A 72,089-nucleotide genomic window follows, 5' to 3' on the forward strand; every position below is an offset into this window, starting at 1 on the left:
CGAGTGACCAGCCCTTTCAACATTTGTTTGGTTTTCAAAGATTGAATGATTATGGACATGTTGATGATTATGTTTTATGTGATCAGCTGATTAGAAATGAAAGTGTGATTGATCAGGTGGATAACAATGAAACTTCCATCTTACCTCCAGTTTATGGAAACAAAAATCATGTGTTTGACAAAGGTAAGAATTGATTTTAGTTTTGATGGCCTGAGGCCATTTATAAGTTGTAAATTTTGTACTGTTGTTTTTCTTCAGTTGTGTGGTTTTCAATAAGCTACCCTGTTGTTTGGGTAGAATAAGGAGCCTTTTGTTTTTTAGAAGAGAAATGAAGTATTTTGTTTTTGGGTGGTCTGCTCAACCATAGATTCTGGATTCTTATGTTGATCTTGCAATAAACCATCCCCAATCAGAGCCACTATTGGGACTCATAAAATTTGAGTATTTTGAGAGGCCAATTTCAAAAAAATTCTTTGCATTTCAGAATGACACCTAATGAGTCAACTTGAATGGTCTAGTTTGGGGTATGTAAAAAGGAGCCAGTTGATTATGAAAGGTTAAGTGTGAGATTTTGACAAGATCAAGGGCACAATGAAAAGTATAAAAGAGAGACAAAAGAATGACAAGAACTTTATTCTAGTCAATATGCAAATGATCAACTCGATTCCCAATAAAATGAATATAGGCTTTCTTATATAAGCAAGGCCATATGGACATACGAGCACACAAACATGAAATGTGGCTCAATGAGAAACAAGGGTAGGTAAGAAATACTAGGGATAGGTAGGAGAAATAATATAATATTCCACAAGAGGTGGATGACCCACCTGATAACTCAATGATGAACAAATAGTACCAAACTGGTACTAAGAGGGGGGGGTGAATCAGTATAGACAAAAATACAATCCAAAACTGGTTTGACAACAAATACTCCAAATGACAGGCAAACAGTGACACTGGTTGAAACAAAGTGCAACCGGTAAGACCCAAAACAACTAAAACAATCATAAACCGGTTACTCTCTTAGCTTTCCTCTTAGCTCAATACTATACTACCATTACACCCTCATGCATGAATAGGTAAACTATCATTATATCTTCACAATAGTTAGTTGAATATGTTTTATAGACAAGCATAAAACACTGAACCATCATAAGCTTAATAGGCAATAACAAAGCATCACACATGACACACATATTTTCATGTGGAAAGCCAATTGGGAAAATCCATGGTGGGGATGAATACCCACAAGCTACTTTTGCACTCTTTAGAAGTCCACTTTGTTAGGAGCCTTGTCCGATTAAAGACACTACAATAGGTTCTGCTAGGAACCGATCCTGTTAGGGATCACCTAGTCAAGGGATGGCTACAATACTCGGTTAAGGGTTAAACCTGATTAGGTTTACCTTGTTAGAGGATTTCAAGAACTCAATAGCTAAAGGATCTCTAGAGCTCTATAGCTTCCCAGAACTCAATAACTTCGAGTTACCCTATTAAGGGATTTGTATCAAGTCGATTAAGGCTACCCTATTAAGGGATTTCACAACTGTTGAAGTAGTTAAAGATCAACAGGAATTACAATGATCTGGTAGCAGCACTCAATGCTAATGCAGATCCGTTTTGGCTCCTCTTCACCTTCTGCACATTCACTTTGCAAGTATCTCCTCTCTCCTTTGGTCTAGCAAGAATCATATATCTCTTCCCTTGGATACACACATGCAACTTTTTCCAACAACTTTCGAAAGAAACACAACATCGACCTTATAGGAAACAGACAGGTCAGTAGCAAAAACCCTAAACCCTAAACCTGTTAGGTTAAGCAATTCAAATAGTTCAATCCTGACCGTTGGATCATATTGCATTAAATGCAACAATCTTGAATTGATCTCAAGACATTCTCCATCATCCAATATCCACTGATTTCATGGGGGTTGATAACCCATCATGCATTATCATCGTTTAAAAAACTTCACACATTCCCAAGGTGGATAGGGATAGTCTTCTTCATGCAAGATCCTTCACGTGCATAGGGCTTACGTGGCAACATGATCTGTTCTTCATTATACTGCAAACTTGCAAAATCATGACACAAAGATCACTCATTGAGCCATACAGGCTTGAAGCACTTCAACCAGAAACCCTAAAGTTGAGACTACCAACTGGTAGTCATACAATGCTTCCATGTGTCAGTTCCCATAACCATATGCTGGTTCATCTTGAACAAGCACACCACTTCACTTTGGCACAAATGCCAGTTCACAGTGTTATATCGGTTCACACATATGTCGGTTCATACCTCTTCAACATATTGACATCAATGACAACATACAATGTCATTATGTCCACATACTGGTTCACGTAATGCCAAAAATCTCCCCCTTTGGCATTGATGGAAATATAAAAAGATATCTCTCCACTTGACATCTTCTCCCCCAATATACAGAGATATCTTCTCCGCTTGACATCTTCTCCCCCTTTGACAACAATGCCAAAGTGGAGGCATAAGCATCCCTATTCCATTATGCTACTCGCCTGAGGAGTAGCATCCTTCAACACATCAATCAACAAAAAATTGACTATGCAATACCTGACTGATGTGGAACAAATACTCTTAGTTCACCTCCTAAAGGGGCACTACCCCCAATTCACCTCTTAAATGCACAAATGTAGCCTTTGGGAGAGGCTTGGTGAATATGTCTACTAACTGCTCCTTACTGGAAACATGTTCCAGTGCAATCTCTTTATTTTGAATCTTTTCCCTCAAGAAATGATACTTAAGCTCAAAATGCTTGGTTCTAGAATGTAAAACTAGATTCTTTGAAATATTGATAGCACTTGTGTTATCATAGAATATACTTACCAGTTCAGATACAGGGATTTGGAAGCCATTTAAAACATGCTTCATCCAGATTGTCTGAGTGCAGTTCATGAAAGCTGCAACATACTCTGTTTCCACTATAGATTGATAGATACACCTCTTCTTTTTACTCATCCATGAGACCAATCTACCACTGAGAAAGAATGCACCACTGGTTGTGCTTTTCCCATCATCCACTTTACCTACCCAATCAGCATCTGTGAATACTTTCAGAATGAAATCATTGTTGTATGGGTACCACAATCCATAGTCAACTGTTCCCTTTAGATACCTAAGAATCTGCTTGACTTCAACCAAGTGGTATTCTCTTGGACTTTTCTAGAACCTTGCAGTAATGCCAACTGCATGTGCAATATCCGGTCTGCTATGCACTACATAATGCAACTTACCAATCATTGATTGGTATTCCTTCTCATCAACTAGTGCAGAATCATCCTCTTTTGACAATTTGCAACTGGTCACCATCGGTGTACCAACCGGTTTGCTATCTTCCATGCCAAAGGTCTTCAACACCTCTTTGGCATATTTGGACTAAGTGATAAAGATTTCATCTTTCATCTGCTAGATCTGAAGTCCAATGAAGAACTTAATCTCCCCTATGAGTGACATCTCAAACTTTTTCTTCATCTCATCAGCAAACTCATGACTCATCTTGTCATCTCCACCAAAGATAATGTCATCAACAAAAACCTCATAGATCAGGATCTGATCTCCTTCAAACTTCAAGTAGATATTGCTATCTTCACTTGTTCTCTCAAATCCAATCTTCACAAGATGGGAATGTAGGCACTCATACCATGCCCTAGGTGCTTGCTTTAGACCATATAAGGCTTTATGTAGCCTACATACCATGTCACTGTCTTTAGATAGGGAAAACCCATCCGGTTGCTCAATATACACCTCCTCTTCAAGTACACCATTTAGGAATGCAAATTTTACATCCATTTGATATACTTTGAAGCCTTTAAAAGCTGAATATGCAAGAAGCATACGAACTACTTCCAATCTTGCTACAGGAGGAAAGGTTTCTCCATAGTCTTCTCCTTCTTCTTGAGCATATCCTTTGCACACCAATTTGGCTTTATTCCTAATCATTGTGCCATCCTCATTCAGCTTATTTCTGAACACCCATTTGGTGCCAATGATATTTTTATGCTCTGGTCTGGGTACCAAGGACCATGTACCATTTTTCTCTATCTGGTCAAGTTCCTCTTCCATTCCCTTTCTAGTCTTCATCTTTATGAGCCTCTTTGAATGATTTAGGCTCAAATTCAGAGATCAAACATGAGTTTTCTCTAATCTTTCTTCTTGTAAGGATTCCTACATCCTTATCTCCTATGATCTGCTTGGGATCATGATTCGGCTTGAAATACTGAGGAATGGTCTTGACTAGTTCTTCTTGCTTTTCTTCTTCATCCTCATCTTCATCAGTATCAGCATTCACTGGCTTAGGAACACTATTACTGGTACTTGGTTGACTGACAACCGATTCCTATAAGGTTGCAACTAGTTCATTTACAGCTTGCTCACTACTGGTTTCCTCAATTTTCTCAGAGGATTCATCAACTCTTACATTGATACTTTCCATAATTCTCTGAGTCCTATTGTTGTAACACTTGAGAGCTTTACTCTTGGTGGAATATCCTAGGAATATTCCCTCAATGCATTAACTTCAAATTTGCCCTGATGTTCACTCCTCTTAATGTAACATTTGTTACCAAATACCCTAAAGTAGCTAACCATAGGTGTCTTACCGGTCTAATACTCATAAGGAGTTTTGTCGTTACCTTTCTTGATGAGTACCTGGTTCATTGTGTAGACTGCAGTGCTCACCGCTTCTCTCCAAAAGGTGTGAGCTACCTTTACCTGAATCAACATGGTTCTAGCTACTTCAACCATAGTCCGGTTATTTCTCTTTGCTAGGCCATTCTATTGTGGAGTCCGAGGGGCAGATAGTTGCCTCTTGATGCCAAATTCTTCATAATACTTGTTGAATTCACCAGAAGTGAATTCCCCTTCTTGATCAGTTGTGAGACACTTGATCCTTTTACCACTTTCCTTCTCCACTAATGCTCTGAAAGCTTTAAACTTCACAAAGGCTTCAGACTTGTCTTCCAAGAATGTGACCCACATGATTCTTAAGCAGTCATCAGTGAGAATCATGAAGTACCTATCACCCTGCACACTTCTAGTTTTCATAGGACCACACATATCAGTATGCACAAGATCAAGCAAGTTGTCAGTAGTGAAAGATTTACCTTTAAAGGTTGAGGAAGACATTTGCCCCAATTAACACTCTCTGCACAAGGTATTATCCAGTTTGCTTAGCACCGGAAACCCTCTAACTACCTTGATCTTACTAGCCTTCACAATGTTATCAAAGTTTACATGACAGAGTCTCCTATGCCATATCCAGTTATCATCAAACTTAGCCATAAGACATGCACTTATATTTGCATTCAGATGAAATAGGTTACCTTTGGTCTGCTTGCCGGTGGCCACCAATTCGCCATCTTTTCCTTTGATTTTGCAAACTCCATTCTTGAATTCCAGAGTGAGGCCACTATCATTCAGCTGGGCAACACTTAGAAGGTTGTGTCTAAGACCATCAACCTAGTACACATTGTTAGCACTGCTCTTTCCATTCAGAGATATGGACCCTCTGCCTTTGACCATGCATGGTGCATCATTGCCAAAGTGAACCACACCTCCATCATACTCCTCCAAGGATAGAAACTTGCTTCGGTCACCAGTCATATGGTGAGAACAACCACTATCAATGATCCACTCATTGGAATTATCAAACTCGGAGATAAGAGCCTTCTTATCTAACACATCTTCTTTGACAACAACAAACACAATATCTTCATTTTATTCATCCTCTAAATCTTCATCTGTGACACTTTCATCAATTTCCACAAAATAGTTTCTCTGGTTTCCTCCTTTAAATTTCTTGAATCTTTCTAGTTTGTCCTTGTTATCGCCATTAGGACAGTTTATAGAAATATGTCCTATCTGGTTACAAGTAAAGCATTTCAAAGGTAGCTTACCTTTGTATTTATTGGTTCCTTTAGGAAGCTTCCTGGCAAGGAGAGCTTCAAATGCCAAAAGAATCTCCTCATCATCCATTTCTCTGCTCTATCTAGGTTCACCACTAGTGCTAGCTTCTTTTCCTTTTTTGGATGGTATAGCAGAGGCTTTAAAAGCTAATTTAGTCTTTTGAACACTGCCATCAAAACTATTTAGCTCATAGGCTGTAAACTTGGCTATGATGGAGTCCAAGGATACCTTAGTATTGTCTATTGATCTCAGCTCCTGAATAGCAACAATCCCTATTGCATAGACCGGCAATAGGGATCTTAGGACTTTGCTTACCATAGTGGAATCTTCTATTTTACCACCTACACTCTTGATTTCTCCAATAACTATTTTGATTCTTATTCCATACTGCTGAATGGTCTCACCTTCAACCATCCGCATATCTTCAAACTTCCCATACCTCTTTGGGATTTACCTTGTCCTGAACATCAATAAACTCAATGTGAGATAGACTACTAATAAGGGCTTCCATGACTTTTCCATTTTATTGTATCTCTCTCTTTTGGTCATCAGTGAGAGTACCGGTAGGCACAACATAGACATTCTCAACATAACTCTAGTGTTGAGCACCCATGATTTTGATGAATATCTTCATCCTATCTTTCCATATACTGAAATTTTCCTTATTAAACTTTGGACCTTCCCTCTTCATCATTTCACTAGGATCTTTACCTCAAGTGGTTAAGCTTACAACACAGAGGACCTAGAGGGCTCTGATACCAATTGATAACTTAATGATGAACAAATAGTACCAAACCAGTACTGAGAGGGGGGGGTGACTCAGTACAGACAAAAATACAGTCCAAAACTGGTTTGACAGCAAATACTCCAAATGACTGGCAAATAGTGACACTGGTTGAAATAGAGTGCAACCGGTAAGACCCAGAACAACTAAAACAATCATAAACTGGTTACTCTCTTAGCTTTCCTCTTAGCTCAATACTATAGTACCATTACACCCTTATGCATGAACAGGTAAACTATCATCAGATCTTCACAATAGTTAGTTCAATATGTTTTATAGACAAGCATAAAACATTGAACCATCATAAGCTTAATAGGCAATAACAAAGCATCACAAGGTAAAAGCATCACACATGACACACATATTTTCACGTGGAAACCCAACTAGGAAAAACCATGTTGAGGATGAATACCCACAAACTACTTTTGAACTCTTTAGAAGTCCGCTCTGCTAGGAGCCTTGTCCGGTTAAAGACATTACAATAGGTTCTGCTAGGAACCGATCCTGTTAGGGATCACCTAGTTAAGGGATGGCTACAATGCCTGGTTAAGGGTTAAACCCAATTAGGGTTACCTTGTTAGAGGATTTCATGAACTCAATAGCTAAAGGATCTCCAGATCTCTATAGCGTCCCAGAACTCAATAACCTTGAGTTACCCTGTTAAGGGATTTGTATCAAGCCGTTTAAGGCTACCCTGTTAAGGGATTTCACAACTATTGAAGTGGTTAAAGATCAATAGGAATTACATTGATCTAGTAGCAGCACTCAATGCTAATGCACATCCATTTTGGCTCCTCTTCACCTTCTACACATTCACTTTGCAAGTATCTCCTCTCTCCTTTGGTCTGGCAAGAATCACGCATCTCTTCCCTTGGATACACACATACAACTTTTGCCAACAACTTTTGAAAGAAACACAACATTGACCTTATAGGAAATAGATAGGTCTATAGCAAAAACCCTAAACCCTAAACCTATTAGGTTAAGCAATTCAAACGGTTCAATCCTGACCATTGGATCATGCTGCATTAAATGCAACAATCTTGAATCGATCTCAAGACATTCTCCATTATCCATTATGCACCGATTTCATGGTGGCTGATAACCCATCATGTGTTATCACCGTTTAACAAACTTCGCACATTTCGAAGGTTGATAGGGATAGTCTTCTTCATGCAAGATCCTTCACACACACAAGGCTTATGTGGCAACATGATCTATTCTCCATTATACTGCTAACTCATCACACAAAGATCACTAGTTGAGCCATACAAGCTTGAAGCACTTCAACCGGAAACCCTGAAGTTGAGACTACGAATCGGTAGTCATACAATGCTTCCATGCGTAGGTTCCCATAACCATATGCCGGTTCATCTTGAACAAGCACACCACTTAACTTTGGCACAAATGTCGGTTCATAGTTTTATACGGGTTCACACATATGCCGGTTCATACCTCTTCAACATATTGACATCAATGACAACATACAATGTCATTATGTCCATATATCAGTTCACATAATGCCAACACCACCGAATGTGGAGTGTAACAACAAAATAAGACCACAAAAGGTGGAATTTCTCCTACAAGCTATATCCCTATGTGCACACTTCCCTAGGTGTCTCAAATCGAAACTATGAAGAGATGCATTATCCTAAGTTAACTTAAGTAAAGTGTAATAATATCCATAATGAATATTTATTTACACCAACACCCCCCCTTAAGTGCAACTTAGGGGAATGAAGACTCAAGTCAACATTGCAAGATGGGTCCCAACTACTAGGCCATGATAGGTACCCATGTACAATATGCAAATGCAAGCAAAACTATGCAATGTAATCTCTCACAAATGGAGAAAGGGAGAAAACCCAATGGGAAAAAACTCCCCCACAAAAGAGAGATGAATGTACAAAATAACTCTCAAAGAAGAAGGACAAAACCTCAAAGAGGAAAATATCCTTCCCATAAGAGAGGAAGGAGAAGTTAGTTGACCCCCCCTAATGACACATCCTGCACCCCCAAGAGAGCTCACAATTGCTAGAACTTACTCTCGGTGAAAGGTTTGGTGAATATGTCTGCAACTTGCTCTGATGTAGGACAATATTGCAAATCAATGACTTGCTCCTGAATCAACTCTCGGATATAGTGTATATGAATCTTGATGTGTTCAATCCATTGGTGTTGGACTAGGTTCTTCGAGATTGCAATGGCACTCTGATTGTCACAATGTAGAACTACTGGCCATGGAGTGGTGAACCCAAACTCGGTGAGAATATGCTGAAGTCAAACAGTCTCATTCGTTGCATTAATAGCTCTTGGATACTCAGCCTTAGTCAAAGAGAGAGAAATAGCATGCTTCTTCTTGCTCTGCCAACAAATGGGTCTTGAACCAAGGTGAAAACTGTAACCTAAAGTAGACTTACGATCATCAAGATTGCCAACCCAATCGGAGTCTGTGTAACCAACCAAGCGAAGTCCTGTGCTTTCTACAAAGTGAACCCCAGAGTGATATGTACCCTAGATGTAATGTAGGATGCATTTAGAAGCTTTCATATGAAGCTTATGTGGTTCCTACATGAAGCAAGAAACCATGCCAACTGCAAATGAAATATCAAGGCGTGTATGAGTCAAGTAGAGGAGACTACCCACAAGCTGACGATACAATGTGGCATCAACTAGTGGAGAAGAACATTGAGTCTCAAGCTTGACTCCTCAAAGAAAGGGAGTCGGTGCAGGCTTACAATCAGCCATATGAAAGTGTGCAAATAGATCAAGAGCATACTTGGGCTATGATAGTGTAATCTAGAAAGGTGACTGTGAAATCTCTATCCCGAGATAGTAGTGCAAAAGACCCAAGTCAGTCATAGAAAATCTGTCATCCAAAGCAGATTTGACCCTACTAATGATGGATGCAGTACTCCCTGTAATGATGGATGCAATACTCCCTGTAATGATCAAATCATCAACATAGAGCACAAGTATCAAGTGAGAGTTATCTTGTCACAAAATGTAGACATTCGGATTAGAATGACACTTGGTAAACCCTGCTGAGAGAAGAAAGGAATCCATCTTGGCACACCAACCCCCGGGGGCCTACTTAAAGCCATAGAGAGATTTCATTAGTCTGGAAACCAAGGATCTACCTTGGATGAAACCCTACAGGTGCTCCATTTAAATCTCCTCATGAAGATTCCCATGAAGAAAATCACTTTTCACATCCATCTGATGTACAACCCAACCATGAGTTGCAACAATAGTAAGTGTCAAGTGAATGGAGTTCATCTTGGCTACGGGCACAAAGGTCTCAGTACAGTCAACACCTGCAACCTGAGAGAAACCTTTTGCAACAAGCCGAGCCTTATACTTATCCACACTACCATCCACTACAAACTTTGTTTGATAGATCCACTTACATCAAACCATCTTTCTCCCCTTAGGGAGATGGATTGAATCCCATGTGTTGTACCTCATTAAGGAACTATACTCTTCCTCCATAGCTTGGTCCCACTCAGAAACCCCTCATGCTTTCCAAAATGTCTATGGATCAGAAGCAGTAGCAATGAATGCATGTGGAAGATCCTAATGTTGTGATCGAGTTCTTTGTGTATCTGAAGGATCCCCAACAAGAGAACCCATGAAATCAAGTGTTTGTCGAGCCCAATGAGGTCTAGGAGGAGGTGGAGAATGAAGATCCTCAACTGCAAGTGGACCCTGCGGAGGTGTAACCCTGCGAGTTGAAGTTGAAGGAGTCTCATTATCTGAATTACTGTCATCACTATCCACAATGGAGGAAGGTGGAGGAGGTATAGAGGCTAAGCTAGGAGAGCTTTCCTCAAAGTGAACACTCCTCTCAATGAACACCTCATGTGTCTCAAGATCCATCAATCTATATACCTTAACACCCTCAGAATATCCAACAAATATGCAAGGCCGACTCTGAGGTTCCAATGCCTTGCATTTTTGCGGAGGCGTGTGAGCCCATGCTGGACACCCAAAGACTTTTAAATGTCTCACAATCGGTTTCCTACCAGCCCATGCCTCGAAAGTAGTAATACCTTTCAAAGCTTTGTGAGGAGCCTGATTCTGGATGTGTGTGGCACAACTGATAGCCTCTGCCCAAAAGTTGGGATCAAGAGAACGTGAATGTATCATATAGTTATCCATTTCTTTGTGAGTTCTATTCTTTCACTCTACAACTTGATTCTATTGTGGAGTGTAGGCAACATAATCTTGAAGATCAATCCCCTCAAATGTACAAAAATCCTCAAGTCTTTTGTTCAGATATTCCTTTCCATTATCTATACAAAGAATCTTGACCACTTTCCCAGATTGTTTCTTCACATGAGTCTTGGAGTCCTGAAATCTATCAAATACTTCACTCTTATGAATGAGAAAGTAGACCCAAGTGAAGTGGGAGTAGTCATCAATGAAGGTGAGGACATAGCAAGCCTTGCTAAATGAAGGTGCTGGAAATGGACCTGCTACATCACTGTGAACAAATTGAAGAACTTCTAAAGCTCTCCAAGCTTTCCCCTTATCAAAATTCTCCTCGGGATGCTTGCCCATGGAACAACCTAAACATACACCCTCTAAAAAACAAATTCAAGGTAGACTTGTGACCATGTCTTTAGTGCTGAGCTGTTGAAGATAGCAGTAGTTGAGGTGACCAAACCGCTCATGCCATAGCTTACTTTCTGAATTTGAATGAGTAAGAAAGGCCCTAGAAGGTGAACTTGGCACAAAGTGGGAGAAAGAATAAAGCCTTGAGTTGTCATTGACTTGTCCCACTACTACAAAGGCATCATCATCAAGTTCCTTTACCACAACTGAATCAGGTGTAAACTCAACCTTTTTCCCATTCCCAAAGTGAGTGATTTGGTAGATAGAGAGAAGGTTGGTTGACAAGTTAGGAACATAAAGAACATTCTCAAATGTTCCATCATCCATGTCAATTGAACCTTTCCCTTCAACCTCTACTTGTGTATCCTCACCTATGTAAATGTGAGGTACCCTAGATGGCTCCAATAAAGAAAACTACTCTTTTGTAGAACCCGTGTGATAAGAGGCACCTGAGTCAAGTATCCACTACTATGAAGAACCTGTAGTAGCCACAAATGCTTGTCATTTTCCCATAGACTGTGAGGAAGAGGAAGGAGTTGAATCCTCCTTTGTGTAGGTGGATGGCAAGTTGATGTTATTTTTCTTGAGAAGATTTGTTAACTCATCAACTTGCTTGGTGTGTCATCGATACTCATCATGACCATACTTCTTGCAATATGTACAAGTTGGTTTATCCTTCTTAGGTGGTGTCCCCTTCTTGGAAGAGGATGAAAAATTGCCTTGTGATGGAGGGGATGATTGTCCTTTTTCCTATTGTGGCTTTGACTTAGATTTCTTCTTCTTCTTGTTGGAATCTTTGCCTTGACTTCCTTGATCCCCTTGATTAGCCACCAAATCCTGGGACTTTGAAGACTTGAGAAGCCCTATTTTCAACAACTTAGATTGTTCCAATATCAACATGTAGCGTCCTAAAATTGCGACACTTGCAATTTCGACTGCATTTCGGTCTTCACGATGGCGACGCAACACGCAACCTGAATGGAGACCCTGAAACTTGCTCACGACACTGAAAACTGCATTTTTCAAGCACCCTGGCCTGAACCTCCTTGCACCCTGCTGTCCCGGGAGGTGGGACCAGAGCGCCCAGCGCCCTGGTCCCTCAGGACCAGGGCGCCCAGCGCCCTGGTCCCCAGGACCATGGCGCCCAGCGCCCTGGTCCCTGGGTCCTATTTTGGGCCCGGTCTCCTAAGGAGATTGCGGGTCTTTTTGTTTATAATTTGGAAATTACATTTCTTGGTCGGCCTAAGGTCGGGAAAATCAGTCTTTTAACCCTAATTGGCAAGTATATAAACTACATTTTTCTCTCTCATTTGGGATGAGGAGGATATGTGTACAAAGCGTGGAAACTATACTCAAGCATTCAAGCATTCAAGCATTCCTTCAAGCAATTGATCATTTCAAGTCTCCATTCAAGGCTAAGTGTTGCATTCAAGACAAGGATTCAACCATTGAAGAGGAGATCACATACTACATGCTACATACAACATACAATATACAACATCTAAACCTTCGCACATAAGGATACAAACATCCTTAGAACAAGGTTGCAGGTACGCGGCTGAAATTGAAGATCTGGAATCCTTGTGCAGAGACGAACAGATCCCCCTTCGTTTCGCGGATTTTTCGGAGGACTGTGGCGCCGGGCGCCATCGTCCCGACAAATTTTGCTCAAATTTGCAGGACAGCGCCGTATCAACATTTTACTGCTAATTCCAGGTCCGCAGCTTCATATTGTATTCCTATCTCAGTTTATAAGCGAATCTTTATCACTTTCTATGCATGCTTAGCTTAATTCTTCTATCAACATTCTTTACAAAAGAGGGTAGCCTTGCTGTCTTAACCCTTGAAACACACTTAGCATCCAATCTTGCATTGCGTGGGATTGGATCTTGTGGGTTTCAACCCCTCTTTTGAATGTAAAGTGTCTCCCCTAAGTGAAAACCATCGAATCCTAGCGAACCTCCCTTCTCTCTCCTCGGAGTTGGAAGAGGGGAGAACAACTAGGGTTCGATCACGATTTTCCGCTTTACATTTTGGTGAACCCGACGTGAACATCCTTTCTGATTTTTCATGCTTAGATCTGAAAAAATTGATTACATTTCCATGTTTGATCTTTTGTAAAATTTTAGAGGTGATTGCATAAAAACCCTAAATTTTCTTTTTAGTAATTGAACTTGCGAAATGTCTAAATGTTAATGCTTGTTTCAGATCTGCCCTTCTATTACAAATTATCAATTCATATCTATGCTTTAATTTTGAAAATTAAGTGGTTAAGTGTCAAAACCCTAATTTTTGAAACCCTCTTGATTCAACCTTTGTCCGACAATTTCACTGATCAAAACATCTCCAAATCAGCTGTAACTTTGGATTCCGCAATAAAATCACAATATCTTTCATCCCTGAAAATTTGGAAAAAAGTTACGAGGACCGTGGCGCCGAGCGCCATCATCCCCGACTTTTTTTCCGAAATTTCGGGAGCGAGATCTTACTATATTTTCCTGCTAAAATCCAGAATTTTGGCTGATTTTATCAATTATAACACCTTCAAAATTACAGTCAAAGTTGGTCTTGTGATTGCTTGGATTAAGGCTTCTAAACATTTAAAAATCATTGAAATTGAAATTTTGTGTCAAAATTGTGTTCTTACTGTCCTAAATCTGAAAAGTGTGTTTGCATTCATTCAAAATTTCAGCGCTTTATTCAAATTCTTGCATTTTGTGACTTTTGAAATTAAGTGCTTAATTACAACAACTTTGATTTCCGCTTTCAAAATTGAATTTTGCGTGAAATTGAGTCAATTTTTAAATTTCAAAATTTGCATTGCTTTTGGCATTCCCTCTAAAATCATAAAATTCAAAATTTCAGTTTCCCTCTCTTTTCCAAAATTCAAATTTTGCATTTTTCGACAATCTTGGTAGGGTTCAATTTCGAGATTGCAACTTTAATTTGGCCTATCTACAGATCGTAAAATCACTCAATTTTTTCAGATTATCTCTAAAATCATCATACCTTTCATCCCTGCAAATTTCGAAAAAAGTTGCAAGGACCGTGTTGCACTCCGGGTGCCACGGTCCTGGACATTTTTTCCGAAATTTCGGGAGACTGTTGTGATTGCATTTAACAGCTTAAATCCAGAAGATTGGCTGATTTTACTGAAAATTGCTACCTCTAAATTCAAAATCTTCTCGCTCTTTCTAGTGCATGAGTTTTACAACAATAAGCCCTACTTCCACTATTCCCATTAGACGAAGCCGTAGAATTAAGTCTTTTCGAGGTTCAATTACCGAAGAGATGGAACCTAATTTGAATAGCCTTTTTAACGAGGACATGGGTAATTCCTCTAATCCTCCTAATGATGAAGAAGCTCTCCATGAGGTTTCTGAAGAACAACTTTCGAAATTGGATAACCAATTTGACGATTTTCGACAGTGAATGTCTCAAGAATACCCTGATAGTCAAGCTCTTCCTTTAATTGAGGGTCTAAAACGTATGCTTCAAAGTGATAAGAATGAAATTGATATTTTGCGTGGTATTGCACACATTGTGGATTCAAATGTGATGCCTATGAAGAGTTGTGCCGAATCTTTAGGTTATACACAACCTCCTACTCAAGTCAGTCATTCTATTCCTTTGACAACTTCTATTGCTAGCATACCTACCTTTACATCAAAAATAATGGCTACTTCTACACAAGACATTCCTTCCGTGATTACTAGTCATGGGGGCAACCCTTCTTCTTCAGTTAACCCTTTTCCTTCATTCAATCCGACTTCTTCATTCATTCCTTCAATGAGTGTCCCTATTGTATCTCCACAAATGAACATGACACAAGGGGGCAATTCATTTAACCATTCTATTCCTCCTTGTAGTGTTCCTCCTGTCCAATCATCTCCTATGACTAATTATCATAGAGTCCCACCACCTTACTCTTTACCTTCTTTCAATAACATAACACCTCCATCTCAATCTAACACATCCAATATGAATTCTTCGACTGAAGCGACCATTAACAATCTTGCACAAACTGTCTCTTCTTTACAGCAACAAATTGCCTCTATGAATCAATCTAAGTTTAGTGTGCCCACATTTGACGTTGCGAGCCCACTTTCTCTTGACATTGTTCGAGCTATCCCTCCTAAACATGTTGAAATCCCGCATTTGGAACTTTATAATGGTAAAGGAGATCCTCTAACACATGTTAAGACTTTTCAAACAATATGTACCAATTTTGCTTATGACCAAAGGTTGCTTGCAAAACTGTTTACTAGAACATTAAGAGACAAAGCCCTACAATGGTATTGCTCGTTGCCTTCCTATTCTATTACTTCTTTCGAACAACTTGCAAATGCTTTCATTCAACAATTTCAAAACAATATAAGTCCTAAGGTTACTTTGATTGATTTAATGCATTGTAAACAAGGTGTTAAAGAAAAAGTGACTGATTTCATTGGTAGATATAAGCATTTGTATGCTCAAATTTCTTTTCCAGTGCCTGACAATGATATTCAAAGAATCTTTATTTCTAATTTACAAAAAGATATTCGAGACAAACTTCTATTTTCTGAGTTTACTTCTTTCCAACAGTTGTGTGCCACTCTTCACAATTATCAACTGACTGTGAGTCAAATGGAACAATCACATCTTATGGCTCCGAGTGATAAGGGTGATAGCAGTCAACAACCATTTGGGAAGTTTAAACCGAACAGAGATTCCATCAAATTCAATGAAAACATCATCAACAACAATGTGAATGCAGCATCAGGTGTGCCTCCTATTTCAAAATTTTTTAAGAAAGAAAGAAAGTATACTCCTTTGAATGAATCATTGCATAGTATTATGAATAAGTTATTGGAACAAAATGTGCTTACACTTCCTCCTATAAGACAAATTGATCCTGCAAAGATTACTTCACCTTATTTTGATAACAAATCTTTTTGTCAATTTCACCGTCAGCCTGGGCATGATACTGAAAAATGTTTTTCTTTAAAGGGTAAAATACAAGATTTGATTGATAACAATACTATCTTTGTTTCTGGAGTGAATGATAAAGGCAACACATCTGTAGCTCCTCCTAACCAAAATCTTCAGATTTTCGCTGATCCATTGCCTTCTCATACCTCTAATGCAATTGAGGCTAATGATTCCTCTCTCTCATCTGATGGTCTTGTGTCTATGACTCCGAATGTGATTAACTTTGTAGAGCAGCAAGAAATCCCTAAAGAATCTTCCATCACATTTGATTCCAGTGAAACCATTAGGGCACCTGATGGTCCCTTATACATAGTTGCAAAAGTTAAGAATACACCTTGCCGAGGAGTGCTTATTGATCCTTTGTGCATGATTAATGTTATTACTGAAGAATTCCTTTTTACTTTGCAATTGAATCAAGTGATCTATGACAAAACAGATGTGATTGTGAAATTATTTGATGCATTTTCTTCTCCTGCAATTGGTTCTATTACATTGCCTATTGAGGTCCATAACAAATCTCTTGATGTGAACTTTGCTATTATTCCATCTGCCGAACAATTTTGTGTGAAGCTTGGTTATCCTTGGCTATCTTCCATGAAAGCTATTGCTTCTCCTATTCATAAGTGTTTGAAATTTCCCCATAATGGTGAAGTTGTTACTGTCAATCATAGTCTCTTTAAACCAGGTGAAAGAACTTCTAGTGTTCCTATTGATTACTTTTGGCCTAAACAATTCCAATCTCTTCCTCCGCGAAGTGATCATCTTTTCAAATCTTATCAAAAGTGGAAAACAGATATGATCCTATCTCTAAGTGAACCTAGAACACCTAAACTTGACATTCCTATCATTCTTGAGAAGGAAGTTCTTCCTTTGAAAGATAAAACTAATGTCTTTCCTCAAGAAGATTCCCAACCCATCCCTATGGATGTGACTATGTCTATGCCTAATAAACTTCCTAAGAGTAGACCTATACCTCCTCGTCATGATGGACTTGGTCTTCTCCCTAAACCAAAAATTCCTCCTTTATATGGAGCAGTTCCTCCTCCTTCTTTTTATAGAGAGAGGAGACCTTCTTCTTCTCCTATTATCCAGCCTAAGAGACCACAACCTAAACACCCAAGTGCTAAGGATGAGAACATTCCTCCTCCTCAATCTTCTCCACTTCCTACTAAGACTAGACGAAATCGTTCTGCACGTGAACGCCGGCGAAAGCGTCGTCTTAGAGCTCAAACTTTGCAATCTCCAAAAACACCTTCAACAAGCATTATTCCATTTTCTCCTCAGTCGGACATTGAGCCTAAATCTCCTAAACATAAGATGCATGATGGTCTTGATCCGGTGCGAGTTAAAGATCCTATTTTTATAAATCTTGATGATGATATGGATGAAAATGTTATTCAAGATGAAAATGTTACTCCTCTTGCTTCTGATAGTGAATATGAACTTGTTGATGTTGATAACCATTTATCTAATGAATTTTCTAAAGCACTTATCCTAACTCCTAGACAAGAACAACGTGGCTTGGAACATGAACATAGCCCTTGTTTGGATCTTGTGATAGCTCCATCTGCTGTGTTGGATGTTCCTCCTCTAGCGTGTTCCCTGCCTTCCCGAAACATTGATCAGCAAGATCGGGGGGTAGATGACGTGCTAGACTAGTTACATTAGCATAGCAGATTCTCTCCCCCTCTCTTTTGTTACTTCTTCTATATGTTATTCTCATTCTTCTATTTGTTGTCCTTAGTGTTGTTTACTTGAGGATGATGCAAAGTATTGAGATCTCTCGATCTCTCTCATGTTGACTCAAAAGACACATGTGTTCCCTTCTTCTAGGTGACCTTCCTTTATTGGGGAATGAAGAACAATTATGCATACATATATATGATATATGTACATGACTTATCATACAGCATACTGACCCCGAGGAAAGCGAAGTCACCTCGTGCTTTGTGTTTTGTGTCTATTATCCTTGGGTTTAGCTCGCACTTGGGGGCTAAATCCTTGCGATAACGTGCTCCTTTCCTTTCTCATTTCTTATGTGTATCACTACATTAAAACAATCACCCCCGGTGAGGCATGTGCGATCGCTTTAACGTAGGGGGGCATACATCCCGTTCATATCTTTTCAAGATACTTGAAATTTTTTTGGTAAATTTAACCTTGCCTTGAGAACTTTTGATATCTTTCTTGCATGACTCATAGTGAGGGAACCTTACTACTGACAGTCATGGTTCTCCCTCGTGATCTTCCCTTTTACTTTGTCAATCGAAGTCGTAAGATCCTTAGTCCACTGGGGGCTTGGTGTATCTTGCCTCCTTGACGTGGTGAAAGTTTTTCAATGTTGTTTCCTTGTACTTTACCGGAAGTATGAGCATACATACTCCTGCTAAAGTGGGGGCTAAATGTAGCGTCCTAAAATTGCGACACTTGCAATTTCGACTGCATTTCGGTCTTCACGATGGCGACGCAACATGCAACCTGAATGGAGACCCTGAAACTTGCTCACGACACTGAAAACTGCATTTTTCAAGCACCCTGGCCTGAACCTCCTTGCACCCTGCTATCCCGGGAGGTGGGACCAGAGCGCCCAGCGCCCTGGTCCCTCAGGACCAGGGCGCCCAGCGCCCTGGTCCCTGGGTCCTATTTTGGGCCCGGTCTCCTAAGGAGATTGCGGGTCTTTTTGTTTGCAATTTGGAAATTACATTTCCTGGTCGGCCTAAGGTCGGGAAAATCAGTCTTTTAACCCTAATTGGCAAGTATATAAACTACATTTTTCTCTCTCATTTGGGATGAGGAGGATATGTGTACAAAGCGTGGAAACTATACTCAAGCATTCAAGCATTCAAGCATTCCTTCAAGCAATTGATCATTTCAAGTCTCCATTCAAGGCTAAGTGTTGCATTCAAGACAAGGATTCAACCATTGAAGAGGAGATCACATACTACATGCTACATACAACATACAATATACGACATCTAAACCTTCACACATAAGGATACAAACATCCTTAGAACAAGGTTGCAGGTATGCGGCTGAAATTGAAGATCTGGAATCCTTGTGCAGAGACGAACAGATCCCCCTTCGTTTCGCGGATTTTTCGGAGGACCGTGGCGCCGGGCGCCATCGTCCTGACAACTTTTGCTCAAATTTGCAGGACAGCGCCATATCAACATTTTACTGCTAATTCCAGGTCCGCAACTTCATACTGTATTCCTATCTCAGTTTATAAGTGAATCTTTATCACTTTCTATGCATGCTTAGCTTAATTCTTCTATCAACATTCTTTACAAAAGACGGTAGCCTTGCTGTCTTATCCCGTGAAACACACTTAGCATCCAATCTTGCATTGCGTGGGATTGGATCTTGTGGGTTTCAACCCCTCTTTTGAATGTAAAGTGTCTCCCCTAAGTGAAAACCATCGAATCCTAGCGAACCTCCCTTCTCTCTCCTCGGAGTTGGAAGAGGGGAGAACAACTAGGGTTCGATCGTGATTTTTCGCTTTACACAACACTTCTGTGAAAGCATAAAATGAAGGCATAACATAGGAACTCCCCACCGTCAAATGATGAGTTTGGAAGCTAGACACAAATGCTACATATTCTGGTGCAAGCTTGTCCAACAAATTGAATATCAACTGAGCATCCTTTTTGTCAATTCCACAATCCTTAAGCTTTTCTCTTAGCTCATTTGCTTTGGTGACATAATCTTGGATTATATCAAAACTCTTGGAATCCAAGTTGGTGAGCCCATTGTCAATCTTATAACCTCTGATTTCATCAACTTGGCCATACAATTTTTGAAACATATCCCAAGCATCTTTGATTGTAGTACACTTCTCAATATGAAAGATGAGGTCATTTGATACATACTTGCACAAATTTCCAAGAGCCATGCAATTATTAGTGAGCCATTCTAACTGAGCATTAGGATCAACCTTAGGATCAGGTGGTGCTGCTATTGTTCCATCTATGTAATGCGTGAGACCTTTTTCCATTAATTTGCTCCATACTTTAATTTTCCATGATGCATAATTATGTGGAGTTAAAGGTGGAAATTTATGAGGACTCATTGCAACAAAAATGAAAGAGCACAAGGAAAGAGAGGCACAATCACACAAGACACCCCCCGAAATCCACTCAATCAAAGAACCCCCCCCCCAAAAAAATGATAATTTGACAGTTTATACTTAGTGCGTGTACAATGGGCCACTTGCAAAAAATGGCAAAGTGGACTTTTTATTTCAATTTTACAAATGCCTTAATAAGGCCAAAGAAGATTCAAACTAATAATGGAAGAGATCTAAACTAAGATCGAAGCAAATTACAAGTACCAAGTAGGCCAAATAAGACCAATATCTGAAAGTACAATTTCCACTCAAAATCTCTGAAATATGACCATAGATTATGAATGTAGACAAAAAAACATGTATTTAAAAAAAAAATGGCACCTAGGAAAGGAGGTTGTGTGAGCTCAAATGAAGCCTTTGAAGTTGCAAAATTGAGGATTCGATAGGTACAGCTAAGAGAATCAAAAAATTCCAAAAAACCTATGCACCAAAATCAGAAAATAACTACACCACTACGAAGAGAACAAAAATAAGCCCAAATCAAAAATAATTGCACCCAAAAAGGAGAAAAATTGAGCAAGTTATGGGCCTCCAAAGTTGACCCAAAAATCCAAACTGCTCAACGGAGAGGGGTCTAAAAATTTCCAAAGAAAATGCTGATTAGGCGTTGACTAGGCACTAACTGGGCACTGTTGACTGGGCACTGACTGTGCACTGCTAACTGGGTCGAAGCTACAAATCCCAAAAACAATTTTCAATTTTTTTTTTAAGTTTTCAACTAGAAAATTATTATTTTTTTTTAAATTCCGAAAATTTTGTACTGTACCTGCCCGAATTGTGCAGAAAATTTCCTCCACACCCAAAAATCGATTTTCACCAAAATAGGTCGAGTTTATACTTGATTTTTATGGAAATGGCCTCCCAGACACAATGGTGAGGTTGAAAACTCTCTAAGATGCCTCCAGAAAATGCAGTCCCTCAAATCCAAAAATAGAAGCCTTCCACGATGTCTCCAAAAACTAATCAATGAAGCCCCAATGGCTCTGATATCATGTGAGATTTTGCCAAGATCAAGGGCACACTGAAAAATATAAAAGAGAGACAAAGAATGACAAGAAAAAACTGTATTTTCATCAATATGCAAATGATCAACTAGATTCCCAATACAATGAATATAGGTCTTCTTATATAGGGAAGGCCATATGGATGTACGAGCACACAATCATGACATGTGGGTTAATGAGAAACAAGGGTAGGTAAGAAATAGTAGGGGTAGGTAGGAGAAATAATATAATATTCCACAAGAGGTGGATGACCCACCGAATGTGGAGTGTAACAACAAAATAAGACAACAAAAGGTGAAATTTCTCCTACAAGCTATATCTTTATGTGCACACTTCCCTAAGTGTCTCAAATCCAAATGATGAAGAGATACATTATCCTAAGTTAACTTAAGTAAAGTGTAATAATATCCATAATGAATATTTATTTACACCAACAATAAATCTTGCAAAATGTGTCATGTACCTCCCATTGGCCTATGAAATGTTTTGCAACTTTCAGAATTCATTTTGGATCAATTGATCAGGTACCCATTTCAAGAGGTGAGCTAAAAGTGCATGTTAGGTGCAAATACCGATTTTATTAAATAGCCTACTTTGAGCTCCTATATCTTTTGACCAGTTGACTGTCATGCTAAAATTCAAAGTGCATTGAATTGTATGCATATAAGTGTGCCTCCATGCTAATTTTCAAGCCATTACCAATCCACTTGATTAGTTTTCCAAAAGGGTTTCTTGAGCCACTTTATTCAGTTTTCTGCATTTTCATTACTACATCAGTTAAAGTTGATATTTTCATGAACCCACCATTTGCACCCAGTCAACCTTTTGGTTGAACTGAGCATTCCAAGTTATTCTTTGTACTACAAGGTACCTATGCCCTAGATTTGGGGGTCTACGAAGATCATTTGATATTTTTAAGAAAGGCATTTTGAGTTCCCTCGGCATTGGTTTTATCAGGTTCAGAGTGCTGACAAAGCCATTTGGTCATCTTTGACCATTAATATTTTTTCACTCGGAGTTTGCCTTGAGAAACAACTTGGTAGAGTTAATGTTTGTATATCAGAGTACATGCCTGTAAGTTTGCAAAGTCCAGAAAGGTGTTTTGACCAGTTTGAAAAATATGTCTTTGGCATTAAATGCGAAAATTTGGCGTAGGCGCCTGAAAGTCGCGAAACTCAGTTTAATGATTAGAAAATGGTGTCGATCGATTCTAGAGGTATTTTCAAGGTTCCTGAGGTGTTGGTCTATTGCATGAAAACAAAAAATTTTTTTAGTCGGACCCACTTTTGGGACAACTTGACTTGTAGCTTCATGCATCTTTTCAGACAAAGTTTAAATTGTTATTTTAAATCATGTGTTTTATGATTTGAGAGATGTAAAATAAGCTAGAGAATATCATAAGAGCACTATGGACATTAATGGTACATTGAAGCAGATGCCTGACTATTTGATAGCTGAAAGGGCATAAAACCAAAGTTTTGGAATTTAGTATCACTTTCCCAGGCAAATGGTTGGAAAAGGTTTTAAGAACCTTCAGTAAATGAAATTAAAATCAAATGCAATGGAAGCTGCAAACCATCCTCTCCTCCCAGGTAGCAGGTTGAAAGGAACAAAGAATTTTAATGCAAATGCATTTGGCAAGCATAAAGCCTAACCAAAATCCTCCTCTCCCTGTCGTGGGATGACTGAAGAAGGTTGTAGAACTTTATGGTATTCCTTTGGGTGGCAATAAAAACTTGACAATTTCAATTGCAAGGTGTAATGTTGAATCCCCTGCTAAAATTTCAACGACATAATAGTTTGTAGGCAAATTCAATTGGTAAGTGTATTGCCCTCCTTCGTGTGGCAGATGGAAAAGGTAATAAACTTTTAAGTCAATGCAAACTGGTAGCCTCCTCCCTATGTGGACTTTGAATTAGGGCTATGTGGAGTGAAGTTTGGGAAAAAATTCAAGCAGGTAAATTTGCCATGGTGTAATACAAAGCCCAGGTCCTCCTCTACGTGGTGTTTGGAGGGGCATTTAGAAACTATTTCAAGAAAATACAATGTGCAAGTGTAAATGCCAAGAAGCCCCCAATAACAATGGCATTTGCCAAGGTGAAAATAGAAATGCATCGTCCTCCTTCCTGCCACGTGATGGCTGGAAAATATTTAGAAGCTCTCTGCAAATGAAAATGAAGGCATTGAAAACCATTCTACACCCCCAAACAAAAGCATTAGTAGGTGTAAAGAATGGCATTTTAAACATCAAGCATAATGCGTTGGATGGTGTAAATCTCCCCGTGCGTGGTCGAAATGGACAAAAAAACATTAAAGAAATGCAAAGAGAAGCCATGGGTAAAACCTTTAATCAATGCAAATCAGCAGGCGTTTAGCCTAAACCCTCTCATGTGATAGGTAAAAGGGTAGCATTGAAACCCCCAGGCAAGGCACCAAAGAAGAGAGCAGCTCCTCCCTACATGTGAAATTCAAAAAATGCACAGTTCCACACATAAGAGCATTATCCCACATTGGTTGGGTGAGAGTAAATTTTTGTATTTAAAACTAAAGCTCCACCATAACATAGTGTCAAAGCCTTGAAGGCTTTTGATGCAAGGTGTCGTCTTGGCATCCAGTGAACCCCACGTGCACGTGCATGAATCCTAAGGCAAGGAGGCTAGCTGGTGACCAGATGGACCCCATGTGTGAACAATTCCTGAGGCGTGTGAATTTTGGAGAGAATGGACGAGTTAACTGGTGAGTAGGTTCGAGGTGATCGAACGGTGGTTGCCATGTCGCAAGGTGAAGATGCTCGTCGGTTAAGCCTCGTAGATCAATGACCAATTTTAATGAGTGAGCAAGTTCAAAGGAGATCTATGGTGGTCACCATTCCACAAGGTGAAGATGTTTGCCGGTTAAGCATTGCAACCCAACGATTGATGACATGGCTGGTCCAGCTGGCGGTCCAGCTGGTGAGTCTCCGTGAGATGGCATTGACATAGCCAACAAGTGGCAGATAGGTGGAGAACAATGTTGTCATGAGCAAATCATAGGCTACCACATGGCAGGATGCAGGGCCAAAAATGGATAAAAAAAATTAACATTAAATGTAGTCATGACTATAGCGTAAAATTGGAAAATTTAAATGATGGCCTATGTATTCAAGATTAATTCGCTGAGAGGGTTTTTTTTACTAGAAATGGCAAGCATTGTATACCACTAGAAAGCCGTCAGAATGAGGAATTCAATTTTGCAATCAGTTTCAATAGAACTTAGATATTTTGAGAGTAGGTTCGACGAGAAAGATGAAGGAAATATTTTTTAGTTGGGGAAGAAGGGACACATGGAGATCTTTGGTGCATCCTGTTTTTTCCCCCTCCTTCATATTCCCATTTCTTCTCATTTGTAAGGGTTCTAGTTTTTTAGAGATTTTCTCCAAGGGAGAAATCCAAAATTGCAAGTTCCAGTGATGGCATCTTTTTATTTTTGCAAATGATAGTGTGTTCTTTTGGGTTTCTAGTTTTGTCTTTGTTGTAGGATTTGTTTCATTTTGTAGGTTTACACATATGCAAGGCATGTGTGATTTTCCATGATATTGTCTCCAAAAATGTATTCAAATTCATACAATTTCATATTGTCAAGGATAATTTGGATTTGTCTCTTTTAGCCTTCTCTAAGAGTGCAATGTTTGTCTTTTGGGTATTCTTCAAGGAAGAATTTAAATCTTGAAACCCAACATTAATGATGTTGAATGTGTATATTGGATATGTAAGCAAGATTTTATGATAGAGCAGAAAATTGTATTAGTGTAAGGCATTGATACATGAAAATTTAATGTTGAAAGAAACTTACATTTGAGATTTATCTTCTAGTTTTATGCATGACTCTATGGCCTGGATAGGGCACTAGTCTTTTGTAACATTGAAGGGTTGTCAAAACACCATTTTAAAATCAAATTAGAATATCTTTATTTTCTATCCTGTGGTTTTGTTCCACCCATCTCATGATTCAAAATATTGTTGAGTTGGAAGTGTAGATCTAGCCCATCTACAATACCCTCCTTGTTTTTTGAACCTTTTGAGATTCATCTACTTTTGTTGATGTTGTTTTCTGTGTAATGGGTCTGATTCAACGCATCAAAGGCATACCCACCTAGGTTTTGCAGAGCCTAAAGAGTAGAAGGATTTAGATCCTTCTTATGTTGTCCAAGTCCTGAGGTTATTTATAGATTGAAATTGGCTATTTCATAGATCAATTACAGGTGAACTTGGGTTAACCAGTTTTGGTGAACAATAGGAATAACATACTTTGCAATTTTTTGATTGATTTTGATGTTTTTGTCATGTTTTTGGTATTATGTTTAAGAAATTTTGTAAATGTTTTTGTATTTTTTGAGATTTTATGAATGTTTTTGATATTATTTCAAGATGTTTTGAATGAGAAACTTAATGAATCACAAGCATGGAGAATCCACTCCCATCAATAGGTTAAGAACATTTCCCCCAATTAAGTGTTGGTATGTAAGCATGACATGGGACACATGAGGCAATAACCTTGATTTTAGATCAATAACAAGCCATGGTGTAAATGATGAGTGAATGGATGAAATGGATTTGATCACAACAAGCTTGAAATACAATGGAGCCATAGCCTTTATGGATGGCACCTATTTACTAGGTTTTCACCACCGTACTTACCCAAGGCGCCACTAAAGTGGTTTTCACCATTTGGATGAATGATTTTTCTTGACTATTTTCTTGATTGTTTTATTTTTTTGTATTTTGTTCATGATTTTTTTGGAATGTTTTTGGTATTTTCTAATATTTGATGAGCCTGATGCTCTACACAGCTTATATATGAAACTTTTTGAGATGCATTTTGTTGATCGGATCTATTAGTGGTTCTCCTTCTGAAGTTGCTAACTCATATGCTCCAGACCCAAAGACAACAGTGACGACATATGGACCCAGAAAATTGGATTCAAATTTGCATGGTGTTCTCCCTGAGAATAAGATCTCCTACTTCAAATGTGAAAGGTTTGACCCTATGATTGTAGCTTCTACTCATGCATTATTGATAGGCTTTTAGGTGGTAATAGGCAACTTGTCACTTTTCATCAAGCAGTTCCAAGTCCTTAAGATGTGAGACTCAGTATTCTCATCATATATTAGATTGCATAAGCAAACCCATAGAGATGGTAATTCAACCTCAATAGGCAAGATGGATTCAGCTCCATAAACCAATGAGTAGGGGGTTGTGCCTGTAGGGGTTCAAATGCTAGTCCGATATGCCCATAGTGTTGGATTCAAGGAAATGTGCCAATCATGGCTAGCATCATTGACTATCTTTTTCATGATCCTCAATATATTCTTATTGGATACTTCTTCTTGACCATTGCCTTGTGGGTAATATCAGGTGGAAAAACGGTGTTGGATATGAAACTTCTCACAAAGTTCATGGACATCTTGATTTTTGAAAGGGAGCCTATTATCTATGATGATTGACATGGGTACACCATACCGGAAGATGATGTAATTGAGGATGAATGAGGTGATCTGCTTGCTAATGACTTGGCTGAGTGGAATGAATTCGATCTACTTGGTAAAGTACTCTTTGATAGTAATCATAAATTTATGTCCGTTGGATGAAGATGGATGGATTTTACCCACAAGGTCAAGTCCCCACTGACAAAAGGGTCATGGTGTTGTGATAGGTTGTAATTCCTGTGTTGGGGCATGTATCAGATCTCCATGAACTTGGTACTTCTTACACATTCTGATAAAGTAGGAGTATTTTTCCATGGAGGGCCAATAGTATCCTGCCCGCATGATCATTTTAGCCAATGAAGGGCCACTTGAATGAGCACTACGGATACCTTCATGTACTTATTCAAATGTTGTGATTACCTCACCTTGCTCTAGACATCAAAGGAGAGTACCATTGAGACCTTAGTGGTATAGGGTTTCAACAATGATGGTATATCAAGAGGATTGGTGTATGAAGGTTTTTCGTTGATTGTTTGATTGGTTAGGAGGAAGGATTTCATCACGTAAATAGGCATGAAATTCACCATATCATGGGAATCAGGACTAATGAGTTAACATACCATATTGGATTCTGAGATATCATAAGCGGGGATCCAAAGTTGTTCAACTAAGAACTCGTAGCGTGTGGAGTTCTATGGAAGATCAAGGAGAGAGGCTATTGTAGCCATTGCATCTACAACTCTGTTCTGGTCTCAAGGAATCTACTCAAAAGTGATAGCTATGAATAGTTCTTTGAATCTATTAACCATTTTCTTTGAAGGCATGAGCTTATCATCCTTAGTTTGATATTCATCATTGACCTGTTAGAATACCAATTGTGAATCACCATAGAGTTGTAGCTCTTTTAACTTCCACTGAATGGCCATGCATAGTCATGTGATGAAGGCTTCATATTTTTCTATGTTGTTGGTGCATGGGAATGTAAGCCAATATAATTTTCGAATGCTATCACCTTGATGTGTGATAAAGAGAATGCCAGGCCCTGAAGTCTGGTGTATGAGCCATGAAAATATAACTTCCATTGTCATGTTGGCATAACTTTGAAAATCTCCTCATCTAGAAAATTGGAAATGTGAGGATGGTCGCCTGTGAGCGGTGCTTCAGTTAGGTGATTTGCAATAACTTGTCCTTTGATGTCTTTGCATTCCACATATTATATGTCAACTTCATTGAGGATCATAACCTGCTTTTCCTGACGGCCTGTTAGTACTTCTTTATTGAGTAAATACTTGAGTGGATCGATCTGGAAATGAGTTGTATCTTTTGTGTTAACATGTAGTGCATTAATTTGGTGGCTACCAAAAGTACTGCTAGACAAGCTCGTTCAATAGGGGTATAATTGAGTTCATACCCTACCAATGTTCTAGAAATGTAGTATACTGCACATTCTTTGCCTTCAGCATTATGTTGTGCGAGTAACATGTGTAAGGCCATAGCTATAGCTGATATGTATAATAATAAGGGCCTATCTAGAGATGGCGGCGTCAGTAATGGTGGCATCATTAGGTAGTATTTTAACTTCTAGAATGCTTGCTAGAAATTCTCTTCCCATTTGAAATGAATATTCTTGTGAAGAAAATATGTGAAGGGATGACATTTGTTGGCTAATTGTGCAATGAACCACTAAATTGATTGTAGCCTTCCTTGTAATGTTTTTAGTTCACTGATGTTCCTAGGAGCTGGCATCTCCATAATTGCTTTGACCTTGGTGAGATCAACCTCAATTCCTTTGTTTGAAACAATATATCCCAAGATATTCCTAGAGGTTACCCCAAAGACACACTTCTTTGGATTTAAGCATACATTATATTGCTCCAGACTGTTGAAGATTTTGTCCATTATAGCAAGGTGACCCTCTCTAGTTAATGATTTAGGTGGTAAATCATCCACATAACCTTCCATTAGTGTATGCATCATATCATGGAAGATAGTAGTCAATGCCCTTTGATATGTGGCACCAACATTCTTGAGACCAAAAGGCATTACATTCCAATAGTATGTACCCCATGGGCATGTAAAGGTTGTTTTGTGTTGATCTTCTAGAGCAATATTTATTTGGTTCTATCCTGAAAATCCATCCATGAGTGAGACCATTGCATGTCCTACTTTGAGGTCCATGATCATATCAATGTTTGGAAGATGGAAGTCATCCTTAGGACACACTTTATTTAGATCTCTAAAATCTGTATAGATACGAATGCCCCCGATCGGTTTTGCCACTAGTACCAAGTTGGAGATCCATTCTACATAGTCAATGGGTCTTATGAAACCCACATCTAATATCTTTTTGAGTTCAAATTTTACTAACAATGCGATCTGAGGATGCATATTTCTAATCTTTTTTTTTACTAGTCCGGCTCCTTCAGCTACTATTAAGTGATGCATTACTAGTTCTAGATCGAGTCCTGGCATGTCTGCATAGGACCACACAAAATTGATTTGTTTCTTGCAAAAGAACTCTATGAAATCACTATCTTTTGTTGCAGTTAGTGACTTTGATAGATGTAGCATGTGTGAATTTTTAGGTGTCCCTAGATTTGTTGGACACAATAGATCACTGAGAGGGGGGTGAATCAGTGATTTAAACACTTTTCCTTGTACAAGGAGACACCTGTAATATATAAAACAAACTGAGTGCTAACTGATAGCTCAAATAGTGCAAATAACGTCTGTGAAAGAACTTGCTAAAACATTAACATAAAACATGCACAATAATGCATCACACAACACCAAATATATATGAGGAAAACCCAATGTGGGAAAAACGTTGGTGAGAATATCTATTGGATATCTTCTGCTCTAATCCAATCTCACAATGAATCTCTGATTACAATATTTAGGACACCAATCCAAGGTCAACCAACCCCTGATTTATGAACACCAACTAAAAGGAGCATCAACCCCTACACAATTTATAGGCTACAACCTAAAGGAGCTACAACCCTTGCATTATGCTCCAACTTAGTGAAAACAATATAAAACATAGTTATACAAATGAAATCACTATTGCAAATTGTGTTTTGCAACCTTACAATATTTTTCTCTATCGGCTTAAACCCTATCGGTCTGTATTTTCTCCACCCACTCTATAGCTTTGCTTTGTTGATAACTTTTCTAAGTCTCCTTTCATAATGTCTTCATTCCTCAACTCACACTTGATTACTCTTTATCAGGTACCACTTTTGCTGGCTTGTCACCTATGTATTCTATGCTCACTCCATCGGTTTGTTCCTTACACTAGTTTATCTTACTTCTCCTTACTAGTCTAATCTTTACTCATAAATACTTCAAGTGTTTATCTCTTTTACTCCTAGACAATGATTTCACACTTGCCTTCACTATGCAACAACAACAATCACACTCTCAAGTCATCATATTTAAACTTGAGCTTTCCCACCAAGAATCAATTCAAACTAATGGCGATTAGTGTTAAATTCACATGACCAAATCTTCATTAGATCTAATCCAATCTACTTTTGATCAATCACCTGTACTCAAGGAATGCATCTATACGCGTTTTCTATTATCCAATGCATATTTGCTAAAGATAGCAATCTCGACCATAATTTTTGGCCTTGAAACCTGTTGACTCATTTAAGACCCAGTTGTTTCCTTCTTAAGGTCTTCTTGCAGTCTGATTTATTTTCTTCGATCCAAGCACCAACAGCTCCCTAATCTTTCTCTGTCATTCTTTCTTCCTCGAGCCGCATAAATGTATTATCATTCCATGATTTGTGGTTGTTTCATTAACATCGTCTAGCGATTTCAAGAACCACGTCGATGGAAAGTTCACCGACCTCTGCATGCTTGCCACCTCAACTCCACATGGAGTCACATCAGTCATATACTCAATTTACCGACACAAGGTCAGTTTACACTCGAACATTCACCAAACTCATACCGGCAAAATCCCTTACCGGTGAGACTTTCTCCTCCTACTAACTGGTAGTGCACACTACACCGGTAGCACATCTTCACCTCTAGTGGTTTGTGATCATTTTAACATTCTACCTCTAAATAGACAGCCAACCTCCAAACTAGTTTATGCTCCATTGGTTATCACTCAACATGATAACACACATATTCATTTCACCACATACCGATGAAGTCACTGATAGTCTCAATAACTACCTATCTTTGACCATACTGGTTAACAAGCCTTCATGTTAATCTTCCTTATGCTGGTTCAATCTCCTTCATACCAGTTTGACATACTTCTACTAGTAGCCTTCAATACCAGTTGGCATCAATGACAACTCAATTCCAACAATCTCCCCCTTTAGCATTGATGTCAACATTGTCATTTCTAGTTTCTCTCCCCCTTTGACAGCAATGGCAAAGGGAACCTTAATCTGACACCAATAATCTCTCCCTTGACTACATCTAGTTAGGACACACTCTCCCCCTGTGTCCATGCTTCATGATTAAAGAGTCATAAGATAGTAAATATGTTTGAATCCCCCTGAATCATGCATCCTCCTATGCACTTAAGTGTTTCTAGATGGTGGGACAACTCCCATCTTTTGTCTCAAGTACTCAAATGAGCCCAGAGGAAGTGGCTTGGTAAATATGTTATCAATTTGCTCACTAGTTGGAACATATTCTACTATGAACTCCTTCTCTTCTACCTTCTCCCTCAAGAAGTGATACTTGACTACATTGTGTTTTGTTCTTGAGTACATTACTGGATTCTTGGAGATGTTTATTTCACTTGAGTTATCACACCGGATTGGAATAGGTTCTGGTATCTCCACCTGTATGTCTTTTAGCGTCTGCTTCATCCATAAAATTTGTGAACAACATGTAGCAGCTTCTATATACTCTACCTCAGCAGTAGATAATGACACTAAGTCTTGCTTCTTGCTATGCCATGACTAACTAGTCTCCTAAGTAGAAAGCACCTCCACTTGTACTTTTCTGATCATCTATACTTCTTGCCCAGTCCGCATCAATATAAGCCTACAAAGAAAAGTATCCTTTCTTTGAATACCACAAGCCATAACTAATAGTTCCTTCCAGATACCTAAAGATTATCCTCACTACATTCAGGTGAGAGTGTTTAGGATAAGCTTAGAATCTTGCTATTATGCAAACAACTTGTACAATATCCAGTCTAGATGTTGTTAGATATAACAAACTACCAATCATAGACCTATATAGTGTTTGTTTAACTTCTGGTGACTCATCTAATTTGCTCAACTTACAACCGGTAGTCATGGGAGTACTTACTGGTTTAATGTCCTCCATTTGAAATTTCTTCAGCATACTTGGTTTGAGAGATGAACATTCATTTCTCTTGTTGTGAGATCAACAAACCAAGAAAATAGGACAACTCCCCCAACATGGACATCTCAAATTCTGTCTTCATTTGATCTACAAATTCTTTACACATGATGTCATTATCTCCACCAAAACTAATATTATCCACATATACAACAACTATAATCATGTTATCTCCATTTACTTTGACATGCAAGTTGTTCTCTGCATTCCCTTTATAGAATCCTTGCTCCTTCAAGTATTTGTCTAACCATACAAGGCTTTCTTCAACTAGCATACAAAAATCTCATCTTCATGCAACAAGTACCCTTTGGGCTATTCCACATACACTTCTTCTTCAAGATTACCATTGAGAAAGGCAGATTTTTCATCCATCTGATACAATTTATATCCCTTATGGGCTGAGAAGGCTAAAAACATTCTTATTGCCTCTAACCTAGCAATGGTGCAAAGGTTTCCTCAAAATCAATATCTTTCACTTGAGCATACCCTTTGCAAACTAACCTCGCTTTATGCTGGACTATCTTACCTTCTTCATTCATCTTGTTTTGGTAGACCCATTTAGTACCTATGACATTCTTGTCTACTGGTCTAGGAACAAGTTCCCAAGTTATTTTTCTCAATTTGTCTCAATTCTTTATCAATGGAATCTACCCACTTCTCACTTTTTGTAACATCATCAAATGTTTCAGGCTCTACTTTAGTCATGAGGTAGAAGTTTTTCTACTCACTTTCCCTGGCTAATCTCCTTCTGGTCTGCACACCTTCATTCCTATCTCCTATGATTTGTTCTTTCAGGTGATTCATTTGCACATACCGATTGGGGATCTTGTTTGGTGCATCTTCTACTAGTCCATTGTCAGATTGTTCTTCATATTCATCTGAATCATCAATGTAAGGTGTCAATGCAGATTTTCCTCTATGTCTTCATCTATTATCACATTTACACTCTCAACCACCCTTTTCAATCTCTTATTGCAGCATTTGTAGGCTTTATTGTTGGTTGAGTATCCCAAGAATATTCCTTTATCACTTTGGGAATCAAAACTTCCCCATCCATCTGCATCTCTCTTAATGAAACACTTACTTCCAAACAGTCTGAAGTGCTTGAGTGATTGTTTCCTTTCATTCTATAACTCATAAAGAGTCATTCTACTATTCACTCTTAATTATACTTGGTTTAATATGTAGACTGCAGTATGTACTGCTCCCTTCTAGTACATATCTGGTATGTTGGCCTTATTGAGCATTGTCTAGGCCATCTCCTTCACTTTCCTATTTTTTCTCTCTACCACCCCATTTCACTGAGGTGTCCTTGCAACTAAATACCATCTTCGTATTACATGTCTCTCATAGTAGTCAACAAATGTATTTCAAGAAAATTCTCCACCCTAATCTAATCTTAAGCATTTTACCCAGTATCCACTTTCATTTTCTACCATCATCTTGAAAATCTTGATTCTCTCAAATGCTTGTGACTTATCATGCAGGAAGGTTACCCAAGTCATTCTTGAGTAATCATCTATGAACAACACAAAATACCTTTTTTGGGCCAATCCTCTTGTCCTTGTTGGCCCACATAAGTCTGTATGTATCAACTCCAAAGGTCTTGAGGTGTTATATTCCTTTGTTTTAAAGTTGACCTTTGCTTGCTTACCTATGACACATTCATCACATAATATGCTGGTTTTATGATCTGAGTTATGTTTCTCACATACTTGTTCTTGATTATCTTAATCAGATTATCAAAATTCACATGGCCTAATCTCCAATGCCATGACCAGCTTTGATCAACCTATCCCATCATGCATTGGGACTCATAGAATTCCTTCAGATTGTAGACATTTCCCTCTATTCTATTTACTTCTGCTACCACTTGACCGGTACTCTACTTTCTTATCTGACAACTGGTAGAGTCAAATGAAAACCTTTACCCTTTGCCACACATCTAACTTACACTCAATAGGTTATGCTTAAGTCCTTCCACATAGTACACATCATGAGCCTTGATCTTGCCATCAAAATTCAATGTGTGTCAGCCTTTGATCTTGTTGGAGGAGTTGTCACAAAACCGAATGGAACCACCATTCCAATCATCAAGCTTGATGAACTTTTTCTTATCTCTGGTCATGTGATTTGAGCAACCACTATAAATTACTAATAAATTCCTCCTTTCAACATGTAGATTAGTCTGGACAATCAGGATGGACTCTGTCTTGTTTTTCTCCTTCTCTACCCAAACCGGTTTCTCTTCTTTCTTTTGCACTTCTATCACTTTGTGTTCCAATTTTGTTTCTAACTTCTCATCAGGTACTATTTTATTTTTCTTATTGGTTCTTAGCTTAGAATACCTTGCTATGTGACCAAAATTTTGACACATAACATTTCACATTAGCACTGTAAGATGTACTCAATGCATTCTTGTAGGACATTTGCATATTACTCCTACATTCATAACTCTTGTGACCAAACTCATTACAACTATAACATATGACATTTGTGCTTTGTAATGTAGGAAATGAGTTTCTACTCTCAAAACTAGGGTTTACATCCATTTTCTTATAATCTGCCATTCTATGATCAAACTTATTATACTGGTGACAATAACCATGAAAATTTGGAACATACCGGCTAGGTTGTCTTGAACCTACAAATGATTGCCTCACTGGGGGTCTTCCTTTCATGCTGCTAACTCTTGTGAATCCTTCATGATCAACACTTGCATTTCTCCTTGGATCTACATGTCAGTGCATTGAGTATGGTCTCTAGTTCACTGAATGAGTATACCAATTTGTGTGGCAGTTTCTAGCAGCATCTGCATATGTCTTCTCATCGTTATCCTTTCTTACCATGAATGTCTTCTTCTCTTCACCTTCATTTGAAGAGGTGAATTGTATCTCCTAATCAGATGTGTCTTTTTTGTTTCAACTCCGACCTTCTTGAAAACCTAAGCCACTTGTATCTTTAGATTGCTTCTATTTTCTCAACATCTTGTCCAGGGCTTTAGTGTTGCCTAGATATTTTTTCTTACTTTTATTTCTTCCTGACTTTTCTCTAAGTCCTTCTCAAGTTTCACTATTTTTGCTTCCATATTTTGATGTTCCTTTTCCTTTTCACTCAAACCAGTACTAGTAACTTCACACATACTCTTGGCCTCTTCCAAGTAGATTTTTAGATCTACAATAGTTTTCTTCGACTCTTCAAGAGATTGCTCCAACAACTCTTGTTCTTCAGCTACAACCCATTTTACCTTCTTCAAACATCTTCTTGTTTTATTTATCTCATCTAAGAAACTAATGAGTTCTGCTTCAAGATCTACTTCTCCTTCTTGCTCTTCCTCTTCTCCTTCTTCACATACTGAAACCTCTTGAGCCATGAAAATGTTTTCTCTGAGTTCATCTCCAATGCAACATTCATCTAAGGCACTTTCCTCATCTGTGGTATCATTTTCATCTATGTAAAGACTGCTCTGCTTCTGGTAGCCTCTTCTACCATGCCGATAGACATTCTTCTTCCTTTCCTTACCATATGATCTGCTACCACTTGATTGATCATCTTGATTCTTATCACCATAAGGATATTTAGTAGCAAAATGTCTAATCTTTCCATAGTTGAAACATTTCAAAGGCATCTTGCCTTTGTATTTGGTTGAACCTATCTTGAGTCTTCTGAAAAAGTTTACCATTGTATAATCAGAGTCTTCACCAGTTGCATCATGAGCAGATTCTTCTTTTCCTTTTCTTGATGTCTTGAATGTAGCTTCTTTCTTTATAACATTAGTACCAGTAGTCCAAATCTCATAAGCAGTTAGGGACTCATACAGCTCATCCATTGTAAAGACTTTCAGATATTTTGCTTCTTCTTTTGCTGAGACCTTTGTATCATACTTAGATGTAAGAGATCTAAGTACTTTCTTCACTACCACCTCATCTTTTATGTCTTCTCCAAGCCCTCTAATGGTGTTTGTTGTTTCATCAACCCTTTGGAGATAGTCAACAATCTTGTCTTCATCCCTCATCTTCAAACCCTCAAGATGTGCTCTCAATGTCTACAACTTGGCTGCCTTGACTTTAGCATCACCTTCAAATATCTTCTACAACTTATCCCAAGTTTCCTCGGTAGAGGAGCAATGCATAACTTTAACAAACTCATTATCAGACAACCCACTAAGAATGGAATTCTTAACTTTAGCATTGTTCTCATATTCCCTCTTAGCATCTGGATCAATAGGGGGATTATTAGGGAATGTATACCCATTCACAACTGACATCCATACATCACAACCTAAAGAGGACAAATAGGTTTCCATTCTTCTAATCCAAAATCCATAGTTGATACCATCAAACATAGGAGCTTTTGAGGAGATGACTTCATTTCTTTCCATTGTGAACTCTTGACAAGATCTACCCAAGCTAGAGAAAGCTTTTGGTAAAAAAGGGTACCTAGCCTCTGATACCAATTATTGGACACAATGGATCACTGAGAGGGGGGTGAATTAGTGATTTAAACACTTTTCCTTGTACAAGGAGATACTTGTAATATATAAAACAAACTGAGTACTAACCAGTAGGTCAAACAATGAACATAGGGTTTGTGAAAGGACTTGATAAAACATTAACATAACACATTCAGAATAATGCATCACACACAACTAGATATATAGGAGGAAAACCCAATGTGAGAAAATACTTGGTGAGAATAGTTGCTAGAGATCTTCTCCTCCAATCCAGCCTCATAATGAATTTTTGATTACAATATTTAGGGCACCAACCCAAGGAGCACCAACTCAAAGGAGAACATACCCCTGCATAATTTATAGCCTACAACCTAAAGGAGCTACAACCCTTGCACTAAGCTCCAAATTAGTGAAAACAATATAAAACCTTGTTATACAAATGAAATCATTGTTGCAAATGAAGTTTTGTAACCTTACAATATTCTTCTCTATGTTGCCAAATGCACACTCCAATGAGAAATTGTAGGTGATTGAAGGTATTGTCATTGATTGCAACCTTACAATCATAGGATATCGATAGGCACCGACACTGGTAGACTCCACACTGGCATACAGATCATCGACACCAAAAAGGAAGATTACTGGTACCATGACTGACAGAAATTTTGTGTAATTATACTTTGTAATTAATTGTAAAATCTTTTTATAAGACGACATGGCGGATTGTAATATGACTCATATAAATATGAGATTATTGTAGATCATTTAGGATGTGAAGAATAAAAAGAGGATAGTAGACCTAATGTGCGAATTATTGGGATAAGGGTTTATGTATATTGTAGAGCTTAAACCGGTATTGAATCTGGCATAGTAGATGCTGATCTGAAGCAGTACATGACATTGGATTTGTATAATCCAATTTTGTTAGTCAATGAGACTTAAATTTGTAACTGAGCAGTGAGGTCTAGGCACTTGGCCTTCCTGCATGTGCATGCCCTTATTGTAAATAGTAATATTCCCTTATTGGCTAGTAAGCAAATATTGTGGGTCACAAATCCCACCGAGGTTTTTCCCACACTGGGTTTCCTCATTAAAAATATTGTGTTATGGTGTGATTTTCATGTTATGGTTGTTGTTCTTATTTATTGCATTAATTTTTGTTTACTGGTACACAGTTTTGAAATGATTTTCATGTTATAATTCAAGAAAATTCTTTTACTGATTAGATACTGATTCACCCCCCTCTTAGTATCTTTGGGAATCATAACAATTGGTATCAGATCTTGGTCCTCTATTTTCAAAAGCCTAACAACTTGAGGAAGATCTTGACACCGGTAGAGATGGAAAACCTGAGAAAGCAATTGGAAACAACTCTTTCAAACTATGATGCAGAAAAAGTTAAGAATATCAAACTTGAAGATGATCTGAAGGCTGCACAGGATATCATTCAAGGAGTTCAAGAAAATTTCACTATTGCAAGGAACAAAAGAAGAGAACTTTGTGAAAAGATGCAGAATGATGAAGATGAAAAGGAAACTCTCAGTGATCTTGTAAACAAGCTGAGACAAGAAAATAGTACAATGAAGAATGAGATGCAAGATATGACTATGAGATTTTGTAAAGAAACTAAAAATCGGAAGAAGAATGAAGAGGACTTGGTTAGAAGACTGAATGATGCTGGAAATGAAAACACAAGACTCATTCATGAAAATGATATGTTGAAGACAGACTTGATGCATACACAAAATGACTAAACTAAACTCATGAGACAAAAGGATTTCTTGGAAAATGAATTGGCTAGTACAAATGAACACAAAGAGAAATTCAAGAAAAGTTTAGAGGAACTTGATAACATGCTCAAAAATCAGAAACCTAATGGTGATACAAATGGTCTTGGCTTTGAAGTTGGTGAAAGCTCTGGTACTGCAAACAATCATGATCATAGTAAATCGGTAAGACAACCTAATGCTTACAAATTTAATGGGAAATGCTTTAACTGTAACAAGTATGGTCATAGAGAAAATCAGTGTAGATCTAGAAACTATCTAAACACTAATACACCCACCAGTCAATGTTTGAAATGCAACAAAGTTGGTCATAATTCATAAAATTGCAGAATGAATGTAAGATGTTATTTTTGTGGAAGATTTAGAAACTTATCTAATCAATGCAGAACACATACCGACATAGGATATGGGAAAGCTATTCAAAAAAACAATGTGACTTGTTATGCTTGTAACAAGATTGGACATATTGCTAAATTTTATAGAAGTAAGGCATCACCGACAAATAACAAAGGACCCAGCTTGAAAGGTAAAGAAAAAGTTTAAGAGGTAAAGAAAGAATTCTCAAAACAATGGATCAAAAAGTCATATCAAAATGTTGATGGGAATACTCCTCCACTGGCAGAACAGAGTAACACTCCACCAGTAGGAGACTCTTCATCTAACTGAAGGAAAATCCTTTGGGGGTTTAGCAACAAATTGAAAAACATGCTAATGTACCCTCGAGGTTGATGGCGAGAAGTTGAATTACTTCTTTACCGGCAGATGAGTTAAGTTGTGACTTAACCGGCAAGCATTAAATGTGGTAGTTGCAGAAAATAACTTTATAAAGTAAGTGTTTTGGCTCCTTTTTCATTCATTGAGCATTCAAATCTCTGAGAGCACAAAAATTCTGAGCAAGGGTATCCTTAGCGAAAAAGTGAAGCAATTCATCCAAGCACTCATCCTTAAGGCAGATTGAGGTATTTATAACCATGGCGTCCTCCTTTGTTCCTGAATTTATAGAGAACCCTACTATGATTGAGGTTATCAAGTGCCCTAGACCTGTATTCAAACTTGTTCCTGAAATAGCGAAGAAAGATGATACCCTAGGCGCATTCTCTCAAATTCCTAAAGGAGTAGTATACGCTGAAGATCCTAGGATATACAAACATTTTTATATAAAGGAATTAGGAGATGATGAAATCAAGAACATGTATAGGACTGTCATTTGTGATGTAAATGACAATATCAAACTGAAACATAAGATAGTGGAAACCCCAGGTTTTACTGAAATCCTTAGTATCCCAGATTTTCTCAAGGATGTTATAAGGATTGTGCTAAGAAGATTGCATGGAAAATTCTATGGTTGGATTCCATCCAAAAGATCACCAAAGAAGCAGTTTAGGCAGTAATAAGGTTACCTTCCATCAGTAGCAGGCTTGATAGAACTAAAAATGTCTCTAAATGACATAGTAATGGACCTAACCGGTGCAACATTTGACAAGAGATCACGTAGAGTAAATGATGTAAAGGACATAAATGTTAGATTTGTCAGTATGATCCTTGGCTATAAAGCCACACATGCTAATAGATTAAATTCAGTCTCTAGCTTATGTATTAAAAGTGCTTATGACTTAGTGAACAACAATGCTAAGATTGACATCTGGGAATGGCTTAAAGATGAATTGATAGACAATCTGAAGAAGATCAAAGGAGATAAGAAAGGAACTTTTAGATTTGAAAATTTGCTTGTTTGTTTGAGCTGTACATTACTAAGGAAGTACCCAGTATTGGTAGAATAGACCTTGGCTTTGATATACCAGTAGGAAAGCAACTATTGGACACATTAAATAGCATGGGAGAAAATAGAGAGAAAAATATAAATGAACATTTTCAAGCACTGAAGGCTTGAATGAAGACAAGAGTAAGGCTTTCTCAAGAAATTGTAGATAAATATCAAAAGGAAATATGTTTTGTAATTAAGAAAGATGAAATCTGGATGGAGGCAGTTGTCCCTAGGACTATCTAGGTAACTAAAATGGGATATGAAACAGATGATAACATCATTGAAACTTATGCAAAAGCCCTCCTTGAAGCACCAAAGGAACCATCTGAGAAAGTCTTTGGCAATGTAGAAACAATTGAAAGTGGTATTTAGTCTAAGAAAAGAGTTAAGAAAGTTGAACAAACAGTGAGGAAGGGAACTAGAAAAGGTAAAGCTATTAAAGAAGATGTACTGAGCAAAACTAGTATCAAGGAAAGTGAGCTGGAAGGACTTCAACCGGAAGCTCATCTTTCACCGGTTGCAACTTCTTTTGAAAGTGATATACCGACGGTATTCAAAAGGGTTGAAAGGTAAAGAAAACCCTCACCGGTACCCTCACCCACACCCAGAAGAACAAGACAAAAGCAACAAGCAGTTAGGCCTCCAGTTAAGAAGTTAGCTCCAAAGATAAAGAAGGTAAAAAAGGTTATTGCTCCATTGGATAAACTTCTAAATGAAATAACAAAAGATGGTAAACTGAAAAATATTAGCAAGTTGTATAACACACTTTCTGTTGATGATAAAGAGAGTGTAGAGAATAGTGTAATTTTACACTTGGACATATACAATAAACTTTTGATGGAGATTGTTGATGAAATACTCAATGATTTATATAGGAGACTAGAAGCTAGAAGGGTATCTATTGTTGAGTTAGATAAAAACATAAAAAAATTGAAAAATTGCTTGTAGTTCACCCAGTGAACTCCACTGAAGAGATAGATCAATTAATCAGTGAGGATAATCAAACAGTATTTTCAACTGTTCACTGACATGTTGCACTTATGGCAGGAAGAATGAATGAAATTTTTGAAGAAACTGTGGATAAGGGGAAAGGTAAGGTAAAAGACCTAAGACTATAAGAGTCTATCAAAAGGATAGGGATAAGGGGAAAGGTAAGGTAGGTGGACCTCCAAACCTAAAGATAACTGATAACTTACCCCCATCTCTTTCTGATACTCGACCGGCAGAAACTGTTGACACACAACCGGAAACAAAGAGTATGGAGACTCCTCAAGAGGATACAAATCCTGAGTCTGAAATTTTGTACACTATGAATATAGACACCCAAGAGGTAAACATTGTGGTGGACAAAGAGACCACCAAGGATAAGAAGAAAGATGTGGCTACCGAGTCACTGGCTGCAGATGTTGAGATTGGGGTTAGTGATACTGTAAAAATAAGCACATAAAAACCTACTCAAACAAAGGAACCAAAAGAGGACACCACTGGGAAACCATCAAAAGCACTAGTAGATAAAACTGAGAAACAATCAAAAAAACTGGTAATGGATAGTGCAGAGGTGTGTACTAAGAAACTGGTAATGCATATTGAGAAACCGATAGTGCATACTGAGACCACATCAGAAAAACCGGTAGTTGAGAGCACAAAGAAACCCTTTGAGACACAGGTTGAGAAACAAGAATAGAAATAGGTTGAGGTACAGGTTCATGCAGAGACAGTGCCACCAGAAACAACTAAAAATCCTAAACCTTTGCTAGTAGAAATACAAACACAAATTGACATACAAGAGGTTGAAACAAGCAAAGTTATTACAACAACTGATAGCATGGAGATTGTGAAAATAGTTGGATAGACATCTAGTTCTTCAATGGCAGAGTTCAGAACAATGAACGTGACAAAAGTATTATTAGATTATATTAAAAAGATCACATAGTGTAATGCAAAAGCCTACAAGGCTATTGATGACACAATTCCTATTCTTAAATTAATAGCACCCAAGTGCATTGTGGGAAGTAAAGATTCTTTAGGTCAACTAGACACATTGTCTAAATACATCACCGGTAACATTTTGACAGTTGATTAGATAAATGAAGACACATTCAAAGAGAGGATGAATAAGGAGAAAGAAAAATTATTTGAGGAAATAGTGAAGAAGATTAAGGAGAAAATGGAAACCTTATTATCGGCACTAGGAGAAACAATTTTGGATTTCAAGAAACTATACAGAGATGCCTACAAAACTAATATTTAGATAGAGGACATAGATTCAGAGATCAGCAAAGCACAAGATGAAATCAACAATATTGCTGACAACTTAATAGGAACATCAGATTTCTTTTTTGGAAATTAAAAAGAACATTGCAAATCTTGAAGAGAAAATTGAGAAGTTAGAAAATGATAAAGAAAAGATAAAGGTTAAGGAAAAAAAATTAAAATGCAAACTAGGTCCTAAACTAGATTACCTCATTTCTTTGAGAAAAGAAATTTCTGAGGCTTTGGTTCCTAGACTTAAGACACTGGAAGAGAAAATGCACATACTCACCGGTATAGTTCAGAGAAAAGAAGCGGACATTAAAAGATAGTAAAAGGTTCAGTGATAGTCAAAATTTTATATTGGTGGATCTTTTCCAGATTGTAACCCACCAGTTACAAGGATCTAGGTAGGAACCACACTCCACTGATAGTGAATGACAACCTTTATCATTGATGTCAAAGGGGGAGTAGTGTAAATGAGAAAAATGATTAGAACAAAGACATCATCAACTCAGGAGGAGCACACAGTTTTGGTAACAGTTTTGGTAAGAAAATTTTGACAAATCATTTTTGGATAACATTTTTGGATATACAGTTTTGATTTTTCTCATGAGTGTTGCCATCAATGCCAAAGGGGGAGATTGCTGGAAAATGCACACTCCAATGAGAAATTGTAGGTGATTGAAGGTATTGTCATTGATGGCAACCTTACAATCATAGGATACCGGTAGGCACTGGCACCGACAGACTCCACACTAGCATATAGATCACCGGCACCAAAAAGGAAGATTACCGACAACATGGGCGATAGGAATTTTGTGTAATTATACCTTGTAATCAATTGTAAAATCTTTTTATAAGTCAACATGGTGGATTGTAATATGACTCATATAAGTATGAGATCATTGTAGATAATTTAGGATGTGAAGAATAAAAAGAGGATAGCATACCTAATGTGCGAATTACTGGGATAAGGGTTTATGTATATTGCATAGCTTAAACAGATATTGAATCTGGCATAGTAGATGCTGATCTGAAGCAGTACATGACATTGGATTTGCATAATCCAATTTTGTAACTCAGTGAGACTTCATTTTGTTACTGAGCAGTGAGCTCTAGGCACTTGACCTTCCTGCATGTGCCGGTCCCTATTGTAAACAGTAATATTCCCTTATTGGCCAGTAAGCAAATATTGTGGGTCACAAATCCCATCGAGGTTTTTCCCACACTGGGTTTCCTCATTAAAAATATTATGTTATGGTGTGCTTTTCATGTTGTGGTTCTTGTTCTTATTTAATGCATTAATTTTTGTTTACCAATACATAGTTTTGAAATGCTTTTCATGTTATAATTCAAGAAAATTCTTTTACCAGTCAGATACTAATTCACCCCCACTCTCAGTATCTTTGGGAATCCTAACACTCTACTAACTTCAACCTTACTTGTCTATATTCTCTCCACCCACTCTACAACTTTTCATTGTTGATAACTTTTCTAAGTCCCCTCTCACAATGTCTTCATTCCTCAACTCACACTTGATCACTCTTTATCAGGTACCACTTTTGCTGGCTTGTCACCTCTATGTTCTATGCTCACTCCACTAGTTTGTTCCTTACACCAGTTTATCTTGCTTCTCCTTACCGGTCTCAAATTTACTCATAAACACTTTGAGTGTTTATCTCTTCAACTCTTAGATAGTGATTACACACTTGTCTTCACTCTACAACAACAACAATCATAGTCTCAAGTCATCATATTTAAATTTGAGCTTTCCCACCAAGAATCAATTCAAACTGAGGGCTTTTAGGGTTTCCTTCACATGACCAAATCTACATCAGATCTGATCCAATCTACCTTGGATCATTCACCTATACTTGAGGAATGCATCTGTACGTGTTTTGCATTATCCAATTCATGTTTGCTAAAGATAGCAATCTCAACCATGATTTTCGGCCTTGAAACATGTCAAGTCATTTAAGACCCAGTTGTTTCCTTCTCAAGGTCTTCTTGCAGTCTTATTTCTTTGCTTCGATCCAGGAGCCAACAACTACCTGATCTTTCTCTGTCATTCTTTCTTCCTTGAGCCACATACATCTGTTATCATTTCATCATATATGGTTGTTTCATTGATGTCATCTAGTTGTTTCGACAACCACATCGATGGAAACTTCACCGACCTCTCCATGCTTGCCACCTCAGCTCCACATGAAATCACATTGGTCCAATACTCAATTCATTGACACAAGGTCAGGTTACACTTAAACATTCACCAAGCTCATACTGGATAAAGTGCTTACCAGGGAGACTTTCTCATCCTGCTAATTGGTAGTGCACACTACACCAGTAGCACATCTTCACCTCTGGTGGTTTGTGATCATTTTAACATTTTACCTCTTCATCATAAAAAGGCATCCAACCTCCAAATGGGTTTATTCTCTACTAGTTATCACTAAACATACTAACACACATATGCATTTCACCACATACTGTTGAAGTCACTGATAGTCTCAATGACTACTTGTCTTCCACCATATCGATTAACAAGACTTCTTGTTAATCTTCCTTATGCTGGTTCAATCTCCTTCATACCAGTTTGACATATTTCTATCAGTAGCCTTCAATATTGGTTGACATCAATGAAAACTTAATGCCAACAAGATTAACCTCCTTTATTTCTTCGATGAGGATATACAATCTCTCATGAGTAGTACTAAAGGGAAGAATGTCACACGTTCCATCCTCAGATGCCTTGGAGTGGTTTTCACCATTGGATACATCCTTTTTTCTTACTCTTTTTGTTTGCACAAGTACCATAGTGTGGTTTTCACTTGAGAATCCTATTTTGATTGTAATATTTTTGTGACTGAAAGGTGTGACATTCTCTCCAAAGTAGGTTGTGCTATTAAGTTCAATAGAATACCCAGCTTTGTGATCCCTGCTTGGTATGTCATCTTGTGATTTAAAAAATTCTATGATTGCATCATCATTTTGGAAGGTGTCAAGGTGTGGAAGGTCTTGTGGGTTCCATTCAATGAGTTCAAGGTAAATAATTGGCATTACTTCATCAATTAGGTTAAGTTCATAGGATGCATCAGTTATGGTAAATATAGAGGAACCAAGGTCCTCATCAGTACTATCCTCTTCATAACCAAACTCGAGAGGTGACCTATTTGAAGTGTCCTCATGAACTAGGTCCCAAAAGGCCCTAATAAATGCATCTTCTTCAACTTTCTTAACCTCAAAAGTGTCCCCATCAGATGATTGTGAAAATGAAGAATCTGACTCGTATTCAAGTGAATCTATCTCAGAATCACTCTGTAGAACTCTATCACTATGTGTTATAGGGATGTCTACTGATGTGACAGGTTTGTCAATAGCTATTGTAGTAGTTTTATCGGACAGTGTTGTTGATGTTGCTTGGGTATCTGAGGTAGACAAGACTCCTATCCTAGGATTGAAAGTTTGGTAGGAAATATATCTCCTTTGCTTACTTGAAGCGAATTCAGGAGTATCTTCGTAATTGGAAAATTTAGACCTAGGAGGTTGAATGGCAATAGATATTGTCTTGCTTCTCAAAGGGGTGAACTTTGAAGTGGTCTTGTTATGCTTTCCTTGAATCCTAAGTTTAGAAGAGTTGCCTAAACTAGGGTTGAATCCAAGTCTAGATGTATCCCAGGGTTGTGATAAAGGTTGTAATGTCTCTTGTACACCTTGCTTGTAGAATCCCAATGCACTATGGCCATCATAGTCCATATTTCACATTAGGGTAAAACCTTTACCATACCTTTCTGTTGGGATCCTGACTTGTTGTCTAGCTATGTCAGAAGGGTCCTCGTAGATCCTATGATTTGTCAGGGATGAAACCATCAAGTATAGTAGTATGAGATGCAATAAGTGGTTTGAGTGACTATTGTGGTTCTCCATAAGTCCTAGCTGGGAGGGGTAGTTGGGCAACATAGAAAAGATGACTAATATTAAACTCTCCTGGGTCTTGATCTTGTATTTTTATTTTCAACTTTTCTTGTTTGGGTTTAGGGATTGGTGGATTGGTGAGGTTTTCTAGGTGAATGTAAGATGATGAGGCGGTGACTTCTCTATTGCTAGGAAGTATGATATCAGGTTGATTCCTTACATGGTTGCAAAAATTGAATGGGTTGGCATCACCAAGGATAGTCATCTCTATTCTGTTATGTGGAAAATTGATGTAGTGATGGAAAGTAGAGGGTACTACTTGCATGGTGTGAATCCATGGTCTACCTAATAGGAGATTGTATGGAAGAGGGAGATCTAGGACTTGACAAACTACATTTTTCACCATAGGTCCTACCCTGACTGGTAGACTGACACACCCTTTAGAGGAGCATTATGCATCATCATAGTGTTGGTATTTTGGTATGGTTTTGTCATTGATGTCAACACCTACTAAAACACTAGCACTTTGGAGATCCAACAACATTCACCGGCAAGCAAGTAACTATTGCACAGTTACTGGTATATGGTTCATCGGCAGGATATAATGATCACCGACACTTGGAATGATATGGAAGACACTTGGTAATATCGAAGATATTGTGTGGACATTTTATCTTAATGAATTAATCATTGGTATATTCATATTTGCATATTTGCTTTTACTAGCAAATAGGTCTAGGGTTATCCAGGGTTACACTAGCAGGTTTATCTTTTCCAAATTAGCATGGCACGCTATGGAGATGATTAATAATTGTTGTAAATGCATTAAGCCAACATGTTCAATCGGTTATTGCATCCGATATTATATTGTTTGTAAAAAGTTTTTTGTAATATCTTGTAGAGCCGACCTACTAAAATTGGTCTTAGGTTATGGTATAAATGTAAGATCTTATTTGTAAGATCTAGTGTGGAATGCGAAAAAGAATTGTGTGAAGGTATATACGAGATTAAGTAGTGCAATACACGTAGACATCATTTGAAGGTGAAGCTAGGTTTTTGTGAAAGCATATCAGCATTACACCGGTACTAAATCTAGCATATGAAGATGCCATTTTGTGCAGTACATTCTTATTGGATTTAACCATCCAACTGTAGTTAGCATGACTCCTATTTTGTGATTGAGCAGTGAGCTCTAGGTTGTTGGCCTTTCTGCATGTGTAGACCCCATTTATGTACACTTACTATCTGCAGTAGTATCATCTGATTGTGGTTAAGGTTTCCCACCGTGGTTTTTCCCCTTACAGGGTTCCCATGTACAAATATCAGTGTTATGTGTTGTGGATGACTTTGTGTTTATGTTTCATGCATTAATCTTTACCAGTATAGCAATTAACTATTAAAACTGTTTACCAACATGCTTTACTAGTTTACCGATATTAAGCATTAAGTTGGTTAAGTTGTTTTGGTTTGAATTTATTAGACAATTGATTCACCCCCTCATCCCCCCTATCAGTTGTCTCTGGGACCTAACAATTGGTATCAGAGCTTAGTCCTCTTTTGTAGAAGTTTAACAGCTTGAGGAGATCCAATGTCTACTAACTATTTTAGGAAGGATAGTCCTAAACTTGATGTAACCAACTATGGCATATGGAAGATGAGAATGGAGACACATCTAAATTGCATTGGAAAAGACATCTGGAAAGTTACAAAGAATGGTTATATTGTTATTGTACCAGGTCAACCCAGTCTAGCTAACTTGACAAAAGATGAGGAAAATGATTGCAAAGCAAGAGAAGCACTTTTGAGTGCATTATCAGATCAACAAATCATGGGACTGTCAGATAGGTCTATTGCTAAAGCTATTTGGGATCATTTGGAAACATTGAATGAAGGAGATTCCACAGTCAATATTGCAAAACTTGGAAGCTTCCGGGTCAAGTATGAACATCTGGAAATGGAAGAAGATGAAAGGATTTTTGCTTTTATGGAAAGAGTAAATGAAATTGTTTTGGGTATTAAATGTTGTGGAGGAACCTTAAGTGAGGATGAAATTGTTGGATTGCCACCAGCATATAAAACGAAGGTTACTTCTATAGATGAGTTCAGAACAATGCCTAATACATCAGCAACTAGGGATACATTGATTGGGAAACTTTTAGCTTTTGAAATTGAACAATTTGGTCATGTTGCTACTATAAAGACAGATCTAGCCTTTAAAGAATCAACATCATCTACTCCACCATTTGACAAATCTGATTGGAAATCCTTTTATGCAAGAGAACTTGAAGAAATTAGGAAAGAAAATGAAGAACTTGAAGAACTTGAAGCACTGTTTCCAAGGAAAATGCCTAAAGGTCCAGTTGGAAGTAAGTATGAAGTTAAAGCACCCTTTAAATGTTTTAACTGCAATAAGATTGGTCATATGGCTTCGAGATGCCTTGATAGACATGCTATACTAAGAGAAGAAGCTAGAAGAATGTACAGGCCTAATCCTGAATATTAGAGATATAGATTTAAGAAGAATAAAGACAAATCTTGTTACATTGCTGATGAAGGTGTGACTGATGATTCTAATGAGGATCTAATAGACAATGGATGGGTTTTTGTTGCTATACTAGAAGATCAACTGACACCTACTACTCAACTGGTAGAACAAGCCCTAGCAGCTAAAGTTGAAGTAAAGGATGAATGGATAATTGACTCAGGATGTTCACATCATATGACAAGAGACAAAGGCAAATTATTGAACTTTCAAGAATACAATGGAGGTTTAGTAAGATTTGGAGATGACAAAGCTTGTTCAATCAAAGGTAAGGGTATAATATCACTTGATGGTAAGCATAACACTGACAATGTTTACTATGTTGAAGGTTTAAAGAATAATCTTTTAAGTGTTAATCAATTAGCTGAGAAAGGATTTCAGTTACTATTTAAAAATGGAAAATGCAAAATCATGAATAGAAATGGTTTGGAAATTGCAATCGGTAATCAGACTAGAGGTAATATCTTTCATTTGAATAACAATGAAAAGACATGCTTGATTGCACATATAGATGAAAGTTGGTTATGGCATAAGAGACTCTGTCATGTAAACTTTGATTGGATGGTAAAGATCAGTACTACTAAGGCAGTTAGAGATTTAGCTAAAATTGTCAAACCTTAGAATACAATATGTAAGGAATGTCAATTTGGAAAACAAGTTAGAGCTAGTTTCAAAAGTATTCCAGAAAATCCCAATAATGCTCTTGATTTGATTCACACTGATTTATGTGGTCCAGCTAGAACTAAAAGCTTACAAGGTGATAGATATTTCATGCGAATCATTGATGACTATTCTAGAATGTGTTGGGTTACTTTTCTCAGAGAAAAATCAGAAGCACTTGGAAAGTTCAAACTATTCAAAGCAGTGGTTGAAAATGAAACCGGTAAGAAAATAAAATTCTTAAGATCAGATCAAGGAGGAGAATTCACATCTAAGGAATTTAATACATTCTGTGAAGTGACTGGAATCAGAAGATAGCTATCAGCACCTCAGACACCATAGAAAAATGGAGTTGTTGAAAGGAAAAATAAAACTATCTTGGATGCAGCAAGAGGTATGTTATCAGAATCAAATTTACCACATGTGTATTGGAAAGAAGCAGTCAATACAATGGTCTATACATTCAACAAAGTTCACATCAAAAGTGAAACCGGTAAGACTCCTCATGAACTATGGTTTGGTAATACTCCTACTCTTAAGTATTTCAGAATTTTTGGAAGTAAATGTTATATCAGAAGAGATGAGTATATTGGAAAATTTGATCCTAGAAGTGATGAAGGAATATTTCTTGGTTATTCATCAAAGAGCAAGGCATATATATGTTTTAACAAGAGATTGCAGAAAATTGTTGAGATTACAAAATGTAAAAATTTATGAACAATTCAGAGGAACTTCAAGGTATATAGACTCTGAACCAGCAATAGAAATTGTGACAAATGAACCTACACTAAATCCAACGATATAGAATGAAGATCCAGTTACCCTGATACCATCTGAGGATTCCACGATAATTGAAGAACAACAGCAAATGAAGACACCCCGGTATGTAAGACTCAATCATTCAGAAGATCAGATAATTGGAAACAAGTTTAAAGGAGTTATGACAAGAGGAAGATTGGAAAATGAAGAGTTATGTCTTATTTCTCAAATTGAACCATCATCTATTAATGAGGCTTGTGAAGATAAATTTTAGATTAAAGCTATGGAAGAAGAATTAGAAAAAATTGAGAAAAATAACACTTGGACATTAGTTCCTCAGCTTAAAGATAAAAATGTAATTGGAACCAAATGGGTATTCAGAAACAAATTAATGAAGATGGTAAGGTTGTCAAAAATAAAGCAAGACTAGTGTGTAAGGGATATTCTCAGAAGGAAGGAGTTGATTACAATTAAACCTTTGCACCGGTAGCTAGAATTGAGGCAGTTAGATTATTCTTGGCTTTTGCAGCATAGAAGAACTACAAAGTTTATCAAATGGATATTAAATGTCCATTTTTGAATGGAGATCATGAAGAGGAAGTATACATTGAACAACCTGATAGATTTTCTTTGACACATGACAATGATATGGTTTGCAGGTTAAGAAAAGCTCTATATGGATTAAAACAAGCTCCAAGATCTTGGTATGCAAGATTGGATAAGTATCTTTTAAAGATTGGTTTTACTAAAGAAAATGCAGACAACAATTTATATTACAAAATAACTAATGATGACATCTTGATTATAGAAGTATTTGTTGATGATATAATATTTTGAGGAGACGATGGTTTATGTAAGGAATTTTCTACTAAAATGCAATAAGAATTTGAAATGTCTATGATTGGAGAAATAAAATTCTTTTTATGATTGCAGATTTCACAGACTGATAAAGGTATATTCTTGAGTCAATCCAAATACTTGAAAGAGTTATTAAATAAATTTGGGATGGAGAACTCTAAACCGGTAAGCACACCTATGACTACAAATGACAAATTATCTCAAAGGGATGAATCTACACATGTTAATCCAACTAGATACAAATCCATGATAGGAGGTTTACTGTACTTGACACAAACCAGACCTGATATTATGAATGCAATATGTATTGTTTCAAGATTTCAAAGTAATCCTAGAGAAAATCATGAATCAGCAGTAAAAAGGATTTTCTGGTACTTACAAGGCACTATAAATCTTGGATTATGGTATCCTAGAGATGAAAACTTTGAATTATGTGCATACATAGATGCAAATTGGGTAGGAGATGTGGATAATAGAAAAATCACCACCGGCGGAGCATTCTTTCTTGGAAACAGACTAGTTTCTTGGTTGAGTAAGAAATAAAGTTGTACATCTTTATCAACAGCAGAATCAGAATATGTTGCAGCAACAACTAACTATACATAGGTACTATGGCTTAAACAAATGTTTAAAGACATAAAGGTAAAATGCAAGGAACCTGTTACTATATATTGTGATAACACTGCAGCAATTGATATATCTAAGAATCCAGTACTACATTCTAAAACAAAACATGTTTCTATCAAACTAAATTTTCTGAGGGAAAAAGTTGAAGAAAAGGAGATAAAACTAGTTTATGTGAATACTAAAGAACATCTTGCATATATCTTTACAAAACCTTTGCCCAAGGAGACTTTTGAATATCTCAGAGATCAGCTTGGAGTCATACCACCACCAGTAGAGACTTAGATAGTTGATGATTTTCATCAACTGGTAGAATTAATAGAGAAATCTGTTATTCCGGTCTTTGATGGGGAAGCTACTTCTCAGGGAGAGTAGTTGGTATATTGAATTGATTGGTATTTTGTATATGAACATAGTTTTGTTGTAACTTTGGCATTTGATGTCAAAGGGGGAGAGATATCTATGGAAAAACACATTATCTTTTGAGAAGAGATTGGTATTAAAAAAAAATTTGGATAACACATGTTGCACCTAGGGGGAGAGATTGTTGTTTGGGAGAGACTATTACTCTCTGTATGTATTTTGGTTTCTGGGAGAGATTGTTGGTTTTTGGTATTTGGCATTTCTGTTTTGGCACTTTGATGGTTTTTCCATCTTGTGTTGCCATCAATGCGAAAGGGGGAGATTGTTGGTATTTTGGTATGGTTTTGTCATTGATGTCAACACCTACTAAAATGCTAGCACTTTGGAGATCCAACAACATTCATCGGCAAGCAAGTAACTATTGCACAATTACTGGTATATGGTTCACTGACAGGATATAATGATCACCGGCACTTGGAATGATATAGAAGACACTTGGTAATATCGAAGACATCATGTGGACATCTTATCTTAATGAATTAATCATTGGTATATTCATATTTGCATATTTTCTTTTACCGACAAATAGGTCCAGGGTTATCCAGGGTTACACTGGCAGGTTTATCTTTTCCAGATCAGCATGGCATGCTATGGAGATGATTAATTATTGTTGTAAATGCATTAAGCCGACATGTTCAATCAGTTATTGCATCGGATATTATATTGTTTGTAAAAAAAAAATTTGTAATATCTTGTAGAGCCGACCTACTAAAATTGGTCTTAGGTTATGGTATAAATGTAAGATCTTATTTTTAAGATCAAGTGTGGAATGCAAAAAAGAATTGTGTGAAGGTATATGCAAGATTAAGCAGTGCAATACACGCAGACATCATTTGAAGGTGAAACTAGGTTTTTGTGAAAGCATATCAGCATTACACCGGTACTAAATCTAGCATATGAAGATGCTATTTTGTGTAGTACATTCTTATTGGATTTAACCATCCAACTGTAGTTAGTGTGACTCCCATTTTGTGATTGAGTAGTGAGCTCTACATTGTTTGCCTTTCTGTATGTGCAGATCCCATTTATGTACACTTACTATCTGCAATAGTATCATCTGATTATGGGTAAGGTTTCCCACCATGTTTTTTCCCCTTATAGGGTTTCCACGTACAAATATCGGTGTTATGTGTTGTAGATGACTTTGTGTTTATGTTTCATGCATTAATCTTTACCGATATAGCAATTAACTATTAAAACTGTCTACCGACATACTTAACTGGTTTACCGGTATTAAGCATTAAGTTGGTTAAGTCATTTTTTGTTTGAATTTATTAGACAACTGATTCACCCCCCCCCCCCTCTAAGTTGTCTCTGGGACCTAACACATAGGCCTTGATGGTAATCATCTTTTTGGAAACTACTACATCTTCTACACACCCCAAGGTGGTGATCAACTATAATGTGCAAATGTTAAGGCCAACTCCATTGTCAATCAAGACTCACTTGATTTTGTGTTTATGTATTAATCCCTCAATGTGGAGAGGGGCATTATGTGGTTGTTGAAAGGATACATCATCATTGTCTACAAAAGTGAGACATGGTGATGATTTGAGACTCCCAACCATGGATTGAAATTGATCTGTATTAAGGTCGGGTGGAACTGATGCTTCTTGGAGAGCTTGATCTAAGATGGTTTTATATGAGGGGGATATAAACAAAAGCTCTAGTATGGAGATAAGTCTTGGCATCTTATCTATATGGTCCATAAGGTTATAACGTTTGGGTACATATACCACTTATGATGGCGCCCTGGTAAGACAAGCTTGCTATGACAGGTAACAACATTGTATGTAGGATCATTGCCTTGGATGGTAAGGGTAGCAACTTGTTCATTAGCATCATAAAGGTTATTGGCAGTATAGGTATAGGTTGTGTATGTATAATTTGTCATGTTTTCTTGATTCTTACCTTTATGGGAGGGACCTCCTTTCTCATACGATGGGAGTGGATTTATGAACATAGTATGATTTGTATTAGAATTTTTTGCATTGTGACCATCCACTTCTATGTCACCTTGATCAATGAGGTCTTCAATGATATCCTTTAATTAGTGATAATTGTTCATTTTGTTCCCTCTTCCTTTATGAAATTCACAATAATCATTATCCCTCCACCACGAAGGTTTGACTTGCGGTTCATAGTGTGATGTTTTAGGTAGTGTGATAAGATTAGAAGAGATGTGCTTGCATAAAATCCTTTCCAAATATTCCCCAAGGGTGTGTAGGTGTGATTGGATTTGTAAGGCGAGTATCTGCTTTTAGGTTCCTCTTGATATGTGTTTCAAGGTTGATTTCCTGGATTGGTTTGAGGATGACCTTCATTGGCAGTGTGGCATTGCAATTATCTGCAACCCTTATGATTTTGACTATGGGTTGAGTGATTTTGATAGTTCATGTGTCTACAACACCATTATTAACAATGTTTTTGTTTTTAGCCCAAAAATTTGGTTTGTCATTGTTGTAGGCTAGTCTTGGACCCTCCTTGTTGTCATTGTATATTTTGACAAGTCCTTTTTGGATAAGGTCTTTCTCTATTTTAATTCCTTGAGCTATGACATCTTTGAAAGTGTTAGCACATTTTATATCTAAGTAAATATCTATTGCCTCATTTAAGTTTGAAATGAAAAATTTAAACTAATTGCTCTTCAGGAATAGGAAAGGAACATCTAATAGAAAGGTGTCTCCATCATTGTAATAATGTTGAGAATAACTCACCATTCTTTTGTTTGGTATTACATAGATCAGCGATGGAGACATATCGTTCTTTGTTATGTGCATGATGAGTGATAAATTTTTATACGATGTCCTTAAAGGTCCTGATCCCACCAGGTAGACGTGAGAACCAATGCATACCTGAGCCTCCCAAATTTTGAGGAAAGAGGTGCATTAAATATGTGTCTTTATATGCAACCTCTAAGGAGGCAAAGAAAATTTTTCGCACATGATCTCTAGGATCTCCCTTTCCCTTGTATTTATCAAACTTTGGAGTTTCGAAGATGCGTGGGAAAGGAGGCATGTATATGTATCTATGAAAAAGATATGGGCAAATATCCTTGAGAGCATATTTCTTGTGTGTCTTTCCTAAATGCACTTGTTGGGCGAGATCTTGTATCTATTGCCTTAACATATCGATTTTTGTAAGATGGGGAAGGTTGTCGTGTTGGTAGTTATCATTGTAGTTATGTGTATTCCTTTCCTCTTTTTCACCATGATTTGGTTCTTGCCGATGGCTATGTTGAGCTTGTTCTAGTATATCTTTAAGTTGTGATACATCAAAGTCAGTGGGAATTTTAGATCCTTCTTGAGCAAGCTTTACAAAATGGGCTTTAACACTTCCTTTGAGAATTTATTCAAAAAATATGTTAAATCTTGGATTGCTAATTGTGTTTTCTATTTGTTCTTGTCTAGGGGTTTCTAGGTCTCCTCTTCTAGAAAAGGGGTTAACATGCACTTCTTCTTCTTCCCATATTTCATTTTGATTTTGCTGACAACTCTGAGACCTAGTCTGAGCCATGTTTTAAGTACATTTTTTTGGGTGAAAAGTGTGTGGTTGAGAATGGGATGAATGGAAATGTGTATGTGTGATCCCTTCTTATAGTTCCAAGGCTTTAATGATGATGATGATGACTTGAAGATTTTGTGGATGTTTGATCTCCTACAATAAAGGTTGGGTATCAACAAATTCCTCTTTAGAATTGCTTGTTGTGATGTTTTAATATTTGTGAGATGAGGTGTAGAAATGTTTGTGTTGTGGCAAACGTAAGCTACCTAGTAATGAGAGGATGCACTCATGGACTAGTTTTAACCTATCTAGATGTTTAGTAATGCCTCTTTAAGGATGTTTGAAACTAGATGTAGAGACTGTTGGCATTTTTGATGATTATGTTGTGATTGTCATTGATGGACACACACTTACATTGAGATCATTCTTGTATGTATGAGTTATGCTCAACTGGCAATTGTTCCAACCAGTATGTTGTATTATAGTCATTAGACTATTGGTGTTTTACAGAATGTGTTTACCGGTTTGAAGCGGCATGTCGACCCCAAGTGGTTCGAGGATCTCAAGTGGTACGAAGGATCAAAGTGGCAGAACACATATTTTCCAGTCTTCATTTTTTCAAACCGGTAACCACCATTTTGCTTGAACCAGTATTTTGTATGAACTGGTAATACTCTGTGATGAGTTACCATCCACCGATTGTTTGATGGTGCCAACACTTTAATGGTGCTTTTTGTGTCATGTTACCAGATATGTCTAGATGCATTGAACCTAGGAAATTGTATTGTAATCCTATTTGACTGACATGAAATCAGATTCCTTTATAAGGACATCATGTCTAGGGTTTTATATTGTTGTTGAGGTTGATGTTGTTGCTAGGGTTTAAGGTGGTTAAGGATTCAGAGAGAGTATGAATGTGTAGAAGACTGAAGTAATGCTGGAATGCATTAGGAACGAGCTATCGAGGATCTAACCAAGGAATCTATGCTATTTGCTAGATCACTCACTTGTTGATTACTCACATCTTTGACAAGTTTGTAGCCCTTAACCAGGTAGGCCCAAAAGCCTTTTGTAAATCCTCTAACAAGGTGGTTCAGATCTATGGATCTAAAATCCTGTAGCAAGGTAGTCTTTAATCAGACTTATCTCCTAACAGGATCTGTTCTGGTAAAGAACATTGTAAGACCTTAACTAGTCTGACCTTAGCCAGTCTGGTTCCTATTCTGTAGATAGTTACTTGTGAGTTCCATCTCAGTGTGGTTTTTCCCATTTGGGTTTCCACGTCAAAATCTTGTGTTATGGTGTTTGTGCTTCTATGGGTGAATGCATTATTTGCTATTTGGTTTGCATGTGTGCTAACCAGTTTATCTGCTAAACTATTTTACTAGTTTACTATTAGTCTTGCAAAGTGTTTAAGTGCAAAGATTTTTGGCATACTAATTCACCCCCCCCCCCCTCCCCCACCTCTTAGTATTCATTAGAGACACACTATAAAGTAGTTTTGTTGATATGATAAGCAATATGTGAAAGGACTAAGGACAAGACCTCTTTGTATTGAGAGTTGAGTGAATTTTTGATGCATTTTGGAATGAGTGTGAACTTTGGAATTTTCTACTGAGGAACTATGAATTTGTTCAGAAATGATTTTTAAGTGAGAAAGATGGAAGAAAATGTATGAAGATTGTGTGAACCTAGGAATCTCTAGTAAGTGATTTTGGATTGTGGAATGTATCATGGATGAATGCATTGACTGTGATTGTGATGATATGATAGAGCCCTTCTTTGAAAGAAATCTTGTGATGCAAGTGGTTCTAATTCAAAGTTATCAATAAAACCGTGACTATAATCATGATATTGATGGATGAAAGTGTGATGTTTCAACAACAACTTACAATTTTGTATAAGAAACTTATCCTTTTTTGGGTTTTATTTTCACTTTTCTTCTTTTTGGTTTTTCTATAAATTGAATTTTTGACATATTTGAGAGATTTCCAAACATGAAGCATGGGTAGCTTTTTGCAAAAATGTGTGAAGCTTTTTTGTTGAGATTTGTTGTTGGGGTGTAACTTTTTTTAATTGTTTGAATCTTTTGACAAGGAAATGTGTCAACACAAGCACATATTCTTGCCCTTTTTCAATAATGGCAAAACATGCGTGGGTCTAAATCAACCCAATCATGAACTTTTTGACCCTTATAAATGTATGTATGTTCCTAGGCCTAAAGTCGACCAAAATTTTCACTGGTATGAAACAAGATGAAGACAACTCAAACACTTTTTATCCCTAAGGTAAAGGCCAGTTGTGATATTTTTAGCCCACAACTTGATATTTATTCGACTTTGGTACTGCATACCTTATGTATCCCATCATGGCAGGTAAGGATGTGATATACTAAGTCTTGCACGAGCATAACAGATAGGTAATCCCTATGATGGGGGAGTCACAACTTTCATCAAGCTACAAGTAGCCTTTCAAAAAGCTATGTATCTACTCAAGGAAACATGTATGGTGAGTATCTTTGGAGAAAAACCATCTATGCTCTTGCACTAAACTTTTCACAAATATCCTCAATCAATAGAATGGGTGGGCTTCTAAAATAAGAGGTTTCTAGTAATGTTCGATGTCTTTGGACGTAAGTTCATTCTGCAGTGACTCACTTAAGAGCCTTGTAACTTACGGTGGGGCCCTTATGTCCTTTCAGCAAGTTATACTATAGGAACAGCTACACCCAAGGCTACAACTTTCGCTTACCTAATTTCTATAGCAGCTCGAAGGATTTACTATGCAAGGTCATCCCAAGAGTGATGTGTCTCTTGGGAGGCCTCTCTTAAAAATAGAAAATTAAGAGAATTACTAACACTTTTCTCTTGCACCTAGGACCACAAGAGCCAAGGGAGACAATAGTGTGTGTTAGAACTGGGACCACTCTATAGATTTGCACAAGCATGCCAAACACAAAAGACACTTGCTCTTTTTAACCTTTTTATTGCAATGTGATCTATTTGCTACTTGGAGATGTTGCTCCAACAGATATGGTGTTCTTTTTAGCCAAGATAAAAATTGTTTTGGACACTTAACAAACTTTTGAAAAGCGAAAAAATAAACCTAGTCAACGAAATAGAATCATGTAGCCTTTGTAGTAAAAAATGTAGATGTGAGGTTCTTTTTATGCACCAAATTGAAAAAATGAAGTGGGTTTTAAGTGCACCAAAAGAATGAAGTTGATTTTTAATCCTTTTGCCTGAAAACAAGAAATATGAAGTTTGTTTTAAGCACCAAAAGTGAAAATGAGATTTATTTTAGTTGCACCAAAAAGACTATTAGGTTTATTTTAATCCCTTTGTTTTGAAAAACATGAAAGATTAAGTTTGTTTTAAGAACCAAAGTAAAAGTGAAGTTTATTTTAGTTGTACCAAAAAGACTATGAGGTTTATTTTCATCCCTTTGTTTTGAAAAACATGAAAGATTAATTTTAAACTCAAAGACTAAATAATGTTTTCTAATTTAACTCCTCCAAAACTTGCAACAATTGTTAGACCTGCAAAAAAAATTAAAAAAAAATCACTCAAAAGGTTAGAAAAGATGGTGGGCTAATTCATAAGCCTAAAATTTTTAGTTTTCTTACAATTTTCAGCTCTCTGTCTATTACAAAAGTGCTAATCTGCTAGAAGATAGAAGTGCTACCAAAATTTAAAAGTGTTATAACTAACCACATAAGCGCCAAAATAAACTAAAAGTGCTATGACAGAGAGCATAAGCACTGATATACTCGAAAGTGCTTATACTAAACACCGAAAGCGCTAATATAGAACAAAAGTGCTATGACTCAGAGAAATCAGAGGCGTTAATTCAGGACAAAAGCACTACTATCCATGATGTAAGTGCTAAAATGCTATTTTGTGTGTGAAAAACCTACAATTTTTTTTTTAAAAGTTTAGAAATCAATTATTAGAAGGTTGTGTGTTCGATTCACATCGGGTTCACCAAATGATGTTGTGAAAAAAGGATTAGCGGGCAATAAAGAAATCATGTTAGTAAACTTTCAACCATAAGCATAACATGAAAATGAATCCATTTCAAAGCATATCAAGAAAGATTAATAAGAAAGAAAAGAGGAAAATAAAGAACTAACCAACTCTAATACTCTCTCCCTATACTTGATGATGTTGGCTCTTCCTTGTTCCTCTCCTCTCCAAGTACCAAATGAGTATAGCTCTTAGGTTCTAGCACTATCCATGGCTTCCATATGAAGATTAAAGATGGTTGTAAATGAAAACAAATGCTTATGCAAGTGTAAAATATTTTCTATGAGAAAGTTCCTAATTAATGTCTATGTGAATTTTACTATAATAACAATTCTGAAATGATTTCTCCTCCTCTTTTTTTTCTTGGGAAATGAGGTTCTTTTATACGGGAAAAAGTTGATTGAATGGCCAAGATTGAATGGGCTTTTTAAGGGTCAAGATTAATGGGTTTGGGATCCATGTGATGGCTCTCAACCCAATCCCATGATGACAAGTGTCAACATGAGATGGCTTGAGAGGAGAGGCAAGAACCATTAAATGATTGAGATGACATGAGGGTTACCCTAGGAGGGTTTTGTTAGGCTTTAGTTAGTGGATAAATCTTTTAGCCAATGGATAAATTCTTATGCAAGAGTTAATGGAGATAACCATGGTCAAAGCAATAAATGCTTGAATAGACTCATGAGTTAAATGAGGGTTGAGTTAGAGGGAAAGTCTCTAACCATGTAGAGAAGTTGAGTTAACCATTAATGGTTATTTAAGAGCCATAAAGGCTTTGAAAGACTTTGGGGGTTAACTTGTTGAAGAATAAAATCTTTTAATACATTTCAAAGACTTTGAGGCATTTTTGAAAAGTGACCTTTGTTTGGGAATGTGCAAATGATTAGGGAGAGAGATTAGGCTAATTAGAAGAGGTTAGAAGAGTCTAGAAGGGGGTTAGTGAGCAAGTGGGTTGGGATAAAAGAGGATTTTAATTAAAATAAAATTCATTTATTTCAACTAAAATTGAGCAACTTGCATTTGTAGGAGAATGCAAGTGGGAGGGTTTTAGAGATTTAAATAAATATTGATTTATTTATTTAAATGTGGAGAGGGGTTAATTAAATAAATATCCTTTATTCATTTAATTAATTGTTAGAATATGGTTTGATGAATTAAATTAAATAAATTAAATAATTTATTTAATTAATAGAAGAAGAGGTTTAAGATGAGTAACTGTTGATCGATGGTTAAATTAAAAATAGATACTAAATATTCATTCAATTAAGTGGACAGATTTGGGTGTCTACAACTACAAATTTATTTGCACACATATAATCCCATAACCCATGATCGTGATCTACAAAGAGATCTTGCATCATATTTATACAAACCTGGGACCTAAATAATTAGGTCAGCCACCTAAAAGATAATACAATAAATCCATTACATAAACCTGCAAACCTATGATAACCCAAGTCAGCCTAACACCAAAACAACATTAACCAAACAATAAACCCAATCGGTAATGCATCAGGAGCATCCACCAACATGTTACATAAACCGGTCCATAACCTAGGAGAATAACATAGAATAGAACCAAACCTAAAATAGATCTCCATAAGCCAAATGTAATACCACTGATCAACTATAACACAAACATGATAACCATCAGCATCCTGAGAACCTTCTAGAATCTACACCAACACCACTTATCCAATCCATCAAAAGATCTTCAACAAAGCTCTGTCAGTAAAACCTTTACCAGTAATCAAAAGGCTTACGAGAACATATGATATCTTTTGGATCACCAAATCCCAAACCAACTGAATGTGACACGCACATGAATGACCTAACGAAACCAATTCCACCAAACTAAATGTACCAGAGAATATTGGAGATGATCTCCAAATCAACATCACAATCCAAGCACTCTACCGGAACTCAGTAGACAAACAAACAAGCTAGTGTTGATGTCAATGGCAAACATCAATGCAACACATAATCAATTCCTCTAAATTGCCAATAGTAGATACCCCTAACTTGTCTCTCAAATAGAAAAATGTATCTGTAGGCAAAGGCTTAGTAAAAATATCAGCAATTTGTTCCTTTGTAGACACATGTTCTAGATTCTCTTCCTCGTCATTGACTTTTTCTCTCAATAAATGATAGTTGATTGATACATGTTTAGTCTTTGAATAGTACACTGAGTTCTTTGAAATAATAATAGCTCTAGAGTTATCACAATATATGATAGTAGGCTCATCATAGATAAATCTGATATCCTTCAATATTTGCTTCATTGAAACTACCCGAGTGCAGTTACTAGCAGCAATAATGTACTCAGCTTCAGAAGTAGATAGGGAAACTCAATCATGTTTCTTACTTTCCCATGAAACCAATTTCTTACCCAAAAAGAAAGCACCACCGGAGGTAATCTTTCGGTCATCAACATCACCAGCCCAATTAGCATCAGTGTAAGCACATAACATGAAATCATCACTCCTCGAATACCACAAACCATAATCCATAGTTCCTTTCAAGTATCTGAATATCCTTTTTACAGTAGTGGCATGACTCCCTTTCAGATCAACTTGATATCTAGTAGCCATGCACATAGCATGCATAATGTCTGGTCTAGTCTGAGTAAGATATAGCTCTACCAACCATAGATCTATACAAAGTTTGATTAACTCTTGGCGATTCATCATTTTTAGACAATTTGCACCTAGTCATCATAGGAGTTCCAACCAGTTTGGAGTCTTCCAGCCCAAACTTCTTGAGAAATTCCTTCACGTATTTAGCTTGAGATATAAAAATACCTTTTCTAGTTTATGAAATCTACAATCCTAATAAAAATTTCATCTCTCCTATCATAGACATTTCAAATTATTTCTACATATCACCGACAAAATTCATACTCAAGTTATTATCTCCTCCAAAGATAACTTGAAGTCACCATCATTTGATAATGAAAATCCATTAGGTTTCTCAATGTAGACTTCTTCCTCAAGATCACCATTCAGAAAAACTGACTTGACATCCATCTGATATACCTTGAAATGTTTATAAGCAACATAGGAAATCAATAGTCTCACAACTTAAAGTCTAGCTACCAAAGAAAAAGTCTCCTCATATAATCCCTTCTTTTTGTGAATATCCATTGCATACCAATATTGATTTATTTCTGAGAACTTCATTGGCTTCATTAAATTTGTTCCTAAATACCCATTTAGTACCAATCACATTTTTTATATTTAGGTCTAGGCACAAGCTCCTAGGCGAGATTAAACAAATTAGTGAGGGTCTTCCAGTGAGTGAGCCGTCGAGAATATTCATAGTGCTGGAGAGGATACCATTGACATGGTTGCCACACAAAGGGGAGAGAAGGCATCAATAAGCAAAGACATAAGTGGTTTTTAATGCCCCAAAGCAATTTATTTAAAAAGGTGTGATGCCTATAGAGAATGTGTGAGGAACATTTGTTGTTAAAGCTTTCAATGCATTAGAGCACTATACATTGAAATGTAGAGTGTGCAAACACGTAGTGCCAGTATACTGATTGTAAAGGACTTGAATGTGGAAAAGGATATGGATGCACAAAAGATGTGTTCACAGCAACACAAAAATAATAAAGGAAGAAGGTGAAATCAAAGCATTTTTTGATGCCCTAATTTCATGTGATTTGTAGAGATGTAAATTATCATTGACCTATGCAGAGTTTGAAGGTGAATCCATGTGATTAGAAACTCCAAACATATCATCTTTTATAATAGTTAAGCATGGATGCCAATGGTGGCATGTGTCCATGCAAGGTTATCTGTAAATTTGTTAATGCATATGCCATGAATGCAAGGTGAGCACGAGGGAAAATTTTTCTAGGGTCATGGTGCTGACTATATCATTTTGATTTGTTCATGGATCAGAGGCTACAGATGCAAGTTTGGAATCATTCTAGTGTTTAATGTGTGATAATGAGAGGAATCCCCTCATATATTTTGCTCATATGAGAAGAGTTTTGTGCATTTTGGTAATCATGCTTGAACCTCATGGCAGATCAAAGCCAGTATTGCAATCTCAACTATGTATTGTCAAAGACAAAGGACATCTTTTCTGCATAATTCATGAATAGATACCTTTGTGTGGATGCACTATAATTGTGTGGGTATAAGCAATGAGGAAGAATTTTATTTGCATAAGATCCAAATTGATGTGTGAGTTATGAGGTTGTGCCTTTCATCTGCAAATTTTGTGATCAAATCATTTAACCTGTTGTGCTTTTGCAATGGATCAAGTTTTAGAGATCGTGAAATGTGTGCAGTTCCATGAGGAAAATATGAGGGTGTAGTTATGCGCTCCAAGAAGCAAATCATCTGGGAACTTTCATCTAAAGATTCGATGATGTTGGGATGTGATAGGTTTTCTCTCTAGTTTATGCAAGAGCTTTTTTGGTGTTTATAGTGAAACCTACCTCTATCGAATATGATATGAGCATCTTGAATGACTACTTGCTAGAAACATAAAATAGTGGTATGGGGGGACTCAATTCATAAAATGCAGTCACAATTTATATTCTTCAGACCTGTGAAAGGTATCTTTGTAGAAAAAATATAGTGTAGATAAGGCAAGAACTTGAAATTGTAGATTGGTTTTTTTTCACTCGACAAGGCAAGATGAGTTTGGGCTACCAATTGTTAAAAATTATTCTCCACCCTAAAAAGGTAATTTCTTACTAGCTAATACCAGATGAATTATTTTTACCGAAAGAGGTCAATGCACAACAAACAATTATGAGATGCCAAGGGTTAATAAGACTTTCATTTAAAGGAATATATTAAAGTGTTGTTACCAAAAGGGGGCTGCCAGCTATAAAAATAATATTACAAGAGGAATGATTTCTTTGTAAGAGGCATCTTTAGTCAAAATATAAAACTAATGAGGTCACAAATGTTTTTGTGAGCAGAAAAAATGTTTTATCAAACAAGGATTATTTTAATTCTATGATAAATTGCAGTGAGGAATGATTCTGAGAGAAGTAACTTCTATATTTAATCAACAAGAGGATCCATTTTGAGAATTAGAGGTTTTTTTAATAGAAAGGGGACTTTTTCTCAATCTGAGCAAGGCAAAAAAGCATAGTAAAAATCAAAATTTTGACTATTACAAAAGGGGATAATTTTCTTTTACCAAGTTAGAGTGTAAAGAGGAAAATATGTAGAAGATAATGGTGAATTGACAGAGAATCCTTCCAGCAAAGGGGGTATTTTTTTTTCTTAAATTTGAGTTTGAGATAATGAAAGAAATATGAGTGACATGTCATTTCAGCATTGGTGTGACTTTTTTTCTTTTTCTAGCTAGAGGAAGGATATAGAGATTTTAAAATGTAAGCAAAATGGTCATTCCTATAAAAAGAGATCGTTGCCATTTTTGTGCAGAGAGAGAGGTGCAAAGATAAAGTCATTTTTTGACTTTCACAAATAAAGTATTTTTCAAGAAGAGGTTGAAAAGTGATTTTTTCAATCAGAAGTGGATAGAGACCAAATATGTCAAACTTTGAACTAGATGCAGAAGGAGAATTGACAAGTTCTCAAAGATAGTAATTTTCAGATTTTTGATATTTTCCTACAAGTGTGGCAAGGTGTAACTTTTAGAAATTTTTTAAGAAGGGGAGTTGATTTAAAATGCAACATTCAAAATGAAGACATGTGATTCTTTCAAAGATTATTTTAGGGTTTTATCATTAGGTTTTCTTTCTTGGATGTATGGCAGTCTCTCTTCTTCTAAATTAGGGGGATTCTAAATGTAACTTTATTCTGGAAGCAAGGCTTCCATGCATATAGTGCAAGTTTTAATGCTAGTTAGAGTTTTTATTTTAGTGTGTAGTTTTAAATGTTTCATATAGTTTGTAACTAGAATACAAACAAATTTAAAGGTTTTATTGTGGTTGCCTCTCTTATTTATACTCTATTTTATAAAATGAAATGATTAAGGGTCTTTTGTTTTGTCCCTACAGGTCAGGTGCATACCTCAAGTGTTGTTTTCTTCTCTTCAAGGGAGAGATTAATTTGCTTCTTCAAGGTATAGAAATAGTGTTGTGTATATGTGAGATTCTCAAGTATGGTTGTTGGTGTAATGCATTAATATTTCAAGCTTAAAGGTTGCATGTTACCTTGTTTTGATGTTAAATGTGCATATTGTGAAGTTAACTCTGTTTCCCATACAAGGAACCTGTCATGGAGTTGTTTTTAGTTTTTATAATATTATCATAATCAAAATCCTATTTAATTTCTACATTTCTTTTTGCATTAGGAGTAGGATTAGTGTAGAACCCCCTCTCCTCAATGAACTACATATAGGCTTAGAAACTAAGGTTAAAGACAAAACTAGGAGTTAAACCATCTTCCTTAGTACATTTTCATTGGGATGATCTACTATAAGTTGTAGTGTCTTAAGTATTTTGAAGCTAAAAGTTATTAGACACTATATAGGTTCACCCACCTTGGTCTCATAGAGCCAAAAGTGTAGGAGATCTTTGTCATTGTGACTAAATCTGATTCGTTGGCCAAATTCTTCTCTAATTTTATTGATGAGTTAGTGGTGATTCCTCTAGAACTCAAGGATTATTGGTTTGGGAACCAACAAGAGTGATGAAAAATTATATGTAACTATATATAATGGTGGAGTAATGTAATAATATTTGGGCTAACATTATTATGCTAATGGAACATAAAGGGTCATCGAAAGAAGGTGTAACAAATAAAAGACATGTCATGAAGCACATAGGGGAGTCACATTACACACAAGCTAGCATATAAAAATAAATACATATTGCACTTATAAGCTAAGCCTATAAGAAATCGTTTCCCCCTCTATCTTCCTCATCATAAAGAGATGGAAGGTAAGATGCTAAAGGATATATGGAAAGTATAGTAGAAGAATCCACATCTAGTTCTAAACATAGACCACTTCCTAACAAGGAATCATTATGTGTGTCACTTAGATTTAAAGTTAATGCCTTAGATAACAATAAAGATAACTCAGAACCATTTTCTATGGTTTCAATTGTATCATCTATATTTATTAGAAGAAATGGTGTAGTAGTGTCATTGGTATCACCACAAGTATTATGAGCCACAATAATAGAAAAATAAGTTGAAGAATTCATTAGAATCAACAAATTAATATTTTGCCTAGGTTGGGAAAGTTAACGACCAGTTTTAGGAGTAGGTGAAGGCAAGGAATGGTGATATGGTAGGGCCCTATAACATACAACTTATTAAGGGAAGACTCGCATCTTGTGGAAAGATCAAAAAACATAACATGATGTCTATTGTGATGCTATCCCACATAGTGATTTTTATTATTATTGTTTAGAGATTTTGTAGAAGGAGGTTGGGTGTCACTCAACATCAATTCCTATTCTTCCTTTTTTCTAGGAATAGATTGAGGAACATAAGGAAACTTTAATATTTGAGATATAAGAGGAGGTCTAGCTAGTGTTAGTCATTTTCCTCATTGTTCTTTCTACAATTTAGATGTGGAACATAATCATACACATTAAATACTAAAGGAAGTGAAAACAATATAGGTCATAGTTCACTCATTACCCATGGGTAGTAAGAGTTATTTCTATATCTATAGACATTGTAGCATCCTTAGGGCTAGTAGTTAGAGTGGGACCTAAGGAACTTCTTAAGGATAACTTAGATAATCTCCTACTTTTGAACATTTGGTACAAAAAAAAGAACAAGGGGTCTTCATTAGGTAAAATAGGTTTATGTAGTTGGGGCCAAAAGTAGTCAATTACAATTTTTTTGTGTCTAGAGAAGGGCTAGAACCCACTATGAAATATAGTTTTAAATAGGAATTTTAAACTCTTATGGACTATGAAAGGGATTACTTTCATGGAGGTGAGCCAAAGTTGACCAAACTTGACAAAAATTAATTCAAGGTAGGGTTTATGGTAAAAGGCACATCTAATCTTTTAGGATTAATTTTAATGTGAAGCGTTATGGAGCCAATAGTGGAAAAAATGAAACCATGAAGAACCTTAATCAAGAATTCAAATTTATCATAAGTTTCTTGATACAATTCATATTTGTAAAAAAAATATTCTATGGTCACATTCAAATTACATACTAGACCAAAGAGCACCCCATGTGTGGGTTTTTCATTAATTCTAATAGTAATGTGTAGTGGTTCACTAGGTGCATGCATTGAGTTATAACATTGGGTGAAGTTGATACTAGGTTCAAGATTAGTCTTAAGTTTCTCTTGTTTAGGGTAAGTTTCTATAAAATTAACTAATTGTTCTTACAGGATGCTTTGGAAATCATTGTATATGTAATAAGAATTTGGATCTATAAAATTTATGGAATGAAAAGATAAAAGATTACTAAATATTTTTAATTTTTATTAGGGTGACTATATATTTATTCTCTTTATCATTCACACTAGATGCTTATATGATATCAAAGTTAATGAGGTCTTGGACTTCATATCTTAGACACATACACCATTGAATATTATGTCTAGGAGTATGATGGTATTGATAAATGACCTTTATGTCAAAAGAATGAGGTAAAGGTTTGGATGTTTCTAGAAGATGAATGGGAGGATTTCTAATGAAATTATTTTTTAACAATTGAAGCATAAGGCTCAGATGGCTAGGAAAAGTATCAATTCTTCCGTATGTATGAATAGTGAGTTGTAATAGGAGGAATTACATCAACAAATTGAGTTTCAATGCTATTAGAAGAATGAGAATTTATCTTAGTGGATTTTTTGTTTTTTATCTTAAATGTTGGAAAAGTTTGAGGAGCCTCAGCAAATTTGTCAAATAGAGTAATAAAGGAAGAGAAATCATATTAACTAATTTATTGACTAACTTAAAGTTGATAACCCTGAAGTGTTTTTTAGAAGTGTCTGAATGAAGGAAATTTCATGAACAATTTTTTATGTCTACTTTACATTGAAAATGACCAATAAAAAACTCTTTAAACATCAACATTAAAAAGAAAGTTAAAAAATCATTAATACAAATTTTGATATCTACTAATAAAACTAGTCACTTTCTTTAACACCTTGTTTATGATAGAAAATTCTATCTATATTACTTGAGGCCTAATATTACTTGGAAAATTATTTTAAAATTTATTAAAAAGTTGTGAAAAGATTGAATTGAATTACTATGTAAAGAACAAAACCAAACCAAAATAGTTTTTTTAATTGATCTAAGGAAATAGTTTTCAATAAGAGCATCTTCATGAATAAAATTGTTGCATAAAGTAGTAAATGTCGATGCATGAGTGTTAAAATCACATTTTCCATTATATTCATCAAAACATGGTTCCTCAATGTGTTGTTGTATAGAATGATTTATTATACTATATGAAAGTTGGACACTTGTGTAATATGATTAAAGAGTTTTTTGGGAGCTACTTTAGCTTATGTTGGCTACTTATTATTGAACTAAAGAAACATTTTGTAATAGTAGTTAATCATAGAATCAATAGGTGAATTGGTTTGTGAGAATTTGGAATGCAAATATTGGTAATTGTTTTCAGAACCAAAAGGGAGAGTGGAGGGTGGTGGAAAATAGGTATTTGGTTAGTAGCATTAGGCCTAGAACTAGCATGGATAGCATTACTCTTGTTGGCTTGATGATGATTATCATGTATTCATCACTTGTTGTCATTGATGAAACACTCTCACACACATATGATTACATTGACTACAAGTGTAACTTTATTGATTTACACTATTAACTAGTGTGTTTAAGGTCCATCTCTAACTGGTACTCTGTGTCAACCGGTACTCTATGTCAACCGGTATGTGTCTAAGAGATAACCTATGGCTACATTAAGTCATCATCAAAATGAAGATAAAGATGAAGATGAAGATCAAGTGGAAGATTCCAGAACAATGACTCACATGTTTTGTTCCAACCAGTATTGACTGTTCTAACCGGTATCCTTTTTTGTGATGAGTTACCAACACTATTTGTTTGGAGATCATTTTTGTGATGAGTTATGTTTAATTGTCTAGATACACTGCACCTAGGAAATTGTGTTTCTATGGCCGACATAAGATTTGTATGTTTATTTAAAGACATCTTAGTGAATCATTTAAAGAGAGAGAACTAATATAGAAGAAGTGATCTATGTGAATACTGATATGTATAAAGAGTGAAATCTTTTGTTAAAGAGATATAAGTGTTTAGATGAAGAGCAGTGTTGAATGTACTTAGAAAGATCTGATCAAGCAAGTCTTGTACTACTCAGAATAGATCAAACCTTTCTTGTTGTCTTCTAATCATTACGATAGAATCAAATCCTCTAACTGAGTAAGCTCTAAAAATATTCATTGTACAAATCCTCTAACAACTTGATCCATTAGTTTGGATTCGAAAATACTCTAGCAAGGTTACTCTTAACAGGGCAGTACTCTTAATAGGGTATAAGCTTCTAATCAAGCTTGGGATCTCTAACAAGATTCGCTCCTAGCAGAGTACTTTGTAAGACCTTAACCAGTCAGTTTTCTATTACTGCAGATAGTTAACTTGTGAGTTCCATCTCGCCGTGGTTTTTACCTATTTGGGTTTTCCATGTATTAACACTTGTGTTATGGTGGATGTTCTACTTTATGTGGATGTTGTTATTTCATTTTGGATTGCATGTATTTTGTTCAAATACTTGGTTAAGTTCATCTACTGGTTAGTGTTCAAAGTTGTGCTTGTTTTAGTGTCACTGATTCACCGCCCCCCTCTCAGTGCTTTTCAAGACCATCAATTGGTATCAAAGCCTAACTTCTTTGAAGCCTAACCACTTAGAAGGGAATCTTGAAAATACCATGGGGGATAGAAGCTACTTCAAGATGGTTAGAGAACAAGAAGCTAGGAGAAATGAAATTGAATCCCTTAGGGGCAAACTGAAAGTCTCTCAAGCCAAAAGGAGAGAGCTATCTAAAAAACTACTAGAAATATCTGATAATAATTCTTCAGATGAAGCCAATATTGAAGCTTTAGGTGATGAAGTTGAAAAGGTGAATGGTGAGAAACTAAATCTGAAAAGAGAGCTAGAAGGTCTCACTCTCTGCATGAGTCAGGAACTGGAAGCCAAGAGAGCTGCTGAAGATCTTATCAAGGTAAGAGATCAAGAAATCATAAAGATCAAACAGGAAAAATATACTATATATGAGGAATTGATTGTTGAAACTGTTCGTATTTTGGTATGGTTTTGTCATTGATGTCAACACCTACTAAAACACTAGCACTTTGGAGATCTAGCAGCATTCACCGATAAGCAAGTAACTATTGCACAATTACTGGTATATGGTACACTGGCAAGATATAATGATCACCGACACTAGGAATGGCATGGAAAACACTTCGTAATGTTGAAGACATCATCTGGACATCTTGTCCTAGAGTTTTGTTCATTGGTATATTCATAGTTGCATATTTGCTATTACCGGCAAATAGGTCTAGGGTTACACCGGCAGGTTTATCTTTTCTAGATAAACATGGCACACTATAGAGATGATTAATTATCGTTGTAAATAAAATAAGCTGATATGTTCAATTGGTTATTGCATCGGATATTATATTGTTTGTACAATGTTTTTATTGTAATATCTTGTAGAGCCGACCTACTAAAATTGGTCTTAGGTTATGGTATAAATGTAAGATCAAATGTGGAATGCGAAAAAGGATTGTGTGAAGGTATATGCGAGATTAAGAAAAGCTATACACGCAGACATCATCTGACGATTGAAGGAGGGTTTTTGTGAAAGCATATTAGCATTGCATGGGTACTGAATCTAGCATATGAAGATGCTATTTTGTGCAGTACATTCTTATTGGATTTAACCATCCAACTGTAGTCAGCGTGACTCCTATTTTGTGATTAAGCAATGACCTCTAGGTTGTTGGCCTTTTTGCATGTGCAGACCCCATTTATGTATGCTTACTATTTGTAGTAGTATCATCTGATTTTGGGTAAGGTTTCCCACTGTGATTTTTCCCCTTACAGGGTTTTCATGTACAAATATTGGTGTTATGTGTTGTGGATGACTTTGTGTTTATGTTTCATGCACTAATCCTTACCGGTATAGCAATTAACTATTATAACTGTTTACTGACATACATAACTGGTTTATCGGCATTAAGCATTAAGTTGGTTAAATTGTTTTTGGTTTAAATTTTTTTGACAACTGATTCACCCCCCTTCTCAGTTGTCCCCAGGACCTAATAATTGGTATCAGAGCTTAGTCCTCTTTTGCAGAAGTTTAACA

Source organism: Cryptomeria japonica, chromosome 7, assembly GCF_030272615.1.
Source record: "Cryptomeria japonica chromosome 7, Sugi_1.0, whole genome shotgun sequence".
Classification (NCBI taxonomy): Eukaryota; Viridiplantae; Streptophyta; class Pinopsida; order Cupressales; family Cupressaceae; genus Cryptomeria; species Cryptomeria japonica.